General features: G+C 39.9%; 1 protein-coding gene across 1 annotated transcript; it reads left to right on the plus strand.

The window, feature by feature from the left end:
* The first annotated feature begins 8,399 nt into the window (after window positions 1-8,399).
* COL3A1 (collagen type III alpha 1 chain) lies at window positions 8,400-60,397 on the plus strand. The gene is made up of 51 exons (XM_075430368.1): window positions 8,400-8,587; window positions 26,495-26,700; window positions 28,500-28,538; window positions 29,234-29,350; window positions 30,505-30,576; window positions 34,866-34,931; window positions 35,544-35,597; window positions 35,812-35,865; window positions 36,605-36,658; window positions 36,816-36,869; window positions 37,316-37,369; window positions 37,866-37,910; window positions 38,115-38,168; window positions 39,157-39,201; window positions 39,924-39,977; window positions 40,476-40,574; window positions 40,681-40,725; window positions 40,845-40,943; window positions 41,685-41,738; window positions 41,874-41,981; window positions 43,197-43,250; window positions 43,382-43,480; window positions 44,660-44,713; window positions 45,064-45,162; window positions 45,318-45,371; window positions 45,547-45,600; window positions 46,147-46,200; window positions 46,564-46,617; window positions 46,823-46,867; window positions 46,959-47,057; window positions 47,141-47,248; window positions 47,384-47,437; window positions 48,343-48,396; window positions 48,501-48,554; window positions 49,157-49,210; window positions 49,555-49,662; window positions 49,840-49,893; window positions 50,428-50,481; window positions 51,874-52,035; window positions 52,157-52,264; window positions 53,053-53,160; window positions 53,562-53,615; window positions 53,800-53,907; window positions 54,526-54,579; window positions 54,689-54,796; window positions 56,041-56,094; window positions 56,301-56,408; window positions 56,931-57,213; window positions 57,703-57,890; window positions 58,079-58,321; window positions 59,225-60,397. The coding sequence occupies exons 1-51, from the start codon at window positions 8,509-8,511 to the stop codon at window positions 59,369-59,371; spliced, it is 4,383 nt and encodes a 1,460-aa protein (XP_075286483.1). The 5' UTR covers window positions 8,400-8,508; the 3' UTR covers window positions 59,372-60,397.
* Window positions 60,398-60,948: the final 551 nt, after the last annotated feature.

The raw sequence follows: 60,948 nt of genomic DNA on the forward strand, positions 1-60,948 counted from the left end.
TAATAGGGAGCGATCTTTTATTCTGTTTTGCAAGGTGGAACAAGTAAATGTGCTTGTCAGTATTTTTTTCGTAATTAATAACCTACACAGGGCTTGTTTTGTATCATACTGTTCTCTGAAATCTATGTCGCACTCAGGCAAATGTGCATGCATGCACCCACAGTAGTCTCCTATAAAATTTTGTCTTGAGGTCGCCAGAGGCTAAAAATCAATAGAGCAGACACTTTTTTTGTCATTTCCCTAAGGCAGTGACCTTGAATCATGAAAATGGGAGGAACTCTGCTTATTGAGGACAGGGATTGGGCAAAAAATCAATTACCATTTGTATTGAAACTTTTTGTATCAGTCAGTGCAATCTGTTAGTTTGTTGATAGCTTTTGCATTCCAATGCCTAATTTAGCTCGGAACATAAACATCAGCAGTACAGCTCTCTAGATTGTACTCATGCAAATTTTTAGAGATGTTAACCATTATAAGAATGTTAATTAAATGCATCCTCAGAATTTTTTTTCTACACTGTGCCTGTATTTAAGAAACATTTTGGTTTTTCTCTTCAGAAGTGGAGCTGAATCTGGTGATCTGCCCTATTTGGACATTGGTGGAGGACTAATAAATCAACAGCATAAAGCTTCAAAAGGATTTACTGTTTCACTTGCTGGTGGCACAACTCTGGTTTCGTAGGTACCAAGAGTTTGATGAGAATACCAGTTATGTTTCTGAGGATTAATGGTGAGTGTCATTTGGCTGGTGAGGACCAAATCTGAGGTACATGACAATCTCCATAAACTGTAATTCATTAAATATGGCACTGGATCAGGACCAGGATTCTGCTCGTATCTTTATTTTGTATTTTTAGAAATATTCCCTCTTTTTCATGTTGTAGTTTCCCATTTGCTTAACACAAAGATGACACTGGATAAAGTTCTCAGTCATTTTGGAATTTCATTGCTCTTCCAAAGGAAAATCTTTCCTCTACTTTCCAAGTGCTTAAAATGGTCATGGGTGATATCTTGGAGCTGAAAAAATAACAGTATACACAGTACGCTGTGGTTTTTTTCACAATGGCAAAACGTAGAGAGGCACAGTAAGGCAGCTTATGGGAAAGATAGTACAATAACAACACTGACCTCCTGACCCTTATAAATTAGGAAGTGCAATTTCTAAATCAAAAACATCACCAGAAGCTGTGGGAATGGAAACAGGCTAAATTCTCTGTTGTGCAAAGAACCCAAGATTTCCATAACAGCAGGTCAGATTTTCAGTCCTGTGTACATGTCTGCTCGTTTCATAAATTCCTGACAGCTGTGTGTTCTCCTGGCCTTGGGAACAAGCAGACGCCGGTGGGGAGGTGCAGGGTGGGCGGCTGGGGACTGGCACTCTTTCCATCCCAAGGAGATGCAGAGTTGCCCAGGAGAGGGGGGCATTTGAACACTCCTTGGTTCCCACTGAGGGATCTCTTTGTGGTCGAGACCCTTCTTCTCTCCAACAATGTCTACACTGCCACTGCAGTAAGCAACATACTGCTGCCATCAGGAAAGAATGACCCAGACCAGATCTCTAATCTTTAAATAGTAATCAGATATAGCAGCATTCACCGAGACGTTCTTTCCACTGCTGCTTTTTTTAATTTTCTGCATGCAAGATTTCTTCGATAATGTGGGTCCTGGAGCTTGACTGATCTCTAGCAAGAGTTTGGTGGAATATCCCTTTGAGGATGGGGAGTTTAGCTGAGGTTGGGAAGGTGAGGTTACACATTTTTTCATTTAAAGGCATGCTCTTAATTCTTTGCTCTCGAAATTGTGACTATGGTACTCTAATCACAATAGTAGCCTTGTAGTCTTGTTTTGCAATATATTCATACCAGGCTATTCACTGTTCTGCCATTTGAAAAAAAGGATGTTTAATACCTTCAAATATGGATTTAATTAATTGAAGTAGACACTTCTCTGAATTTTCCATGTGTGTAGAAAATGATCTGCTGAGAAGAATACATTCTTATATTAAGGAGTATGAAGATTTCACACCTCAAAGCTGTTTATCAAAAAAAAGCTATGTTGTTCCAATAAAAAATATTTTTTTTCTATTATATTTATTTCCACTTTTCCATGAGACACATTTTTTAGGAAAGGAGATAGAAAGAATGTCTTGTCGTTAGGAAACAAAGAGTAAATGGATCTCAAATGAGGCATAACAATTTTTTGATTCACAGAATAGTTTAAATCTAATACATTAGCATAAGTGTTTCAAGTAAAAATATAAAAATAATTATATTATTACCAGTCTTTGTGCCACTGAATTTGTGGGGAAGAAGAAGAATGAATGTGTGGTTTTTCATTCTGTTTTCCAGATGGTTCTTCCTAACTATTTAACTTCGTCACCAAAGTCCACCACAACTCTGTTGTTACTATTTTGGAGTGGTTTTGTGGTATCTTTTTACTCAGACTATGTAACAAAACTTTCCCAAACTTGCATATCATAGCCCAAACAGTCACTACTGACATATAGTTGATATGTTTGAACTAGGGTTTTCTGTTCTGTAATATTAAAACAAAACCTGCAAGCCCATATAGAGCTTAGCCACAAAACAAGTTCAGATCAGTAGTGTAACTACATACCTATATATATATAATTTTTTTTTCTGTCTTCTTTATCTGCCATTATACCTGATGTTATTAATAGAGAATTCAAGGCTGTCAAATACCAGTTGGCGATTGAGTGTTCTTAGGACAGGATTCATCTCAAAAGGAAAGGTACTTTGAAAGCTACCTTTGAAAAGCAGAACAGATCAAACTGTATATATCTTATATATAAACTAAGGTCTCAAGTTCTTCTACTATGTATGGCATTGGTCAGATTAATTCAGAAGTGTCTCCACTTTCCAATAGCAGATCTGTGATGGGCTCTATGACAATACACTAGAGCTAGCAGCAGAGAGAAGAATGTGACAAGTTCACAGATCAGAAGAAATTCCATAAAATAGATGTCGGGAGAATCCTTGCAATCAGCCTCCCAGGCCACCCGCCCACCAGCGCGAGCAGCAGCAGGGCTGGCCTCAGTATGGTACGCTTCCCCTCCTTCCAGAAAAGCAGCTGGACGCTGTTTCTCCATTCTAGGAAATCAGTGTGCTCTTTGGGACACATGGAGCACTGACAGTCCAGAAAAGAACGTCATACCTGCCTCATGCTGTCAGCCCGTGAAAACTGGTCTGACACTGCTCCCAAAGACAGCTATTTCATTTTTTTTTTCAGATTGGGATTTCATTTTTTGTGGGAGACTCTTGTATTGCCATGTACTCTGACCTACTTACACATCTCCAGTGGCCTTCATTTAGGATAGGTTTTTTTCAAAAATTCAATTGTTTTCCCTTGGTAATTTCTTTTGCTTCCAATCATGTTAATAGTGAACAGATCAAGAGTTAAAACATTTAATCCTGTATTCTTCTGTTTTCTATTTTTTCTAAAGGATGAGTCATATGAGTACGGATGGCCTTTTGTTATTCTTTACTAAACTCAAACAAGAATATTTATTCCCTCATTAGAAAAACAATAAATCGGCAAAGAGAAAAATGTGAAACAATAATTTTTAAAAAATCTTGGCTGTATCTTACAATTATTGTTTGTTGTTTTGTTGTTTTTTTTTTTTAAAAAAAGGCATTCATGAGATGTACTGGATTGCTAGTGCTGAAGCCTAAAACCTGGAACCTTTCTATGCTGAGGTCCCATGTGAACCAACAGCTGAAATACAGTACGCTTGAGCCCTTCTGGGAACCGCATGTACTGTCTGGAGCAACGGTGGTTTGAGCAGAGACAGCAACTGGTCCCTGAGCAGAGCCAGCAGAGTGACTGATTTGCATGATGCATCCCCACTTTCTACGCAGACACTGTGGTAGAAAGGATAACCTACTTTTAAGGATAATTTGTTATTGGACTGCTCTTCTGATGGATTTAATAGGTTTTTGTTACTTAGATATATAGCAAATATGATTTTTTGTAAATGTGTAAAACTAAACATCGACACTAATTCACAACCAAGTTTATTCTGAAATTTATAAACATTTTCTACAATGTCATGTTATTCTGATATCCAGCAAGCACAAGTTGGAGAGCACAAAAGCCTTTACAAGACATTCTCCTGCCACACAGTCTTGTAGCCATTTTATTAAGTACTGCCTTAGGACGATAGGACTGTGGTATTTCTTTAAAAAGTGAAGGTCTGGGATTTTTTTAGTTGTACAGTGGAAATCTGAACTAGAGACAAGAAGAAAGGATTCCTTGCAAAATAATTTTGACACCTCGGTGAGAAGGAGGAGCATCCTCACAAAGGCGTTGGGCCGACGTTTTAAATTAATAGATTCCATCATTGGCGACAAGAGTAGGTGCGTGTTCAATACAGAAAAACCACGCCCTGGCCGTAGATTTTTGAATTCCCCAGCATTCGGTATACCCAAAGGTCATTAAACTAGTTTGGCTGGTGTCCCTCCTGCTGTGAAGAGAAAATGCTGTGGGTGCTGTCTGCTTCACCCGTATGCAGTCATAATGTTGGCTCTGCCTTAAGAGCCTTCACAGCTGTGCTGTAGCACAGTTAGTTCCCAACATGACTCAGATGAAGGATTTTATTTAATCTGCAAAGGACTTCTGCAAAAAAGAGAATTTTTTTTTTTTGTGAAAGCCATTGAAGCTGTGCGAAGCTGAAAACAGAGCGCATGTGAATAAGAGGCTGCATCTCAAAAGCTGATTTCCCATTGTCTTAGGAAATAATTTCAGTGAAAATGGAAAGACGGGAGAAGAACGAAACAATTTCACTGACTTGGCCATTTCAGTTCCTGTAATTGTCCATTAAGACATTAGTCATAATTTGCATTACTTCTAGCTCATAAAAAGGAATGGTTAAAGAACTGCATGGGTTCTTTTTTTTGTTTAGTGGCTCTAGATTCAGCTATTTTTGTAGGCTGAATGTTTTAAAAAAGTGGGCTTTAAGAGAAAACAATGTTGTAGATGCATCTTAGCAGCGTGTATTGGTTCACTAAGTACAATTTGGGCAAACAAAAGAAGTTTCTTTACACTTACCTAAATGCAGGTTTGGGTTTGGTTTTTTTTTTTTTCCTTTTCTCCCCTGTGTTTTTGGTCACTTTTTACACTATTTGCAGTGGTTTATTTCTGTAAAACTATGATACACTCCTGTTTAAATCCTGAGATTCTTTACTGTCATTAAAATCCACACAGAACAAAAAATAAATATGTTGTTCCTGACACAGGGGTAATTACGTCAAAACCTGAAGATTCAGATTAAGCTCTCTTGGAAACAAGGGGTAGCTGATCAGAACTTTGGGAACTTTTATGTAACACTTAGGTCATTTGTTTAAGGACTGACCTTTTGGGGAGGTGGACCTGAGGTCACCTGATAAATAAATATGTAAAAGTGTCTCTCATTTCTCTTTCTGAGGCAGAACGTCACTAGCCATGAGACTCAAGCATACACAAGGAATCCCAAATTGCAGGAGCAGCATGGATACTCCAGTCACCTGACTTAGAGGTTGGTCAATAGTTTTGGTCTACACATCTTTTGTAGTATTCACAGTAAAGTGCAAATACATTCATTAACTTTAACAAGTAATTATGCCAGGTCCCCCACCATGCAAAAATGCTCTGATTCTGATATGAGTACCTTCTTCCAGTTTCGTTCAAGTGCCAAGATCCCTGCGAAGGTGAATTTTAACCAAGAGCTACTTATTAAATACTCTAAAACTGCCTGAAAGACTTCAGAATCAAGACAGCTGAGTTTCTAGGGGGCCTGTTTCTGTACAGAGGATTTGAAAAGGAAGCCTTTGATCATAAAGTGCCCATGGACGTTCAAGGAAAGTTGTTGTGCCACAGTCTGTTCAGGCCAGGTAACTGAAACAAAACAAAATGGTGTATGTCCAGTCAAAAGGAATTGACTCATGATGGTAAATGGCAATTGCTGCGTGGTTTTACACTAGAATTATAAAACCAATTCTACAGCCACTGTCATGTGAAGGTAGCACTAATGAGAAATTCCAGTGAGCTGAGCATTGCCATTTGTTATTTGCTGAACAACAGCAAATATACTGTAGAACCCAAGTAAGATAAGGTCCGTAGGTTATCTTGGTTTTTATGGGATGTAATCATTAAGTGATATTGGTTATACTTCTATACAGAAACCTCAGGATTAATTTCCATACAAATTCAAGCGCACAGATTGATACTCCAATGCCTGTGGGTAATAGTAGGTGTCCTGGATAAATCTGGGTTCATAATCTAGTTAGAGACTAGTTTAATATCCAAGGTGAATAATCCAGAACTGTTCTTAGAATTTAAATCTTGCTCAAACAATCAAGTGTTGTTCTGTAAAAACTGAAAGTAAACATTTGTGAAAATAATGGAGTCACCAGGAGTGTTCTCTTTTTTTGAAAGGATAAACTGACGAAATATAGAGAAATGTTTGTTGTGGTCAAATGGGCTGAAAAATATGTAGAAATCAAGATAAAAGTGGCTTTAAGTCAAAGACTGTGATCAAAGTTCTGTTGTTGGTTTTTTCATTGGCTATTTAAATGTGAATATTTACCATGTAACATTCATAAAGTTTCAGGTAAATGAAACAATTACAGTGACAAACATGTAGGCGTTAATACAGAAAACTGAGTGGCAATAAAAAACTCATCTACATGCGATTTTGATAGTTAACTAAATTTAATTCTCATTCCATAGCTGAGAATAGTTTGGATCCATTGTTTGGTCTGTATGTACATTTCTATCAGAAAGCCAAGCAAATCAGTCCAGGTATTAGTAGACATTGTGGCTCTAATTTATGTCCTGAGCATAACTCCAAAAGAGAAGAAAACCCTATAGGCCTGTGCATATAAGATTTGAAGCATTTTGAAGCATCCCAACAAAGACAATGTGGAAAATTGTGGGGTATTTAATTCATGCAAAATAATGATGTGTAATTCCTTTGAAATGTATCAAGCCATTCATACCTTCTGAGTGTATAAGACACAGAACAGACCTTCAGTGTATGTTGAAAGTGGCATCAAATTATTTAAGATCTCTTTGTACTTGCTTCAACCTCTTCCACCTCAAGTGACCCCAGCAGAAGAGGACTTTCTAGTTTAAGTGAAAATGTATTTCAGATAAATAGGTTTTGAAATGAGACCCAATACCTATCAGATTAAAAGGTAACCTCAAGCTGCTCTTATTTTATTATGCATACAGAGATATGGGTCCCTTTTTTGGGATGACAGTTCATGACATTAACGAATTATTGATAGGAGGGATGGTTCCCTGGGTCACTGTAATATCAGCAACACTTAAGAAAAAATGAATAATCACTCCTGCAGTTAATGACCTGGATCAAATTAATCTGCTGAGAGTAGCAATTAGTTTGGTCATTGTTTTAGCAGAAATGCACACTGTGACAGCTTTCTGTGTTCACTTTGGAGTCTTCCAAACTCGTACCTAAATCTACATTCCCAGCAAAATTACATTCATAACAAAACACGCTTAAGCCATCTTATTTGGAAAAGAAGTTTGCGTGTTCTGATCCTATTATCAGTAAAGTTTTGCATGCAATAGAGAAAGAAGTAGGCTTAGAAGTGATTAGTAGTGTCAGGATTTCTTTTTTTTTTTTTTGTCTGCTGTACCTTGTTTGAGGAGCAAACAGTAAAAAAAAAAGGTAGTACTTGTTCTACATTCCTTTGTTGTAATGACAGCATCAAACTGAACTATTTGAAAAGTCTTCATTTGGGAGACCAGTGCTTCTGATTTGGGATCTTGTTTTCTTTGTATTTTTTCTTATGTTTGCTTTCTCGCCAGGTCACACAAAATCATGGTGTGAGGCAGAGATGGTGAGAAAAGCACTGGACCAGAAGTGTTGCAATTTTCAGGCCTCCCTTTCATGAACTCTGATTGCTTATCAGCAGAAATACCCAGGATTACTCCTTCACTTGGATTCTTTCAGTTTGTATGGCCATATCAGGTACTTAACCTTTTATCTTTGTTAGGGAGCACTAAGAATTAAAAATCCTCTTTGGGCTGTACCCAATGACTCCTATTTAATATGTAAAAAATGCCTTACCACAGAGGCTTTACCACAGGACTTTTTTTTTTTTCACATGCATATATCTCACAGCGCACACTAACTATTCATATACAGTCTCTGTGTGCATTTAGTATGCACACAAAAGTTCCAGATGTGCTGTGTGTCTTGTTTAGTTGACTTTATTCTTCTGTAAAGCCAAGAGAAATATTAATCATTCATTTACTGTTAGGGGATGGGTCGTCTTCTCATGTTTCAGTAAAGGGGGTGGAAAAGTAAAGTAAGCCAATTTTTTTCCTATTTAAGGCCAAAGCTGGGGAATGCTTGTGGCTGAGTTCTGTACATGGCCCGGTGCTGGAAGGGCAGGGAACAACCGATGTTGCTATTTTGAATAGATTTTTCTTCCCCCCCCCATTTTTATTTTTGCACAGAGAGTCTCATGTCTAATATTTAGACATGATGAGCTTTGTGCAAAAAGTAACTTTGCTCATTCTTGCCGTGTTTCAACCCTCAGTTATTTTGGCACAACAAGACGGTGAGTAATTCAAGCTTCTTATGATTTAATGTTTTTATTTTATTTTTATTTTCACAAATTGTTTTAATCGCTTGTAAGAAATATATATTCACAAATCTCACCAGAACACTTTTCTTCAGCAGTTCAGCAGAGTCAGATATTTAATGCTGAATCTGAAAGCTGCAGCAGTTTGCATTACCATCCCAAAGATTTCTCTTCGCTTTGCTTTCTTCTGTAGCTAAAAGGACGGTACAGGGCTGTCTGCCTTAGCTGCATTTGTTCTTGTTCTTACTTGTTTTCCTATACAGACACCGGAGAGTTTTAAAACTATTTCTTTTAACTCTTGGAATAATATTTTAACTGTTAGCTCTGTGCTGCCTGGAAGTTATTTGTCACAACCAATAAGTCTTTCCTTCCAGATTTTTATTTTGGAGTTCTACTTTGTACTTGTGTGTTTTACACTGGCACCATGGGGGGTTGTTTAAACAATTTGCATGAGGGAAACAGCCTTAAAATTCTAACCAGTTTTGATGAAACAGTTTTTAAGAGCAAAATATGAAAATATGTCAGCTTACAGGATTTTTACTTTGACGTGAAGCAGAAGGGTAAATTAATTCCCTCAGCTGAAATAGTTTGAATTTTGCATCTGCAGGCTGTTTCGGTCTCTCACAAGACTGATTAGCAGCTGATGGTATCTGGAAGTCCGTACGAGTATGTGTGTGCATGTTTACAGAGAGCCAGAACACCAAAACCAAATGAATACAGAATTTAGAGGGGGGAAAAAAATACTTTGTATACGATAATTCAGCTTACAGTGAAGATAAGTGTGGTATGAGTATTTCAGTTAAACAGATGACATTCCACAAGTATAGCTGACCTTTTTTGGATGTGCTCTGTTACTGCTTGCCAGGCATTGTAAACCAGACCTTCCTTAAGATAAAACATTTTTCTTTCTTGTACATAAAAAAAAATCTGCAGTGTGTTTATTCCTGCATTGAGGCAATGAATAACTTTACAAATAACTTGATAAGCAGCAGCCAAATAAACTGTAGTGCAGTAAAGGAAAGCCAAATGCCTTTAAAACCACACCCTACCCTAGTCTGTATGCTGCAAATCATGAAAACAACTACTTTGGCCATTTTGTGGCAAATCTGTCTGGCTCAGTGTACCTGGAAAGGCACCTCTGCCAAGAGGTGACTGCGAGTCCAGCAGCAGGCTGTTGGCAGTGGAGCAGTTGGAGCTCAGGGGCTCTGTGCATGAGCAAATCAGGTAACATCTGCAACAGCAGCGTGCCCAAATACCAGCCTCCCTCACCAAGCACAGACACAGGCTAAGCCTTGTAAAGTCAAGTATCTGAAAAAAAAGCAATGCATATAAACACGTTCAGTAGAGAATAAGCATAATATACTGTGAACTGATGCTTTTCTGCTTTTGCTTTTCCAGTATATAAACTGTCTCTTCACTAATCCTCAGTGAAGAAAATATAAAATTTGAGCAAACTTATGCAGTGAGTTTCCTCTGCTTACAGCAGCAAATAATATACAAATTGCGTATATTTAATATACATTATCTATAATTATACATATGTATATCTTCAGAGGAATAAGGAGGAAGGGACCATTCAATATAAAAAGAATGAACATCAGTTTTATTTCTCCCAATAAACAAATCCCCGCTGAGTGCCAGATCTCTTTCCCTTACTCTGATCGTATCCCTGGACATTTTTGAGGTGAAACACGTATTTGACTCAAGAAATGGTCAATTTTGAGTAGAAGAGCAATATACAAATGAAGTGTGAGGGAGTATTCTTACTGCTCTGCCACATCCCTGTTTCATGGTGTAGTAACATTTCCTTACTGGGCTAACTTCCATACTACTTACAGGGATGAGGTTACACAGAGAGACTGATAAAAGACTAGTTATCCCTTAAAATATCGAATTCTGTCCTCTCTTTGGAACGTTCCTTTCCACACATTTGGATATGCTTTTCTCACAGAGAATAATAATCGATGAGTTGATTATTAGCATCAGTAATTCATGTGCAGGGCAGCAATGGACTGGGAAACCAGATTTTCCGTGATTCGAAAGAGAATTTCCAGACATGCTAAAATGCTCTCTCTTGTCAAGAAAAATGTTTATACGGTTAGTATCAAATGTAAGTCAATATAAAATTTTCCTTGGGAAAGCCTGCCAGGAGACAAGACTTGGCAAGATATTAAGGAAACTGCTCAGTATACGCTAAGTTTAGGATAGTCAGATGTACCTCTGGGCTATGTGTTTCTTTGTGTTGCTGTAACAGCCTGGAATGGAGATTGGAGTACAGCCTCAGGTTGAACCTCTTCAGAAGCTCGGAATCTAGATATTGTGGAACAAGGAATTTTCTGCGACTTTCATGAACAAAAGTTGTATGTCCTGGTAACCGATTAGGACACTTTTAGCCTGCAAATGAAATCACCTTGACATAATTCAGGCTTTCTGATGTATATGAAGTTAGTGCAGGGCGTTTGCAAGCCCTGACCATGTTCAGGATGAAATGCCTCCTGGTGGCTGACATGACATGAAGCTGGTGCTTCAGGTATGACAGATAATTCAGATTCCAGCAATGTATATTCAGTTCCACCATTTGAAAGCACCTTTACATCCTGCATATTAAACTACCCAAAAGTGTAGGAACTTTGAATGCTTCTTTAGGAAAGAAATCCATCCTCTATCCAGCCAGCACGATTTGTGCAAGCATTTCTTGCCTTACAGCCTACATTCGTACCGTTTATCTTCGGTTTGTAGGGTCAATCAAGACAGCTACTTCCAGAAGACAGCATAAATTTTAGCTGCACAGACTGGAGGTATTTGGCAGTTTCCACTGGCTACAAAGGAAGCACAGCTCTGCTCATATCAGTGCCAAAAGGGAGGTCAGATGGATGTGGGCCTGTCTCAGCTGCATCTGAGATGGGTAAAGGACACTTCAGTCACCTGGAGTGTGACACTTCTCATCTGTACACCCCATAGTCCTTGAGGAACTTCACTGAGGTCATCGGGAAAACTACTGAGCGAAAAGCAGTGTGAGAGCAAAGCCAGAAACCCTTCATTATTATTCCAAATAATTTTTTGCTCTAATGTAATTTAGTGTTTCCTTGTAATGTAAGTATTATCTTGGATGTTTAGTCAGGAAGCTCATTTCTGAGGTAATGACTGAATACTCTGAGACTTACTGACCTTTTCTATTACTTTCAGTCATAAATCACAGTTTTAAAATTAAATACAACCATTACATGTAGGTTTCAGGAGGCAGCATGCAAAGAACTCTTTATGCTGAGCACCCACTTCTGATCCCCCAGAAAAGGAGGATGATATTTTAGAAAAACTTGTAAACAGCTTAGTTTAACCATCTTGCTCCCTTCTTTTATTAGTTGGAAAAGATTAGATAGGTAAGGAAGTAGACGGGTACTGCACAGGTACAGTATATTTGTAAGGCTGCTAGACTGACATTTTTAGGACTTACCTATATGCAACATTGCACATGTGCATTCTTTGTTGATAAATTAGCTAGTTTAAGGGTGATGCTAATGGCAGTTAGAACTATCTTTCCTCAAAGGTTCTGGTAACACAGAAAAGTCCCCCTCCAGAGTTTTGAAGGTAAAACCAGATGATGCGTGTCTGTGTGCCAACAGATAATTACACAATCATAAGTAACCTGGACTATGTGAAGGTATGAAAGATTAGGGCTCTCCTCCTCTTCTTCCATTTTTCCTAACTGTTTTTTTACCAAGCACATGGCAAGCAAGGTTATACTTAGGAAAACTGAAACATTCCTTTCTGGTCTGGAAAAATCATGCTAAATGAAAGCCTGGGGAATCCACCTCCTCCAAAAATTATATATATGTTCTTGGAAATATGACAAATTTCATAAACACATTTTAGATCATGCATCCCTGGAAGACATTAGCCTCAGGAAAATGAGACGATTATATATCCCTTTCATTATTTTCCAGATTTATTTTTGACTTGAGACCAAATCTACGTAGACTGATTTTTTTTAAGAGGAGGTGGAGTTGGAAACATATACTGCCTTATTACAGGGGGAAGAGGCAGAGGTAGAAGGGCGTTGTCTCTGGCATGAGTATTACTGTTGATGCCTCTGTCAGAGTCGTTACCTTTGCTTCCTTCTTAGTGCTGCAGATTACAAGCAGATCCTATTTCCTCTTCCAGCTTCTGCCAAAGTTTTGAGGTTTGCAATAGGCAGCCAGGTGTCACTTGCAAAATCTTAGCTGATGCCAGCCTTACACAACAGCTGTTGTCACTAACAAAACAGTTGGTTTTAATTAATGCTATAGAAGAGAAAGAAAGGAGCGAATTACTATCACTTTTTTGTTTCACAGACTGGCTGATAAACCGGGCTGACACAGATCTATTAGTCATTGTCCCAGTTATGTGCTAATGTTGTTCAAACCTTGTTTTCATCAGAAGCGTGCAGAAAATGGGACATGTCTGGCTTCATAATTGGGAAAGTATGCTGTAGGTCAGTAACAGAAATGATGCACGCTGTCATTTAGCATTTTGGATGACAAACAATCTCTTCAGAGTTGAAAGGTTCAGCCTACCCATAGGGGGAAACAATAACAAAGCGTGCTTTCCCAGGCTAGCGGGCACCACAAAAACTATACTGCTCTGGGTGTTTGTATGGTAGGTTAGTAATATGGAGAAAAGCACAAGCCACAGCTGCTGTAACAGTTGCCAGTTTTAATTTGTTGGTTTGAAGTAATAATTCATCAAAACCCACAGAAGTGGGAATTAGTGCAATGGTCACGTCCAGTAATACTCGGATTGTGCTGTCCTTTGGTCATGCTTGTTTAAGAAACTAGGCAAAAGATCTCAGCTAAGAGAAGGAAAACTGTTGGCAATGGCAAAGGTAGGTTGCTAACAAAATGTTTTGGGTTTTTTTTGGTCATAAAGTAACTGGATTAGATTCCCACATCATTGCAGAAATTTGATGGGATGGAGCAAAATTCAATTTATTATTGGCAAGACCCAAAAAAAATAAAACTCAAACCTGAAAAGGGTATAAAATTTTTTTCTGATTCAGCATGACAACCATTAGCTCATTCTCCTTGTGGCAGCTTGGTAAATTGTACATTGCACAACTTTAGCATGGTTTAGTGTTCAGTACCTAACACCTGTATGTCTACAGTTTTGAGACGTTCTGATTTTGTTTTTTGGCAGATGATAAATAACCTTCAACCCAAAATGGAACAAAAAAATTAGTGTCATCGTTCTACCTGCTGCAGTACTTTACCAGCCTACCCCTCCTTTGATACACCCATTATATATATACCCTGTACAGGAGGAGAACTGGGCACAGCTGTGGTTCCTTGTCCAGGAGTGATGCAAGAAGTGTTATTTTGCTTCTGTACCTTCAGGCCAGGCTGTTGAGGGGAGTGTGGCTGGGTGCAGAAGAGTGCTGCAGCCCCCCGCCCTCCGCATGCTGTCCATCTCCAGCCCAGTGGATGCCTCCTGGGCAGAAGGCTGTGGGGGGCTGTGCTGCTCAGGGTGGTGTTATCTCTGTTACAGAGATGCTGCATGCTGGCTCACCGCAGTTGGCTCCCCATGGCCATGCTGTTACTAGATACAGGAGCCACTGCTCTGGCTTAGTTACTGCTGCAGGACAGCTACTCCTCTATGGATTTGCTTTCTGCCATTGAATCTTCTGATGCACAGGGCTTGCAAAACTTTACTTTCTGTCCTCTCCATGGCTTCCCTGACAACAGATGCTTTGTCCCTGGAAAAATCTGTAAGGAATTCCCACAGAATTTCCTGATCTTTCTCCATTCAGCACAGTCAGACACTTTGTGTTTCAGGGAAAGAAGATTCCCACATTTACGTGTAGGGACAATGCCATTAGCATTTCTCACATTGCTTTGAGACTGCGTAACAATTTCAAAGAGTAACCCATACGTTGTTCCTGGCTGTGGCTGATGAACTGATGATCTCCACAGGCAGTAAAAAATTACTTGTCAGAGGAGTCAGAAAGTCTCTTCTGGAAGTATAACAGAGATAGAGAGGTGTGCTTATCCTGGAAGGGTGCAGGGAGAAATGAGTTCCATCTTTGACTGTAGAGCAATACATCTTTCCCACAGAGGCACAGTAAGTTATGTTTTGCATTTATATGTTCAAGCAGTCACTGTTTTTTCTCATCTTGTATTGCATAGGAAAGGTTTTTTCCATTTTGCTTTGAGAAAACCTAACCTACTTCCAGTCACTGCTTTTATTTATTTATTTTCACTTCAGAGCCAATCTTCTTGTCTCTGAGTTTGCAAAGTTGAAGCCTCTGCCTGTTTCATGTCAAAATGACAATGGAAAACATGATATAACCCCCTCCAACAACAACCGTTTGTTGGCTTTAGTTTGGATAAACTTCAGCTCTGGGACTTCTGGCTTTGTTTAGTGAAAGTACAGCAGTAGAGATTCCTTTCAGATTAGCTAAGAGACTACTTCAATTTTCCCTCATTTACATCAAACCCTTCATTTAAACATGAACTGTCAGAATGAGAATGAAAACGGTGCCTTCTGTAACGATGTCTGCACATTTTTGTCTTGCTTTGATTCACACAAGTACTCCGTGAAGAAATGTCTGCCAGGGAGCAGAAAGCACGCACAGGACATTGAACAGGAAGAATGTGAATGATAATGGAATGATATATGTTTTAAGACTGAATGTGTTTGGTTATTTTGAAAGCCTAGACCTTCTCTTAAAGCTAAAGGTGCACCCAAATGACTCTCAAGAAATGGGGGATGTGACTTGTAGATTTAAGACTTTAGCTAAGTTTGTACCAGAATGGCCTTCAGCATAACACAAAGCTATCCACGGCCACAGAAGACCCATCCCTTTCTGCTGCTGGTTTTCTTTTTCTGTCACTGTGCATCCCACCCTGGAGGGTGGCACAAGCACCTCTGCTCTCTTGCCAGGCAGCGACAGATTTCCTTCCATGTGCAAAACCTCTGTGGGGTGCTGCGGTGGCTTCAGGCACCGCTTCATTCCCAGCACTGCTAAGGGCAGCAGAATCGCAGGAGCACCCCGTGCATGTTTGCAGCAGTAGGTACGAGAGGATGATCTGTGTCTGGAAACTACTTCCCACAGCAATTCAACACTAGCAGTTCTTGGAAAAATTCTGGACATAATTAGTTCCCACTGAAATTTCCCGCAATTCACACCCAGTGACCAGTCGGTGCATTAGCAGGCTGTCTGCTGCAAACATCTCTTTATCTCTCTTCTTTGCCTTTGTGCTTCTTCTTTTTCTCTCTCTTTCCCTTCTTTCCATTTTCTTTTAGGAAAAGAGGCAAGGGCAAAACTGCAGCTCCTTTTTCAAACAGGCACAAGAGAAACAATTGCTCACCCGAACACAGCTAATAGAAAATATGGGAAGCATTGCTCATTGTTCCTTTGATGTTCAGTGTAATAGCCACGCTGAGCATCAAAGGAGAATGAACTACATCCCCCATGCTATCCTTCAGCTATAAGCAGAGAAAATAGAATTCATATTATCTTGGAAAACACTGCTGTGTTCATGAGAGGCTCTTTTAAACAATTTATATTTGTTCTGCGTTTGGCTTTAAATCTACTGTATGGTGTTTGCTTGTTTCCCTACAGAGCAGTAGTCATTCCATGCCAGCTGTTTAAGAGAAGAATGTCCTAGTGAAAGCTAACAATAGGGTGTGTAGTGGGAACTGCAAATCTTTAAAAAGAGTAATTGAAATCTGCTCAGACATTTTGAAGATTCTTTGCACAATATTCTAAGCCTGTTGGTGACTTAGTCGTCAGCAGGGTGGTCTTCTTTGTAGATCCCTCTTTTCTGTATGAACAGAATAGCATAAATATGGAGAGGGAGGGGGGAAGAAAAAGTAAGGGAGAGCAGTGTTCAAGTCCAACTGATTCTTTTTCTGTGAGAGTAGGTGAAGAGAGAAAGCGTTGTAAACTTCTTTCAGCGAAGAATCGAAGTAAAGTACAGAGCCTCTTCATTTATCAGGGTTTCCCTGGCTCTGGCTTCTCCACTCCTACCTTTTAAGGACTCCAGCAGATAAACTCTGTGGCTGTGTCTGCTAAAGATGTTCTAGCCCTTTTCTGCTACATGGGGCTGTTTTTTCTCACCGTGTGCAAGCAGGCGTTGTTGCTGCACAGAGCAGGGGGAGAGCTCAAGGTGTGCCAGGCTTCAGGCACCCACTTCTGTAGCAATGCTTCTGACCTCTAATATTAATGAATAGTCAGTTCTGTGCTTGCAGGCTCTCCACTGCACCAAAAGCGTGGATTTTCACCTGATGAGGGAATTAGGAAGATCTTCATGCTTGAAAAATAGGCATAGAACTTGATACTTAAAAGTGGCCCCAAAATTAAGAAAGTTATCTTTGGTATCCTGAGAAAACCCTCCTAATGCTCACTTTAGTAGTCTTAGGAAGCTGACAATAAGAACATTGTATCTGGTGTACAAATAGCCATTTAATATCCTCTATGAGGCAGATTAAGAAGAATTTCAAATACTGCCATCTGCATCGAACAAACTGTCCAAAATGGATGTGGGGTTGAATTAGTACAGACTGGAATAAGGAGTGAATGAATACAAACTGTTCGCAGATGAAAGATCAGAGTAGGTTAATGATGCTCTATGCATTTAGAATCCCACCTCCCCCCCCAACTCCTGAATTACAAATACCTTTAATTTATTGGCAGCCAAAGATATGATACTTTTCTTTAGACAATAGGCCAGAGTTCTTTAATCCATCACTGGAATATGAAACGCACGAACCAAACCCTTCATTTACTTCCAACTTCTGAAATTACAGGGAAATCAATAAAACTGTGCAGGGAGTTACGTTAGCGTAGAATTTGACCCCCTGCTACTTAACTCATCTCTGATGTAAATTCACTATGGCCATGGAGTTATGTTGGGGCTGACTTTGTCCAACATATCTGAAAATATAAATTATATTACCATGTGTACTGTACTGCATTGTAATATTTCCCATCTGTTTCAGTCTCAGGAGAGAAGCATTGAATCAAGCTGATTTCTTCCAAGGCAAACCATAGAAACAGCATTGCATAAAATCATTAGCCCTCTCATTGACCTAGGGGGAAAGAGAAGAGCACGTCCCACTTGAAACTTTAAGCACCTGAGAAAAATTGTTTAAAAGGTAGCAAAGTAGTAGCTTTTGCAAAGTTTGGCCATGAAAAACAAAAATCATACTTTTTTCTTTCCCCACACAGCCTTTGGATTTTATCTTGCGAGAAGCTTAAAGTATCCTGAATTAAGTAGTGAAGTGTTTTACACAAGCTGCTATGTAGAGTAAGCCGTAATGATGATCAGTTTTCAATGGTTTCCTTTCACTTAGCAGCTCAGAAGCTGAATCTCACTTTCATGACGCTTTGGATCTGTCAGACTGTTTGTACAGTCTGGGAAACCTGCTTCTACACAATGACTTTTCCAGTTTTTCTTTATTCTTGGCAGGACAGACCTGCTGCATGAAATGCTGCAAAGAACTCTCCGATGTTATAAGCTATTCCTGCTCCTAGCTAAAACCAGAAACACAGAAGTATGTCTTTGAGATACACCTTGGAGGTGATTTTTTTTTTTTTTTTTTTTGAAAGTTCTGACAAAATGTGCTGGATTTTGGTAAATTTTTCCACTTCATCGATCCTAATAATGTTGAGCATTGCTTTTCTTTAAAAATATGTTAGGCCAGCTTCTTACAGAATAAAATTGGAAGTGTTCATGTGTTCAAGTGTTCAAAATTAGGATTACCTTGACACTTGGACTTTGACTGTAGAAGTCTTCATTGACTGCCCAAGGAGTGGGCAGGATGTATGTTTAAAGAAACTAATAAATCCATCAACCCATCAGTAATCGTGTCAGATTTGGAATTTACATCAGTTTCTGCTTGGTTTAAGACAGAAGTCTTTGTGCCATTTGGCATCATTCACTCCAAAGACAAGAAGAACATTAAAATCAGATTACTGCAGAGTAGTGAGAATTTATGCCAGCACTACAATTCAATAGCCACAAATAAAGCGATTGCAGCCTGCTGCTTATTTTTAGAGTGACACCAAATGGCACAAAAGGTGATGTGCCAAAAAATATTGTAATGTAAGAACAGAGGGGATGGAAAAGTCTCATAGGCGTTTTACCAATAATTGGAAGAGTGGCTGAAAAATTGTGCAATGGTCCCTCTAAAAGGCATTGAATGCACTAAATAAAGATGAAATTCTGACTTACTGTGTGTCCTGCTGTAATGCAAAGTTACCCTTGTTAAAAGGTTTGATCTGTCAGGCACCTTCAGTTCCCACCAGAATAATTAACAGTTGATGTTTTTTAGGTCTGATCCAAAGCCTGGTAAAATCAAGGGAGGTTCTGATCAGGCAGTGTTTACCCTTAATCAGGAATGAATGATACACATTCTGCAGAGTATAGCAACAGAGTTCTATCTCTACTAAGAAGTCAGAAGTATAAATATAATTGTCTGAGCTCCAGACTGCACCTGTTGAGAGAGGACTTTGGAGAGGAAATCCCAGAATAACATTTCAATACAGGTGGTAATTCAGGAATATCTTTTTCCCTTACAAAAAATAATTTAGGCCATGATGTTGTCAAAGAATAGTTAACAAAAAAAAAAAGGAGTAAAACCATCTCTTGCATCCATTATATGTTTTTCTCAGAATTACTTTTATAAGTTCAGAAACAGGTATAACAGTTCTCTGGGAACCGCCAAAAAGAAGTAAGGTGATAGATTTACAGCAGGCTGCTCTGTCCTGCCCCTCATATGGCTCAGTTTGAAATGACAGTTCTGCCAAAAACAACCCCCACCAACTAAACAAAAAAAACCCCTCTTTGCACTTTGTTTTTTTACTAGCGCTTTCGAGACAAGAGAACTCTTCTGCCATTGTTTTTGATGCTGGACACCAGCTGAAGCCAGTGGGGCTGTTGTGTAACAGTATTGCTGATGGGATGTTGCTGGTCCCTAGCTCAAAGCAACGCTTATGTGGCGGGGTGACCTTTAGAAGTCGCATGAAGAACAGCATTCAAGGATGTCGACATGCGTGCCTGAACAGAGCAATCTGTGAAAAATGTTGAGAGTGAACAATGTGACAGATTCAGCCACTTTAGACCACATTACCTTTGAAAATAACAAGAGCCTTCTGAAAATAAAGGAGAAAAATTAGAGTTCCTAACATAAATCACCCTTTGAAAGATTAGGAAAAAAACAATAATCTGCAAGGAAAATAGAGGCATTTTGTGTTTTTCTTGGTAGCAAACACGCCATAAGGGTATTTTTTAATCCTGATATTTCTAAAATTTCTAAAAGCTGCAGAAAGTTTGCTGTATTTGGAGCTCATAAAGACAAATGAAGGGAACAAACAATGATTTGTTTAAAATAGAAATACTTGTTTGGACCTATGCAGGCCTGTTTTTTTTTTCCATTTTGTAATCTGAAAGACAGACTGGTGGGGGTCTCAGAGCAAGGCCAGTTTGGCTACATGATGTAATGATCCTTTGCCTGAGAATCCAGCCTCTGCTATACATTGCCAGTGAAACAGCACGTCTCCTTTCCGCAGTACCTCCGACAGACAGGTGTGGTATGATGATTAACCACCATTCTTTCATGCTGCCTTCTCTTGCTTGCTCTACATTGGAGTAAGGAGGAAAATGTCTGGGACTGACGCAGTGGCAGAACTGTTCAAATGCCAGCTGTTTTGGCAGACGAGCATCCCTGGAAGTAAGAAAGCTTCAGTTTCCATCTGAAAGCACATGGTGTAACCATCTTTTTTGGTGTGAAACTTGAGAAATCTGTGAACCATTCATTCACACTCCTTTTCCATTCCACCCAATAGCAGTTCTTCCTCCTACAGGATCTGGGGCAGGAAAAGATTTTTAAGATGGACCCGCTCTGATTTTTCACAGCCTGCATTTAAGCATTTTATCAGTTGAGGTTTCATTCCTCATACCTCCAATCACGTGGTGGACAAGCCTTACAAACTATTACATCAGTACCATTAAATCTGAAAATGTCCTAATAGGTAGGTATGCCCAACTTTGCCCTTATGACCTCGTGCACCATGTGAAATGGATTTAATTAATTAGCTGGTTGTTTTAAGACAATTCCAGCTGAGAGAATGTCTGTAGGCCTTGCAGCTGAAAAAAAAATATCTTGTTAAATCATTTCTTTTCTTATATTTCCACTTCTTTTCCTTATTTCTATGAAATAGACACTATTTCAGACTTTACGAGTACTCAGCGCTTTCCTGACAGGAGAACATGTGGGTAAACCAGGCCATTCTGGCTCAGGAAGCCAGTTAGTTCATGATGAGAGTCCGTTTGTTTCCATTACTGATCACAGGATGGAATGAGTATGTTTGATTTTCTTATAAACATCATCATAATACCAGAGAGGGAGCCCAAACCATTTGCTTCGAGGTAGACACCGTGGCATTCTTTTCTGCTCAGTAAATGGAAAGCAGTGATGCTGCAGACGCTGGGATGGATTCCTCTGTCTGCTCCAGTGTAGGGGAGAATTACAGCATTTCCATTGAAAATGGGCAATATGTCTTCTTTCTACTTTGTCCTTTAGTTAAACAAAGTATAAACCAGTGCAGGAATATGCAATAAATAGATGTATTTACTACAGAAGAAATATAAAACCATTTTTTGAAGTAGCCATCCTGTAAAGCAAATGACCAAAACCAGGTCAGAGTAAGGAAGCACAGGCTTTGTGCAGTTAAAAGTCCATAAAAAGCAAGAGCAAGACCCTTCTTAGCTTCAGCAGACGTCGGATCCAGTCAAAGTTAGAGGCAAGGCCTCCTTCATCTCAGTGCTTTAGCTTTTGCCAGATTCATTTTAAATAACAGCAGAAACCGTTTGCTTGACTCACTGTGTTTGTGATCAGATTCTCACAGATCAAAGCTCCTCGGTTTTGTTTCCCAAGCCACCATGGAGCGGCTGCTGGAGGGTCGTGAGTCACCTCTGTGTGGACTATTGCCCTTTCTGAGGCAGAACCAGAGAAGTTCAAGATGTTCTTTAATTTCTAACCATTTAGTCACATCTCTGCAAATGGGATGTGTGAGTCTGCTACTAATGCAATCGCTGGACGTTTGCTTTGTCCAAAGTGGAAAAGCCTGTGGCTTTTGAGGATGCTATTAGGAGATTTTTTCCTTTTGCCATATATATGTGGTTAAGTCATGATCACGGCGCTTGCACAAATGCGAAGCCAAAAGCAACTGCAGAAAAAGTCAGTTTCTTGATAGCACTCAGTAACAAGTTCCCATTCACTTCACTGGTGGAATTGAGATTATGTCCCATATGACATCTGTCATCCTTCAGACCTGCAATGACCGTATTTATTTTCCCCTGTACACATTTGGGCTCTTTTATGTACCACTCTTACAGGTTCTTTGAGACTAAATGATGATTTTCCTTTCAGCTTTTCCTATTGGTCTGCTTAAATACAGCTGCTTGTCTGCTTAGAAAATAGGAAATAATTCAAAACAAGCATATGATGAAGAATGTATTGCCTTTTTTTCTTTTCTTCACTTAGGCTGCCCCAGGGAAATGCTACTCACAGCAGAATCTTTAAAAATGTGGGTGCTCAGTAAAGAGCATAAATGCAAAGTTATTCAGGATTTCAAATATTAAACCTTAATGTTTTGTACAACGAATCGGAGATTGACACAGCTTCCAACAAACCCTTGCAATAACTACCATAGCAGTGAAGTTCTGTAGAGCCACTGTATTTAGGGCTTTGGGAAGAAGAATAAGATTTTGCATTGCCGTAGGCAAGTACTGTTGGAGTGTAATATTTTTTTAAATCTGAGGCTAATATATATGTTTAGGAATCAATAAAAAAAGCTGGCTAAGGCAACTACGTGACTGTTTTACTGCAAGTCTAGAAGTAGGCAACTCAGCTTTTTTATAACCTTATCATTCCTATGTGTTGCTTGCCAGTGCTTTAGCACAAATCAGCTTTCGAAAGGATTTTGGAGCTAACGGTTAATCTTTATGAGCAATGCAAAATGCATTATGTCATAACATGCTGACACACGGATCTACATCTGAGCACAGAGGGGGTGTCTTGAACAGACTAAGTCTTCCCAGATGTAAGTTTCCTTTGGAATCCTATTTTAATACTTTCATTCTGCCAAAGGCCGCAACGATTTTCATTGCAGCTCTCCTAGCTTATTTCTTAATTCATTTAACAATGTCCAGAAACTTAGGAGCAAATATGAATGTCGTTATATCCAGATGTCTTCAATTTTTTGTCTGTTTTCTTTCTGTTAAATGATGCCATCTACTGTAGAATAACTGAATGACAACCTTGTAAAAATGCAGAGAAATCTGCTTTATTTCCTTATTACTATAAAATTATGTCAGACTTTTGTGACACATTTTAAATTTCCTTGATTTTCATCGACACTGTTGACTAAAATACAGGAAGGTGAGTATTTTCAGTGTGAAAAATTGGCCACTGAGAAAAGCATCTGCTTCAGTAAAGAGCAGTTGTCTGGAAAACTTCTGTTCTAATCAGCAGAAATGGGAAGGATGGCCCTTTTCTGCTCCCCACTCGAGCTGTCCTCTTCACTGTAAGGCTGGAATAACAAAGCAATAAAACAAATCAATGAGAATGAAGTAAGGGTGAATAAAAATCTGACATATGAAAATGGAAATTCTTGGATATGAATTTCCTAGTGAATAAGAGTCTTGCTATCTTAAACATACAGTTAAAAAAATTTGTGGTTTTGGAAGGAGAAGAGAGTGATACCGAGAGCAGAAAATCTGAATATTAAAAATAATCAAACACATCTTATGGCTACAGAATTGTATGTACACTATGCATTTTTTTATGTGTATGCAGTTCATGTAACTGTGCATTACATGTGCACACAGTAACAGTATTCTTTTAGATATGTATCATGGTATTTTTATTTAACAATTACATATAAACTATGTTTTACCCTAAACTAAAGAAAAGTCATCTCTTCCCCTTCTCCTTACGTTTGTAAATGAGAAGGTCGTTTCAACCTGTGCAGCTGGGAAGTGCTTAGGCAGAGCGACAGCAGAGTACTGGGCTCTCGGGCGAAGTGGATCCGTGCCCACCGGTGCTCTGTAGGGTGTATTCAGCCAGCTCCTTGCAGACGGACAACAAGCTCTAACCTCCCTGGTAGCTTTGATGGTGCTCTGCCCCCCACAGTATGCTGCTTCCAAAGTCATCTTGCATTCAGTGAACCACTCGTACGTGGAGCTACTCGGCTTCTGCCACTTTATAATTCATATTTTTCCATGAGTCATTAAGAGAGACTATAAACAAGATTTAATTCCTAATGCTGCATTTCTCATTTTTAAAATACATTTCAACTGTCTTGTTTGTCAGGAAACATTTGTCATTACTCTTGTCAAGGCTGGGCAGTTGTTTTTTTTTCTGAAGTGCCCACAGTGAACACCTGGTTTGTTAAAGCAGGAAAATGTTTCTTGCAGAAACAGCAGTTAACTGAGCAGAGAATCAGCTTATTTCTGTGGGATCCACTGACATGGTTCTGCAGCGTGAGAGCTGGGAAACTGAGCGACATATTTAGAAACTAAATCTAGCTTGGTGGAAGGACGTCTAGGTCCTCCTCAGAGGCAGTGGCTGTTGGTGTCCTTTGAAGCAGCGTCTGATGCCGTGACCCTGTGTCATGGTCAGTGTGAGGGAAGACGCTGTCCTGGAAATAAGCAGTTCTTCTCCACCTCTCTCATGCAGGATCTGAAGTTTCTGGTGGGGCCTAAAAGGTGGAGAAGCAAAGGCAAAAGGAAAAAGTGAATTTCTAAGTGATAGAAAATGTCTAAGGAGGGGGTGGTAGTTTTCATATGGCACTGGAATGTTTTAGATTTTAAGATTTTTTGTGCTGTCAAAGGAAGGTAAAATACTGGCTCCTAGTCCAATATCAGGCACAGAAAATAATATTGGCTTGAAAATGTCTGGAAAGGACTTTTGAAGCTTTTTGCATCTTCTTGTTGTAGAACAAGCTGTGGTCAAAACTAACTCTTAACCATAAGTAGTGTCAGCCTTGACAAGTCAACATTTTCCTCTTTGATTCTTTTGTAATCGAACTTCAGAAATAACGTAAGTTGGTGTATGCAGAAAGCCTGTAGGGGGGATGAAACTGGGAAAAGAAACCTCCTGTCCCATGCAGTGCCCCGCTCCAAGATCCCCACTCGGGTTATCCACTCCATGAGCCAAGAGGTCTTGGTTGTATTCCCCATCGCCCTGGCAGAGCTCCTACGAGGAGGTGATGAATTTCATGGGTGACATAGAGGAAAAAGTCAGGTTGATACGGACAAGGACAAGCAGCTGAGTGAGACACTGGGAAGGGAGCAGAGTCTGAAAAACTAAGCTCAGTTGGGTGCATGGCGTAAAGAAGGTGAACTGTTCAGGTACAAAAGACAAGAGGATTCAGGGAAGATGAAAAGGGAAGTTACATGTTTTGGGAAAGATGAAACCAACAGAGAAAAAAGGGACTGAAGTAGAAGCAGCATGAGAAGTCAGGAAATGCATCCAAGTGTGCACCATGCCAAAGAGCATGGGTATGGAAACAGATACCCACAAATACAGAGAGAAAGAAAAATAAGGAATGTAAAGAGAAAGAAGAGACTGGTGTGCTAACATGGTAGTGGGAAAGAGAAAAAGCAGAGATGAAAGGTGCCGCATGTGAGAAAAAAAAAGGGACTGCATAACCCATAGGAATGGACTGCGCTATAAATTTGCACTCAGTCTTGTGCTACATAGTTATGACCATTACAACAATTTGATGGCATTCAGAATTTCCTGTATGGAGCCAGTGGTAATTTTAATGTCAGAGCTTTAAATGACATCTTTTGGCATTTTTTTCTTTTTGAAGAATGACATGTAGTAGGTAACTTATTCTGATATCAAAGTTTTAAGGACAATGTAGGTACACAATTCTGCAGAATTTTTTGTTTGTAAACTGAATTATTTTGAATTATTAATGGAAAAAATCTTATTCCATTATTCAGGACGTTCACTGTTACTTGTATTTTCTGTCTGAGACTTGTAATAACTTCTACAAAACTTACAAGGAGCTTCTCTAACTTTGTACTGTTATTTTCATATTGGTTTCTTACATGACTGGGCTTTCTGGATCTTCTTTCTCTAAGAAAATACAAACCCAAAATTTAATGTTTGAAGCTGGTTTTCATCAGTCTCTTCAAATTCATTATGCACAACAGATTTGATCAGCTGTTGGGAGTCATTCACACAGCCATGAATACTGCAGATGAACAATGTTTTTTCTGAAAATACAGACACTTGCAACATTTGAGCGGGCCAGATGACACATTAATTGCAAACCACTTGGGCAATTAATGCCAACATTCTTTTAGATCTATTGCATACGCTGGCTTTCAAAAAGCATTTTGAAAACACTTGGTGCTAGCTATTAATGCAAGATGCTAGCGACAAGCGTTCGTGCCGCACGGACAGCTTATTCCGCATCCATGTGTCAGTGCTCGCATTGGCACATGCGGGCAAATGATACACTTGGTTGAGGGATTTGGCACGTTTCCTTTTTAGCTGCAGCAGAGAATTCAATTGCTAATTACACAGTAACTCAGTCTGACACTAAAATTACTTGAGACGGATGATTATCACAGATTTAATTGGGCTTTGGATCAGCTCCAGGAGGTTTCCACTGATGTCTATTTATAGATTCAGAGCAGACTCTGCAATTAATGTAACAGATCCTCCCAGTGTCTGAAGAGAAGTGTTTAGCCTTTTACTTCATACGCATAAACTATATTACAGTAGAAAGCAAAACAGACTATCTAACAGCTTTCATGTTATTCATCTTTGATTTGGAAAATACATTTGAAATAATACTGAATGCTCTTTTGTGTTTCTTTCCAGTCGCAGGATGCACCCATCTTGGGCAGGTTTATGCTGACAGGGATGTTTGGAAACCAGAGCCATGCCAAATCTGTGTGTGCGACTCGGGGTCTGTTCTCTGCGATGACATCATCTGTGACGATCAGGAGCTGGACTGTCCCAACCCAGAGATTCCCTTTGGAGAGTGCTGTCCAGTTTGTCCACAAACAACACCACAACCTACGAGAGTAAGTTTGTCCTCAATACTGTTACCTGGCTGTTGCCACTTTCTTGACCCATGTCAACTTCATTTTTTTTAGATGCTTTTAAACACTTTTCTCTTAAATGCTAAGCTTGTCATTTTCTGACTCTAGGTAAATACATAGGATGGGCAAATTTTGCCAAGTTAAATAAAAAAAACAGCTTTAACATTCAGAGTTTCATCTTTTTTGTTAAATTGAAGAATGCTTCCATATTCTATCAGAGAATTGGTACCAGATCTGATAGAATACTCGTAAGTCCTTTGAGCTATGCAGCTGAAAGTATGAAGTCCTTCAACACAGCTTTACGTAGACAACAGGCACAGATAAAGAGTAGAAAGAGACAGAGGGTGACAATTAGCCATTACATTTTTCATTTTACAGAGAAGCATAGGAATAATGCAAACAGCTTGTTTGTTGACTGCATGCCCAATCTATATCCGTGAAACTAATACCACTACAGAGTTAAAGACAGTTAGACAATTTTCACAGCATATAGCGAGTCTGTATCAACTTGGTTCTACATCAGCACAGAGTAAATTTCCTTTTGCAGAGCTATTGCTGTCTTAATGCCCTGTAAAGTAAAGGTGATTCAAGCCCTACATACCTAATTTATCATTGTCTTTCATAAGACACCAACATTATCTAAACCAGTTGCAGCAACTTCACCTCAGGAAAATCAAGAATGTTAGTGCATGCCAAGTGTCCTGCCTAAACCGCTTCAGTGTGTGAGCCAGCTATACTAAGCTCTAAGGTTATCTGAGTATTTCATCCTTGTTTAAGATCTGTGAGATTCTATTAAAGTACATAGATTTCCACAGGCACACTGAAGATTCTTATCCAGAAAAGCAGAGAGTAAAGGAGATGCGTATATGGAAGAGAAAGGGAAAAGATGTATTTCTGCTGCTCTGTAGTATGTCTGCTTGTATATGAAATGTCATGTACAAATACATCACCTGGTGTTAGTTGGACCGCACTAATGCAACTGGACTGCTTCCAGGACAACCTGAGCTACTTCACTGAACAGGTTTAGAGGTGTAAATGAGTGGTACATACAAGCACGCTGGAGATTTAAGCATAGCTTCCTCTCTCGTTGAGTCTAGAGACTCTTTTAGCAGTTCTGTGGCTCATGATAATAAAGGACATGTGGACTACTTCCTCCAGCTCTGTCTTCGATATGTAAGAGTTTGGTCAGCCCACTGGAAGCTGTCCAGCTGACCTTGGATGATGTATAGCGAAATGCCACCTTGAAAGATCCAAGATAGTTTCAGCTGAATATTCTTTGCTACCACTAGCAGCTGAATACACAAAAACTGTTCTGAACTGTGAACTGAGAATCCAGATAGTAACATGTAACTGAATTATTAATTGAACAATAAATCAATTGGAGGTGTAGATCAGAGAAATTAAAATCAGCTACATCATCACGCTTAACACGTTGGACTGAGAAGGAAACAAGTAAACTGTCCCTTACAGCTTTCCACGGTGGACTTCTGTCCCCATTGGACTCCATGGCAAAGCTCTCCTGACTTCATTAGTGCCATGTTTTTGCTCACAGCAGAAGCGTAGCTTTATGGATGAACCTCAGAAGTGGAGATGAAAGAGTGACCCAAAATCCCACAGCATTTAAATGTACTGAAAAAGAATAAATCAAATACATTTGATAGAACTATATTCCAATCTTTAAATGTATTTTCCTCTTGTTTTTATATGTATATACATATATATTCAGTTTTCAGTTTTATTTATTTTCTTTCTTAATTTAATTACATTTCCTTTTTTTCTAGACGCCTGGAGTAGTCAGCCGAGGCCCCAAAGGAGACCCTGTAAGTGCAGCTTTTTTTTTTTCCCCCCGAGGAAGCTAACAAAATTAAGAGCAAATTCCTAAAGTGCTGTATTTCTCATTCAAGCTGCTGAGATACCCAGCTTCCATTGATGTCTGCGCTGTTTGCAGGACTGTCCCATATAGTTATTTTGAAGTAGCCCTTTAGCTTCAACAAAACTATTAAAAATTTAAACTGGAAAAATAAAGAGAGAGAGTTTAGTCCAAACTATCATTACATTTGTTATTTTTCATTGTATTTCTTCCCAATAGAAAAAAAAAATCTATGGACTCCACTAGCAGTATTAATTTTAGATTCAAGAACTGGCCAAACTGTCATTACATTTGTTATTTTTCGTTGTATTTCTTCCCAATAGAAAAAAAAAAAAAATCTATGGACTCCACTAGCAGTATTAATTTTAGATTCAGGAATTGGCCTGTTCAAAATTTCTAGTGTGTTTGATCAAATATCAGCTGCAATAAGGCTCCAGCAACTAAGAAGAGTTTTAATGTTTGATTTCTGTCTACTGTCTATGTCTTTCCTGAATGTTCAGTTGTGGCCTTAGTTATGTTCTGTAGAGAAGGTTCCCCACCCCAGTGGCACAGACTTTGTTACAAACGGAAGGATTTGTCATGCAATGCCCTTGCAGTTGGAGGCAAGTACCGACATCTGTATCTGCTCTTTTTGTGTCTTTGCAGGGTTCTCCTGGGGTTCCAGGCAGAAATGGTCCCCCTGGCCCTCCAGGACAGCCAGGGAGTCCTGGAGCTCCTGGCCCCCCTGGGATCTGCCAGTCATGTCCCAGTATAAGCGGAGGTGTAAGTCCTCATTACGTTCAGCTTCTGCCTTGTTGCTCATAAGCATACAAAGCAATAGTGTAGGCACCTATCGGTGCTGGGTCCAGAGTGGTTTGGGTGATCAGGCGGAACACTGCATGTATTCAGCCTTTCCTGCTTAACGACCTCTGTGCCATTAATGCCTAAACTGCATTAATGCCATATTATTCAACTAAGTTTATTAATATCTGCATAATAAAATCAATACGTGCAAATTAAAAGACTTACGTGGGACCTCCTTGAAAAACTGACTGTAGAATTCATGGTTTTCTGTTTTTTAAGCTGTATTTTATGTAAATGGATGTGTCAAAGATGCTATCTGCTGTCAGAAGGGCCCACAGGACATGTTTTCACTCCATGCCTTGGACTGAACTTCCATTTGTTTCAAAATATATCATTGAAAGCATTGAGGCTTGGCTGCTTGACCTGAAAAGTGATGATTGTATTTGAATTATGTGGAGTGACAGAGTGAACAGGAAGGGAGAAGGGGAAAGATGGAAAATAGCATTAGGAAAAAAGTGTAAAACTCAGTTTTCTGAGATGTGTGAGTTCCCATGCATGAGGTAAAAAAAAAGTTATTTGTAATTCAGGTAAGGACAGACTTATAGATAGGTAAGAGATTTTTTGCTACAAAATGCTCTGAAATAAGACATTCATTAGTCACAGGTAGAAGAAATGAGGAGACTAATAATAAGCTGTTAAACTGTTGCATTCTTCAGTGCAACAAAAAATATTTCATTAACTTCCTTGAGTGACAACTAAGGGCAACAGAAGAGAGACTGATAAAGAAAATGGGGGGAAAGGCTTAAAAGGAGTTGAATGAGAATGAGAAGAGGAGAGAGAAAGGTAATCTTTTGCGTCAGCTGAGACCCAGCTATCAAGATGAGAATTGGATGTGCCCAGTGTAGGAGCCAGCGTGACCATGACCACCAAAGAAAGATACTGGATGGGCTTCTTTTGTGGATATTTAAATATATGGCAGCTATGTGCCACACAAGAACTACTCAATAGATACAAATGAGTTCTTTCCATGCATTTGCCATACCAATGTAAGAAAAGACTTATTTGATTTGTAGCAATCACCATTTTTTTTCTTTTTTTTTTTTTCTTTCTGTTTTTCTCTATTTCTTTTACAGAGTTTTTCTCCACAGTATGACTCCTATGATGTGAAGGCTGGTTCAGCTGGTCTCGGTTACCCACAGCCCATTGTAAGATGATACAGACTTTTTTCTGTCTTTTTTTTTTTTTAAAGAACAAATTTTCTGCTCTTAGATTATACCTTGGATGTGTATGTATCCTGATTTTAATTGAAGAAGATAAGTTTTAATTTAATTGTTGCCTGCAAGTGGAGTGCAATGTAAGGCAGCAGTTTGCCTGCCAATATCATTCTAGAAAGCAACTGTAGATTTTCTGGGATTTTTGCCTTTTCTCTCTCTTTCTTCCTTTTCTTACCTTCTTTTTTGTCATCTCTCTCTGATTCAATTTCTTATGCTACCTAAACATTTATCCCTTTCTCCCGTGTATGCCCTCCTCATTTATCTGCTTTGGTATTCTTCTACTAATTGCTTCCCTGCCTTCCACCACTTTTTTTACCTCTTCCACTGTCCCTAATCTTCCTTTATCCATTCAGCAACATTCTGTCTGTACTCAGTATGATACTCCATACTTGTTTACTTTTCCACAACTCAAATTTGCCAGATAACAAGTGAGTAAACCCCTCTTACAATCTTTTTTTTCATCCCAGAAGGAGCCAAAAGCTTTTTACTTTTTCTTTTTACAGTTATCATTTTTTTTACCCGCAGCTGCTCAGACTGTGTACTAAGGATGCTGTATCTGCCTGCTAGGCCTGGCCCAAGCTTTTCACGATTTTTTTAGTGAGATAAAGCATGGATTGCCTGAACGAGTTATGCATGAGCTATGCTTCCTGTGTAAAGTACATTTAAATGTTGCACCTCATGATTTTCCTTTTAGGCACTGGGATTTATAGACATTCACCACCAATGACATGGAGTGTTCTTGATTCAGGCAATCTGCTATATAGAGGATGTGGTGACATGCTACTATTTGAAATTGGCTGCTGCTTCATTAAGCATAACCATTATTTTAAGTCCAATGCTGCATAACAAGGTTTGGGTGTCACATGTTGTGTCATATTAAGGCAGTTCCAAGCAAGTGTGTTATTTCTCAGGGTTCCATCAGATCATCTTGTGAAATAAATTTTACTAATCATGACAGCTGTTTTTTCATGAAATATAGTTCATTATTTTCTCACCTTTATTTTCATCTGTTTGTTTCTACCTTGTTCATTTGCTAATATGATCATCCATGCATTGATTTTCTTCAGCCATCTGTTTTTGTGTTTGTTTATTTGTTTATTCATATTCAGCTCTTCACAGCTTTTGCCCACAGCTAATCATATTATCTATGTTTTGCTACTTGGTGTCTTATTATGGGATGTGCTGAAACAGGCATATAACCGAAATACCTTTCAGTTAACAATTATGGTTACCTCTCTCTGTTTCGGCATTTTTCCTTGAGGTGCCCAGTGATTTTTTGTGCTCTGACCCCTGGACTTGGGTTAAAAAAACCCCGAACTTAACTGGGCACCCTAAAATGTCTCCAGCCTGGATTGTCTGTACACTTTCAGGTCATATGGTCTTTTATATTGCATCACGCAATACGTGACTGCAAAATAACCGAGCAGTTACAGGCAGATGTGACTAAACTCGCTAGGACTGAATAATGTTTGTCATTAACATCACATACATTCATTAATTTATTCATTTATAAATTTTAATTTATTAATTTTCAACTTAAACACTCAGTTTGAATAAATATTCAAGTTGCAGTAATTTGGAAGAGTAATGAAATAAAAAATGCCAGCTATAGCACCAGCATTTGCTCATGGGTGGTTACCATGCCTGGTATTTCCTCAGTCACACATCTCCCCATTACTGTCTTCCTGGTGGCTTTCCACTGCTTGTAGACTGATTTTGTACTTTACACCAGAGTTTCGCTTTACTTGCTCATATAACCTCCACATATTGTCTTTGTCTCTTTCCACCAGTGCACATACTCTAACTAAAATATGTTCATTTGTTCACAGTCTGGAGATGCTGGCAGCAACCAAATGTCGTACCTAACTATCAGTTTATCTCCTCAGCGTGCACCTTGAAAAAAATAATGTCTTGCTTGTTTATAGCTGTGTGTCTAATCAATTGATTGCAATTGATGAGTTGATGGCTCCAATTCATGTTGAATCCAGAGCTGTTTTATACAAAATGAGTTCTAACAATTAACAGTGAGGGACTGCTCGTTGTATTTACACATTGAAGCCAACATGATTTACCCAGGCACTAACTGCTCTGCCACTTGGTGTACTTCTTGTCCTAGAAAACAGCAAATACTACAATTATTCTCTTTTTTAGACAAGACAATCTGTGAATGAATATTAATATAGTATATCTATAGTATAGTGATATACTATACCAATATAGTAGTGTAGTATACCAATACTTTTAACCTTGTATATGAAAATTAGGTTGATGTAACATCTGTAATACATGACCTATTACAGAATCACAGAATCACAGAATGGTGGGGGTTGGAAGGGACCTCTGTGGGTCATCTAGTCCGACCCTCGTGCCGAAGCAGGGTCACCTACAGCAGGCTGCACAGGACCTTGTCCAGGCGGGTCTTGAATATCTCCAGAGAAGGAGACTCCACAGCCTCCCTGGGCAGCCTGTTCCAGTGCTGCGTCACCCTCAGATGGAAGAAGTTCTTCCTCATGTTCAGGCGGAACTTCCTCTCCTTCAGTTTGTGCCCGTTGCCCCTGTCCTGTCACTGGGCACTACTGAAAAGAGTTTGGCCCCATCCTCCTGACACCCACCCTTCAGATATTTGTAAGCATATATTAGGTCCCCTCGCAGCCTTCTCTTCTTCAGGCTGAACAAGCCCAGCTCCCTCAGCCTCTCCTCGTAGGGGAGATGTTCCAGTCCCCTCACCATCCTCATAGCCCTCCGCTGGACTCTCTCCAGTAGCTCCTCATCTTTCTTGAACTGGGGAGCCCAGAACTGGACAGAGTACTCCAGATGAGGCCTCATTAGGACAGTGTAGAGGGGAAGGAGAACCTCCCTCGACCTGCTGACCACACTCCTCTTGATGCACCCCAGGATCCCATTAGCTTTCTTGGCAGCCAGGGCACACTGCTGGCTCATGGTCAACCTGTCGTCCACCAGGACACCCAGGTCCCTCTCCACAGAGCTGCTCTCCAGCAGGTCCACCCCAAGCCTGTACTGGTGCATGGGGTTGTTCCTCCCCAGGTGCAGGACCCTGCATTTGCCCTGACACAATATGACAATATCCCATGAAACACATTATGTGCAATATTAAGCTATGGAATATACTGCCAGAACTGCAGTACACAGATGGTGTTTTTCATGTAATTCATATACTTCAACTGTTTTGGCTATATCAAACCCATGAAGAGTTTAATTTAACAAAAGCTTTTTTTAAAAAAACACCTAGAGCTGCATTAAACCACTGTGCTAATTTTCAAATGTTTTCTGTTTTGCAGTATCTGATGCTTTGGTAGTTGTTGCCTCAGGAAGCAGAAATATTAGCACTCTTCCCAAATTGAGAATTTCCTTAGTACTATTTTACTCCCTTTTTAGCAGTTAAAATAAGGAACAGTATTACTGATTTGACTTAAGCCATATGTATATTGAGATTTCATCTTCTGAGTCCTTTCGTTAGTCTGGACATCATTTAGTTCTTATGGCTTAGTACTGTTTAAGTTCAGAAAGATGTCAGTGAAGAAAATACTTGCCTTACTGACAGTAACAAAAATATGGCCGTAAGTCAGTATACCTGTAGGTCCTAAGAAGTCTCGGGTCACAGAGCTTACCACACAAAGTTCTGCTAATGGGTTGCCTATGTATATGTAATAAAGCTCCTGAATGCAGGTGAGAACTTTTAAAATTAGTTTTAGGAAGCAAAACCTGGCATCAATAGGATAGCAAGCGAGTTTGTAAGTACACTTTGCCTCCACCACTGAAGATGTAGGGCTAGGCTAATAAAGCTCCGTTACGTGGCAGAGAAGCTGAAGCTCATTTACTCTGATTAACAAATTAAGAGTTACCATTATCCATTCTTCCAGTTTAGGGAGCTGAAAAGCTGTGCTATGAGCATCCTTCTGGGGGTCTAGAGAAGGGGAATAGTGACTCAAGAAAAAATTACAGCTTTGAAAATATCTTGTGGAGTATGTTATCTAAGGCTGCAAAGAGAAACCCAGTGATCTCTATTCTGAAGGGACTGTAGGTACTAGACAATGTATTTGGCAATGTGTATATATACTTCTTTTTTACTGCACCAAAGGCATGTCACTGTGGATTTCTCTCTGTACTAGTATGTAAATATTTATTTCACAGTATAACTGCATTAAGCTTTATAGCTATATTACATTAAGATAATGATTATTTTTTAATCTACATTACAGGCTGGCTTTCCTGGACCCCCTGGCCCCAGTGGTCCCCCTGGCCCACCTGGTCATGCAGGTCCCCCTGTAAGTAAAATTAATAATTTCATAATCATCTCATATTCTTTTATATGAGTTTCTCCTTTTCTCTGTCATAAATATTAGGTACATTTTCAACTGATAAATCTAGATATTATGCTGAAGAATTTTATGGATAAATGTCACCTTCTGTTAATTGGGCTGTACCATCTATGCACCACCACGACTCAATGGCTGAGTGCTATACACTGTACTTGTTGAAGTCCATGTGTTCCTCTGAGCTTTCTGCAGTCCTGTGGGTTGTCAGCTCAGGTTGCCTTAAGACATGCCTCTGCCTATCATGCTCTGTTAACATTCCCAAATGTTTATTCACACAAAAATCTAACAGGAGGTAAAGGAGACTGAGAATCCTAATACACATTCAGTAAACACACAAAGGGGCTGAGTTTTTTGATGTACATCTCCTTTTAAAGGGAGTTTTAATTCTGTTTTCATGGAAGCATATTCTGCTTCGTTCTGCTGATTTCACCTTTGGTCATTTGGTGACAATTCTCATTACTGATTTCCTTAGGATTATGAGATTATTATAAATTATAGAAGTGCCATGGAATGACATATGTAATTGTTCACATCTTAACTGGGTTTTTTTCTGCATTATAGGGCTCTGCTGGATACCAAGGTTCCCCCGGAGAACCAGGACAACCTGGCCCTCCTGTATGTATACATTACCTATCACTATGTATGCTAAAGCCATGACCTTACAAGCATTACACACTGCTGGAGCGGATTGAAATTTTACAGTTCATCCTGTCTGTTTACTATCATGTATGGGAAATGTAGAAGTATTTTATGACACCTAATGCATTTTTAATTTTAAAGAGACTTAATATTCTTTATTATTATAGCTAATATTAATTTTTTTCTACAGGGTCCTCCAGGCCCTATTGGAATAATAGGCCCAGCTGGTCCACCAGGAAAAGATGTAAGTTCACTATTATTCATCCAGTGATTAATAAATGGGAAGAAAGTTTATTAAATGGTAAGACAGCAGAGCACACTGATACCATTCCATTCAAGAATTTTTACCTTCTCCCTATTTCTCAATTTGACAACATGACTGTGCAAAATTAGATTTGACTTACATTAAGTATAAATGTCCATTCAAAAAAAGTTTTCAATTTTAGCAGGCAATTTGATTGACACAATTTTTTAAAAAAAGAAAATCTAAGCATGAAATATCCTATTTTGATCTGGTGCAAAACAAATTAGTAGTTACAAAGGAAAGCAGACAGTAGTGGCAGTTGTCTGCTTGCTTCAAATCTTGCTTTGAGAGTTAAGGCTGTTAAAACCATCTTTTGTGTCACAGCTGGGGGTCCTGAATAGGTACAGTACAAGATGAGACAGTCAACTTAAGTTTTTGTCCATTACGAGTGCTTCACCATGAAAAATAAGTTTTCTGTGATTGACTCTTCCTAAAAGTTGGCTTGAAATAAATTGTATGTTAATCAAAAATCTTGTTAAAAATTGAGTTTATAAATTCTGACAACTGTTTTTTGAAGCCAGTTGTGTAATTAACCACCACCCTGCTATAATTTTCCCCATTGTTTTTGGTGGAAGTTTCACCTGCTTATTCCAACTTGCATTGATCTGTTGGGACTGGTTCTTTGGCAGTAACTGAAGCAATAGCAGAGCAGTCAAAAAATTTTAATTTCTTTCAACAGGGAGAACCAGGAAGACCAGGCAGAAATGGAGACCGTGGAATCCCTGGCTTACCGGTATGAAAAAGCCCCTAATAACGATGGTCTTCTAATCAAAGGTTTTGTTTTCCCATGTTAAGTTAGTCAACTGAACACGGCACGCAATGAACATTGGCTGGTGCCCTTCATACAGTAAGTATGTAATTTATTAATCTTTCTATATTTGTGTGCTTAGGGTCACAAGGGACACCCTGGAATGCCTGGGATGCCTGGGATGAAAGGCGCACGAGTGAGTATTGAGTATATTGAGAACAGCGGAGTCTGTTAGTCTCCGTGAATTATGGTGCTGCCCTGTTGTGCTCTTTCAGTCATCAATTCCCAGCAACAGAGACTGAATCATAGAATTAAAGGCCAATTTTTGGACAGCGTAATCTGACCTTCCGTAACAAAGACTGTTAAATTTTATCTAGTTACTTCAGTTGTAGAGCTCCGTCCCAGACGCTGGGCTGAAACATGCTTTCTAGAAAAGCATCCACTCTTAACTAATGGCTGTGGAGAGATGGAGGATTCAGAATTTTCTTTCAAAACGTGTTCCAATAGCTGATAGCACTGATTATTAAAAGTATGCCTCTTTAGAGGAGTTTGTCTTGAAGCTTAATATTTTGCCAAGAGGAATGCATTTTTCCAGAAAGCAAGAGGAATACTATTCACAGATATGGTTCTCCTTTTCCACAGGGTTTTGATGGAAAAGATGGTGCCAGGGGTGACAGTGGTGCTCCTGGTCCAAAGGTAGGAAACTATAGTGTCATCTTTGTCATAGCTAGAGTAATACCCTCCATGGCTTGTGATATAGATATGATTTGCATATTATACAATTATTAAAATCCATTAACATTAAAGAAACTCATTGAATATCTCCATGAAAAGAATAAGAATCATTCCAAAGGAATTAAACTTTCTGAACCACATCACGTCCTGATTTTCCAGCCGTAATAAAGATGAGATTCCATAACGAAAGGACATGCCTAGGTCATCTGACTTTATTGCATAATATTAAACGACTGAGTCTTCCTGGTTCTTTTTTATGTTTAAATATTTTGTTCTGGGACTTATATTTAGACTTCTCGGACCTCACAGACCTCAGTTCATGCTGAGGACACTCAGCACCATTCAGGAAGGGGCAATGGATTGGGCTGTCTCATTGCTATGTCTCTTCCCCTTGAATAAACCAAAAAGTATTCTCACTGAAATTAATTCTGCCATCGGTGTTCTTTTTCCATAACAGGGTGAAACTGGTCTTCCTGGAGCAAACGGATCGCCAGGCCAGCCGGTAAATATGTGTATCCTGTAGTATTTAAATGGAAGTGACAGTGGTGCTTGCCGGTTAATGAAGTTTCTTATCTTTATTTTAACTTTAATTACCCCACCACGTGCATTGAACAATACTGAGATATGTAAATAAGAGCAATGTCTCTTTGCTCGGCCATATTATTTTGGAAGCCATTTAACAGACTTGTTTTCTTATGTTTTCTAGGGACCAAGAGGTCCATCTGGCGAAAGAGGAAGACCTGGGAATCCTGGTGGCCCCGTAAGTAATTGCAGCTGTTGTTATCCAGAAGCAGTACATATTTTGTTTCAGTATGTTGAGAGTTCCCAACTTCATAGATAGACCTTAAAACAGGTGTAATGAAAAGGATTAGGAAACTATGCAGCATCTGTAAAATCACACATGAAAACTTTTCAGTCCCTAATTAAAGATGTAACACTTCTATCTCACAACATGGTCACCATCTTAGTCTCTATTTCATTTTTAAATTAATAGATTACACACTGAGGGAGAGTTTGGTATTTCAGCATAAGCTCAGGTTCAGCCAAAAGGAACAGGGAGGAGAATTGGAAGCAAAGGGCAGCAGCAGAAGGCAGAGAGAGGAAAAAATGCAGTCTCAGAAGTAACTTGCAGGAAAAAGATAAAATCACTCTTTGACTGAGATTAGGGGGTACATTCTTTGCTCTTACGGAAGTCATAGTTCATAGCGTCCGACAAAATCAACAAAGCACAGGTAAAGTGTAATAACCAGCAACTTGTTCATACAAACACTACGTAGCCTGAGCAGCGGACCTGATCTAACACGTCTACGAGACGGGCAACTGGATTTAAATCATACCACTGTTTGTTAGGTGTGTGGAGTGAAATTTTAGTCTTTGATGTGAATTAGAAGTAACTGCTACTTTGAAGTATACATCTACTGCTATCTTATTTATTTAGCTTTAAGAACTGTCCACACAGGTAATATTTTGTAACTGTTATTTCCTTAAGAAATGTAATAAGAATACATTTTTGCATCTTACTGTCTCATCATTACAGTACAAATCACGTAAATTGCTGGCTATTCCTTCACAAAATATTTAGTTAATTATTATTTTAGAATTTAACAGTTGAGGAGTCCTTGGGTCTTGATCAGCTAAGTAGGAATGTACAGATGCAAGAGGATGGTCTGTGAGACATGGGCATTACAGCATGCGGGTTCTGTGTCTGAGGTAGTGCTCTGTACCCAACACTTCTCTTCTTTCTGTAGGGTGCCCATGGCAAAGACGGATCTCCAGGAGCAGCAGGCCCACCCGTAAGACGACTTACAGATGTTTGACTTAAGTATTTGTGTTGCTCAAGTGTAGTTAGTTCTGGCTGATGTTCTGCAGTGCCAGCAAACCCAAGACTGGGAGTACCCTGGTTTAAGAATGAGCATTTTATTTAATTATATTTCCTAACTGTGTTGGTTAAGATACTTGAAGCATACAGTGAAATAGGAGAGCTTTAACACTGTAAATCAGAAAATGCATAAATCCAAACCCAGATTATTCTCAGAAACCGTATAGATGGATAGAACTGCTGTTCTCTATGCAGATCCAATTTTGAATGGTCTTATCAAATACATTATTTAGCTAAGGTGGGCAAAAATTTTTCTTTTCCACCTACCTAGAAACTTGAGCATGTCCACTTGTAACAGCTATATTGGCTTTTTTTTCTCCTACACCTTTTAATAATTAGAACAAATTTTGAACGTTTTTTTATAATCTCATAAATCTTTAATGATAGCTTTCATGTTTTTTAAATTTACAACACAGAAATTTAGCTGAACATGTAAAAGTCAGGGTAACTAAGATGTAGGTGTGAAATTTTAGGGCTAGCCAAACTTCATCTTCTACAGCATGATTTATATTTGCTGTTTTGCCAGGTGTTTCCTTACTCAGAGAAAAATCTTATAATCAGACATTTTTTTTAACTTAAGATTCATTCCATATGGCTTTTACCTTTTGCATTAATAGTATTTCTTTCACTTTTAAGGGTCCCCCAGGTCCTCCTGGAACTGCAGGATTTCCAGGCTCTCCAGGTTTTAAGGTATTCAGCTAAAGATGCATACTAATACAGGATTTGGTCCTTTCTCTGGTTAGCCAGCGTATGTCACTATGCATCTTTATTTTATGCGTCCTTTTTCTGGCTGCAATTACACTGTTTGCCAGCCTAGAACAGATGCGTTTTCATACGCAGAATGAGACAAACCCTATCCTCATCACCTTCACAAATACCCACCCCAAAACCCCATGAAGCAGTAGGCCTCATGCTTTCTGTTGCGTTATGAGAGGGGCTCAAGTGATCTTCCTGCAGGGAGAGGAGCCGTGTGGCGTGCGCGTTGCTGGAGCGCGTTGGTAGCTTGTGCCTCAGCAATGGGGTCGCCGCGCTGATTTGGCTCTTGCACTCAGGTGATGACGAGGGTATTCTTCTTCTCACATCACACAAAGATGCCACAGCAGATGAAGAAGCCATGAAACTAAGACTTACTGCCTTGGAGACCAGGCTAAAACGCATTCATTTTCCCCTTTTTCTGTTTTTCTGTAGGGTGAAGCTGGTCCTCCTGGTCCTGCTGGTTCTAGTGGTAGTCCTGGGGAGAGAGGGGAACCTGGTCCTCAGGGTAATGCTGGACCACCCGGTCCTCAGGTACTTAAACACCATGCAGGAAGTACTCTTCACAAAGCCCTACGAGTCCTTTGATTTAAGGATGCTAGGTTAGCGGCATTCGTTATTTAGCCATATCTTTTTTCAGGGCCCTCCTGGAAGAGCTGGAAGCCCTGGTGGCAAGGGTGAAATGGTGGGTACTTTTCCTATCAGTCTTTGCTGCACTGTGTTGGGGAGGGTCGCTGTTTGGGCTGGGCAGAGTCCAACAACGCTGTGCTCTCTTCATCCCTGTCTGCTGTGCACTCTCTACAGGGACCTTCTGGTATTCCTGGTGCTCCTGGTCTGCCAGGAGGCCGTGGTCTTCCCGGGCCCCCGGGTACAAGTGGAAGTCCTGGAGCAAAAGGCACTCCGGTGAGTCACTGATATGCATTATACTCGTTGTACAACCAAACACAATGGAAGTAGTTCTGATACCATTAAAAAAACACATTGCATTTGTCCTGTTCACTTGAGATGGTCTTATAACTTAGAATAACAATAGGCAATTATTTTCATAAATATATAGTATATTTTTCTTTCACGTGTTACTTTTTATATATAAAAAAATTATACATAAATATTATAATATTTATTTACTTTCCTAAATTATCTATCAAAGCAGAAACGCACAACAGAAAAATACTGTGTCTAAAATGGCTACATTACAGAAAATCTGTTATTTTAAAATCCTAATTTCACCTGTTCAGATTCCCACGGGCTGAGTCTACGGTCCACTACACCTCGTGAGCTGTACCTTCTCTTGCATTGTCGTTGACCCCAGTATGCCCCTTCCTGATAGCCTTATACCACACGTAGTTCTTTCTCAAAGAAACAATGCAGGACTTCAAGTAAAAGTCATAATGCTGTCTGAAATAGCTCAAAGACAGACATAAAATTTTACTCAGTGGTGTTTAAGGTTGTATAGCTTCTTTCCTTTACTGGATTTTTGAGGAGCCCCATGCATTCCCCATCCAGGTTCAACTAGTGTCTGCTAATTCGTTTGCAGAATATAAATTACAAAAATGAGTCAATAATTTGAAAGATATCACATCTATTTCTAGAATAATACCATGTTGCAATCCATAATTTTAATGGGATTTTTCTCCTGTTTAGGGAGAACCTGGTAAGAATGGTGCAAAGGGAGACCCAGGCCCAAAAGGCGAGCGCGTAAGTGATTTTAAAATGCATCCAGAGACTTCTTCCAAGGAAGCCTGAACCCTGAGTCATTCCCCATACAAAACCCAGGGTTTTCTTTTGGCAACTTTTAACTTCACTGGTGGGCTTCGTTGTTGTTGTTGCCAGGGTGAAAATGGCACCCCAGGTGCTCCGGGACCTCCTGGTGAGGAAGGCAAAAGAGGTGCGAATGGTGAACCCGGCCAGAATGGTGTACCTGGTACACCTGGAGAAAGGGTAAGCTGCTGTAGGTGACCGTGCACGCTTGGTACGTTCTGAGTTAATACAGAGACCGCAAAATCCGGTGTTCAAAATACTTTGAGGAGAAATCTGGCTCCATATCTGTTCTCAGCGAACTCCAGACGTCAAACTGGGTTACGAAACTGGGGAGAATTCTTATCTAGTTCCTCCTCTGAATTGCAGCACTTGAATCTATCTTGGTCTGAGGTTAATTAATTAACTTCTTTTTTTTATATTGAAGAATCAGTGATCTTACAAATGCGATAGTTGTATTGAAAGCTTTGTGCTGAAAAGCAACCATAAACTGTGAGAACTACAGAGGGACTGGGAAAAAAAAAAATTATACACATTTCAAAATTACTTCTCGGTTAACAAAAATGAACAATCACAAAATTTCAGCTCTGGAAAGTGAAGTTATTGCAAGTTCTTCTACATTCAGGATATGTCTTTATGTCAACACCTGTATTGTCAATAGATCTTAAATGTCGATAATGTCAATAACAACCATATTGTCAGGGTGTCTTCTATGTTACAATATCTTCATTTCCAATGGGTTTTTTAGCTAGTAGATTCAACAGCTTTCCAAAGACCATTCTCACAAAGGAATTCTTGACTTGATTTATACAACAAAATAAATAACAACACCCTTGCAAATTTTAGATTTCTGTTCCCATCTGAATCAAAGGAAATTGTAGTGATCTATTTCTAACTCCTAATTTAGTAACTGATTGCAGTGTTTGGTGAAATTATGAGGAAATCAAAGATGCACAGTGAGAAAATTAATCGTATTAAATATATAAATGAGGCAGCAAATAAAATTTTATAATTCAAACTTCTTGTAAGCCATGAAGATAGTGGTAAATATAAATATTGAAATAGAGCCCTTTTCAGTACTGAATTAGAAGAAAACAATTGTTCAAGACTGAATGCATTGTCTTATTTTTTATATGAATTTAGAAAATTCATGGGTAAAGTAACTAGTGCAGGGCTGATTAAAAGAAAGTGGAGAACTGACTAGGATTTCGGCATGACGGTTATATCCAAAGAGAAAATAATTCTGTAGACTTGCCACAGTGAAATGTAATTACCATGTATTTCTTTCATTAATTTTCATAATAATACGTCTAAGGGTAAATAGTTTAGAAAAAATAGTTGCCATCATTACCTGAGTCATATTGCCTTTGATCCATATTTTGTTCTTTTATTTGGCAGGGCTCCCCTGGTTTCCGTGGCTTACCCGGTAGCAATGGACTTCCAGGAGAAAAGGTATGAGCCTTCATCTAAAAAAAAAAAAAACAAACCCCAAATTCTGTGGAATCTGTGTGGGTTGAATGGACAATTTCAGATTCAGTATGATGCCGATTTCCTCGCTGTGAATTTCAACATCTCTTTTTTAGGGTCCCGCAGGTGAACGTGGTAGCCCAGGTCCTCCTGGCCCAAGTGGACCCGCAGGAGAACGTGGACAAGATGGAGGCCCAGGTCTTCCTGGAATGAGAGTAAGACAGGACATCTCAAATAAAATGAGATAAACTCTGTGAGAGATGCCTCATCTAACCTGATACACCAAAGGACTCCAATCAGAAAAATTTTCCAGTGCTATTGTTCCTTTAAGTAGAGTACGTATATTCCTAGTGTACTAGATAACGCTGCAGGGACAGGGAGTGTGCCGAGAGCATCTCTCACGAGTGAATGAAGAAGCGTATATGCAGCTGAACATGCTCCCCCATCCCCAGAGTATGCCGTGCACTACCATGAGATATAGATTAGTGTGAATTAGCACTGGATTATTTTCTGCATTGTCTAGACACATTTTAGCAAATTTTATAATTTCTTATAAATTCTACTGTATTTCTTGTATTAAATTGATATTTGGGTTATTGTATTTAAATGTTTTATTTTTGAATTATTATTTAAATAAGCTTAAATTTAAAATTTAAATAATTAAATTATATATGAATTCATATATTTGAATACTTAAGTATCTATTATATGTGTTGATTAGTTGCAATTACTGCAGATAAGCTGTTGGTCAGATTTCCATGGTATGTATCAAGAACATTTTCAGAGACAGCCTATTGTGTAAGATGTACAGGATGCAATAACATTCTGTGAGAGACACTGAGAACTAGCAACTGCTGACAACAAGTACACTGGAATTCTAAAGTCAGCCTTACTGATTTCCTGCGACCTAAACAAGATTCTACTGGAAATTAAAATGAATTATTTAAAATATAACAAAAATAATATTTAAAAATTTAAAACGAATTAACTAAAAATATAAATTGTGTCGCTTTTAAGTAGGAGGACATAGTGAAAATTATTTTACTTCTTCATTTTTACCACCTGAAATCAGTTGTCTTCCCAAATAATGAAAGAATACTATTTTTGTGCACATTGATTAATGTCTGATGCCTTGATTAAATACAATGAATTGCAGAGAAAGCAATAAACTCCTAACAAAATAATTTCTTAGCTTTCTCTGCTTTTTCCCCTTAATTTGGCGGGGGGGGGGGGGGGGGGGAATTGGAAGGAGTTTTAATCTTTGTTAAAGCAGTTAAAACCAGCAAGTGGTTTTAAAATGTATTTTTATATATTTATATTTATGTATTGTAACTTAATACTACACATTTTAAACTGAAGAATAACCCCCCCTTTTTTTTTTTCTTCAATTGCAGGGTTTGCCTGGAATTCCAGGAAGCCCTGGGAGCGATGGGAAACCTGGCCCTCCAGTACGTACATTGCGCAAATATTTTATACGAGTTCTCCTACTGACCTTATCCTCATCCCACAGTGTCTACAAGCCAGTTGTTATCATAGCCAGATTAGTTGTCTCTTTTATTGTTGTTGTTTTAATTACCAGAGCACTTTATATGCTCTCTCGTCGTAATAGCATTCTGTAAATCTCGTCATTTAATACTATTTAAAATACAGTGTATACAGAAGCTTAGTTGAAAAAGACATAGTGAGTTTTGAATGACTGTCTCTAGCCTCATCTCACTATTTAATGTCATGGACATTCATTTATTTCACCTAAGAGAGACTATGGCTTCATTTCTTTTTTTTTTTTTGCTTATCCTAGGGTAGTCAGGGTGAATCTGGCCGCTCTGGTCCACCTGGCCCTGCAGGCCCACGTGGTCAGCCGGGTGTAATGGGGTTCCCTGGTCCTAAGGGCAATGAGGTGAGTGAGGTTTTGCCACTTCTCCTGTGTGTGTTCTCGATCAGGCCAATGTTAAAGTAAGTTGCTCCATAGTGGGGCTATCTTATGCTGCAGCTGTGGGTTGTTGTATACTGACCAGAACAAGGATTTTAAATGTGATCTTTCTCTTTTGTAAGGGTGCACCAGGTAAAAATGGAGAAAGAGGCCCTGGTGGACCACCTGGAACACCTGTAAGTGTCATTAACATTTTGTTTAATAATAGAATGATTTAACAATGACTTAATATTCATTAATAATTTGATTTTATTTTTAATTCTGTAGAAATAAAAACCATTAATTTAAATTTAATTTAAATTAGAAAATAATAACAAACCGTAACCCTAGCCTAATTTTATTTTTGTATAGGGTCCTGCTGGGAAGAATGGTGATGTTGGCCTCCCGGGTCCTCCTGGACCTACTGTAAGTGTGGCAGTCCCATAAGAGGCAATTGTCAGTTATTGCCAGGGTGGTCTGGCATCTGCAGATAGAGACTGTGAATTTAGGGGAAGGAAAATATTTTTAATGATACAAAGAAATCTCCTTTTACGAAGACAAATAAAGGAGTGCTGCTTTGCCATTATTTTAGTAAAGTAATACTCAGAACTTTGTTAGGAGAAACCTGAGTCAGGTATACCTGGTATAAGCTGAAATGAAAAGTCAGAGTTAGAGCTCCTGACATTTCTTTTCAAATGGAAGCAGATTATCGCTGCCTTTATCGTTTATAGCACGTCAGACTAGTATCAAGTGTAAATGAATTACATCTAACGGTTGGAGGGAAAAGAGCAAATACCAGAACACCAAGATACATTAGACTTCGGGACCGAGCAATGTCGTCATCAGACCATGATATGGAGGCCCAGATTAGATGTGGTGTGGAAGTCTTTTTAACTTGTTGAAATGTTCTCAGAGAATTTTTTTTTTTTTTTTTTTTTTTTTTTTTTTTTAATTTATTTTGTTTGATTCTAGGGTGCTTCTGGGGATAGAGGAGAACCAGGACCAGCAGGTCCACCTGGCCTCCAGGTGCTGTGTGTTTATTGTTTATTGGCTTCTGGTTCTTTTTAATATACTAATACACACACCCCCTGCCCCCCTGCCAAAAGAGAGACACCTAAACATTTTCATTAGCGTGCATGTCATCATATTTTGAACTAAGACAGATCAACCACTTGACAAAAGTTATTGCTTAGTATTTCATAATTGCAAACCAGATGGCTAGCTCAGCAGATTCTGTCACATAAACCTCTAGCTATCAAATTAGCACCTCCTCCTTTGTAAAGGATTGGAAGGAGTGGGGTACGTGTCTCCGTGTCAAAAAAACATTGCTAGCTAGAAAAATGCATAGTTTATCTCTAACTTGGATGATAATACTCTTTCTCCATACAGGGATTGCCTGGTGGACCAGGACCAGCTGGAGAGAATGGAAAGCCTGGAGAACCCGTAAGCAGCAATTCCTTTTTTCTTTTGAAGTAACAAAAAATACATGACAAGTTCTTTCTAGACTATATTTCCAAATTCAGACAGCTATCAGCACTCTGCACAGCAGAGAAGTCTGATAATAGGTGGGAGAAACAGGGTGCCAACCACAATGCAGATTTACTAAGTAAAGTGCATGCATAACTTGTGTTTATTTTCTCATAAACAGGGGCCAAAAGGTGAAATTGGAGGACCCGGATTCCCAGGCCCTAAGGTAAATCATACAGCAGCGTTTCTATAATGACACAAATGAATTAATAAACTGTGAATCTGAAAACAAAGAATAACGCATTTCTTTGTCACAGGGTGAAAATGGTATCCCAGGAGAACGTGGTGCACAGGGTCCTCCAGGACCTACTGGAGCAAGAGGTGGGCCAGGTCCTGCTGGCTCAGAAGGTGCCAAGGTACCCACAGACTTGCTAGCATTCAGGTTAATATTGTTTTATTATTATTTATTTTTTTCTAATTATTTCTTGTTACTCTTTAGGGTCCTCCTGGACCCCCTGGTGCCCCTGGAGGCACAGGGCTGCCTGGCTTACAGGGAATGCCAGGAGAAAGAGGAGCTTCTGGAAGTCCTGGACCAAAAGGCGATAAGGTAACACACCTACATACAGACTCTGCCAATTTGTGTTAAGTCGGTGTTAGCTTCCCACAAGGCGCTGGGTTTGTTCATGTCTTCCCTTCTTATGCTTGCTGTTTGCTTATGCTTTTTATGTCTTCTGCTTGCTAGGGAGAACCTGGTGGCAAAGGTGCCGATGGCATTCCTGGTGCAAGAGGAGAGAGAGTGAGTAGTCTTTAAACATGTAGCAGTTTGTCAATCAGCTTCGCATCATCTACACTTAGAACATACTTGGTACTAGTTTTTGTGATCACAGCAGCTTGGGTAGGTATAATAGAATTTTTTGCAAGCAGAAGGTTACAATTAATTGGGACTATGTTTTGGAGGGAAAGCACCAATACAAAGGTAGAGAAAACCCTACTAGCTTCCTAAATCTAGGTGACTGATGAGGAAAATGCTAGTTATAATGAAGCACAGAAAGACATCATGATAGTAAGTGTTCTCATACAGAATACTTCTGCAGGTTACTATATGTGATATATTTATACGTCAGTATAGCATATACACATAAAGTAGACACTTGAAATATACACATGTATCTAATGAGTACATGCAGGCAGTACATACATCAGAATAATGAGGGATGACAAATATAAAAATACAGCTTGTATGAGTTGGAGGAAATATAAAAAGTGTATTTCAAACCATGAGGTATGCTTCAAATTCTCAAGAAAGAAAGAAGTCGGGGAGATGGTCAAGAGATGTTAAACATATACTAAAGAAATGCAGACCAGTTCTCTACATGAAAAGTTAAGTTAGGGCAATGGATAACTTTTATTGTCCACCATTGAAAGAAACCAATTGATTTCATGTAATTCGGGATTAAGTTTAGATGGTGGGGACAAAAAAAAAAAGGATAAATCGGTTGGAGATTTGTATCACAAAATGGTGTGATCACAGAATGTCACTCCAAAATGTAGTGTGCAAGCTCACACTGTCATTGTAGGCTTGCTTCTATTTAAATATCTTTAGCAATCTGTTTACACTGAAATGTAAATGCTGTTGATCAAAGTAGAGGCCTGAACATTGTTGTATTTTGATACAAAATATATCATTTTCTAATTTTTTAGGGTAATGTAGGTCCCATCGGTCCTCCTGGTCCTGCCGGCCCACCTGGAGATAAGGTGAAGCATCCTCCATCATGATGTTTGATACTGTAAGCAGTCACAGCAGTGGCTGTCTCATGGGAAGAAGAAAAACACATAGTGATCATTCTTGTTCCTTACAGGGCGAGACTGGTCCAGCAGGTGCCCCAGGTCCTGTGGGCTCCCGTGGTGGTCCTGTAAGTGACAGTACTTTTCTGCCAGTGTAACTTTGCCATGGCTTTTCCAGCCCAGTGTAGACATCTGTGTTGCACCTACCCTAGCAGGAACACATGTGGCTTGAGTTCAAAGTAAAGTAAGCACATTGGGCTCCCTTGACTCTTGGGATTTACAGGTGCTAAAGACTTCAGAAAATCAGTGCTGTTAACCCTGTAAAGGGGTCAGAGGGCTGCGGTGACAGGTCAGGGCAAGAGTGTGAGCAATAGTGTATTCCATCATGCCTTAGAGTTAAGTAAACAGTTAAAAATACTCTCATATTTATATTTTAGTCTGACAAACCAGCACATTTGGTTCTCAGTTGGATTTGAGGAACACCGTGGATTGTGCTCAAGGTTTATACAGCTGTAACTGAGATCAGTTTGTCACAGGTCAGATAATTATCAGATAATTCCCAACAGTTGTTTTTAGAGCTCGGGAGCAACTGTTGTTTTGTGTTTATTTCATTCCTTCCAAAGGCTAGTAAGACAAAGAAACTTCAGCAGTATTCATGGGAGTGTTCTCTAATTTGTAGTGAAGCCTATCCTTCTAACATCTTCCATTGCTGACGTGTTGTTTTGTACAGGGTGAACGAGGAGAACAAGGTCTTCCTGGACCTGCTGGCTTTCCTGGAGCTCCAGTAAGTATGAATACTTCAAAGCAATTGCATGTGATTATCAGTTTTTAGTCTCTAAGTTCATCCACATCTCAGACAGGCTTACTGTAACCCCTTTAATACACATACCTGCCACACACACTTTATTAATTTTATTCTTTCGCTACTCTTTCTGTACTCAGTCACACATAGAGCAACATTTCTTTATCCTTCCCTTCCTGTACTGGTAGACCAATAGAGTTCAACTGCATTCACATTTAATTTAATACGTAAATTCCCTTCAGAAGAGTATCTGGATGGGTTTCTCATCACAGTGATATCCTCTGCATTTTTTTGAGCCATAATACACTGCCACAATTTTTCTACAGGGCCAAAATGGGGAACCTGGTGGGAAAGGAGAAAGAGGCCCACCTGGTCTAAGAGGAGAGGCTGGACCCCCTGGAGCTGCAGGTCCACAAGGCGGTCCTGGTGCACCAGTAAGTTTTTGCAGTTCCTTATGGCTACAAAGGGAGGGTTTTTTTTTCAGTTCTCCCTCAGCCTGAAGGTGGCTGGGCCCAAGTGCAAGCATTTGAACTGCCTGAAACGTAATGATACTTCCTGTAATTTTCATCTATTTATCAAATCATTTGCTTTACCTATTTCCTTTCATATAGGGTCCACCTGGTCCCCAGGGAATAAAAGGAGAACGTGGATCTCCTGGAGGCCCTGTGAGTATCTCTTTGACATAGGCACTGACAAATGACTGTATCTCTTACAACAAACGTGATGTAAATGAAAAACAGGACCTTCAGTGGCTTTAATTATTCTTGAACTGCAGATATTAAAGTGTTCCAGAAAGAGTAATTAAAGTTGATGTTTTTAGTGATCTGGACTACATTGATTTTAATACAAGTAAGGTGCCAAAATAGCTTTTGGCACAATGACCCAAAGCTATAAAATGGCTTATCTCAACAGCTATTAGATTTATGTGCCATCTGTGCCAAGTTTCTCAGAGCCCATTAGCTCACCTTTGAGGAACACATGGGACCTTCCCTTGCGGAAAAAAAAAAAAAAAAAAGAAAGAAAAAATAATAAGAATTAAAAAAAAAAAAAATTAAACTTCTTCAGTTCCAGGACATTTAGTTCAGGTTTTAAGCAAAACAGCTAAATATAATTCAAAGTCAGCTGTTGTATAAAAATCAGTTTGTTCCTGTTTTTCCAATCTTCGGAAAACGACAACTAAAAGTATTGATCTCTTGCAGGGTGCTGCTGGTTTCCCTGGTGCTCGTGGTCTGCCTGGTCCCCCTGGTAACAATGTAAGTTGTCTCATCCCCCCTTTATTCTGACCTTGTGGATGTATTTGGGCACATGTTAATATATTAAACTGTATTAAGCTGTATGTACCTTGATATAAATACAACATAAGGAAAAGCATCCTGTATGTAATGTTTGGACTTCGGGAAAAACTTCTGCAAGAGAGTTCACTCTGCTCTTACTTCATAAGGAACAGCAACTCACTCACTCACTGTCTGGATGCTCCTACTGTTACGGTTTGCTTTCCAAAGCCCATCGGAGGTAGTGGAGTCCTACTGGATGAGGTCCTTGAGTATTTCTGCTGGTGGCAGACATCCTGTCTTCTCCCTTGCTCTTTTATGATACAGGAAATGCTCAATTCAGGATCTTGAATTGGTACGCATTTTCAGAACTACACTTTGTAGATCACTGTTAAGAATTTTTGTTAGTTGCCTGTAGAATGGAATGGCGTAAGGTTTAACTATCCTGGGACAGAGGAGTTTGGAAATATTTTTGTGGCAAATGTTCTCTCGTGATATAGCCTACATCTGAGGTTTAATCTACCAGTCTGCAGTGTCTTATTACAAAAACGTATGCTGATGCATCAGATAATTCCAGTATTTTATACAGTATCTGTGTGAAGAAAAGCCATTTCATCATATCCTTGAATGTTCAACATGCACCTACTTTTGACTCGCATAGTAAAAATTAGATTCTAATTTTTGATTCTTTAAAAATTAAGAAAATACAAAGAATACAATGGATTTACCCATTTTTAAATCAAAATTAGAAGTTATCCTTTGTTGTATGGTAGCTGAGAAATAAAGTAAGAAAATGTCTACATTGGAATAAAAAGATTTTTACTTTCTGTCTGATAGTTACAGACAGATGCAAATTAGAATATTGCTGAATAAAATGTAGGATTTTATTTAAGGTACTATTAAAATCAATGTAATTCTTTCCACTGACTGGCTAAGCTAAGAGTTTTAATGAAAGACATGTGATTCTGCCCATGTCCAAGACACCCCCTCAAAGGTACTTGGCAAGAGTGATTCAAGAAACCAGTGGGGTCTGCAACTGTTTGAAATTTCTGTGGCAGAGCCCTGGGTAAGGAACGAGTGTCCTGTGTCGGAGGCAGCACAAACACTGGGCACCCAAACTATGCAGGTGTTGTTTTGTGCAAACTGTGTGCCCAGACAGCAGGGAGAAAACAAATCAGGTTTGAAAGTGCTCGGCAAAAGGATTCTCTTTGTAAGGCCAGACCGGATGTGGGTGTGTAGAGGCTGGACCCTAGATCCACCTTCAGGCAATGAACCAAGTCTGGCAGGCTTTCCTAAGGAAAGACCAACACCAGTAAGTGCGTGCCACTGTTTCAGATAACGCAGCTCACACTCTTCTCTTTAAAATTCCTTTAGGGTAGCCCCGGTCCCCCTGGTAACGCAGGGCCTGCAGGCAAGGATGGGCCTCCCGGACCCCCTGGTAGTGCCGGTTCTCCTGGCAGTACGGGACCTTCTGGACAAAGAGGTGAGCCTGGCTCACCAGGCGAAAAAGGATCACCAGGCCCACGAGGAGAAAGAGTAAGTACACATCCAGCCAGGGACCGTTATAATAATCACAGAGATTATCTTTGTCAAGAATAAGAAGTCACCTATTCCACGTTGAAGATCCTCAGTATTGACAGAATATTTTCCTAAACAGGGGGCACCAGGCGAACCAGGTCCTCAAGGCATCGTTGGTGGCCGGGGTGGCACAGGTTTGCCAGGTCTGCGTGGCCCGAGCGGCCCACCCGGCATGGCGGGTGCCAAGGTGAGAGTGCATTCACTGCAGCAATAGCCTCAAAGCTAGCGCGACGACCAGAATCTGGCTGCTAAAAATAGCTTTGTGTTTCAAAAACTAACAAATGTGTTGTATTTTTAGACCAGAGACTACAGAATTTACGGTTATTTTTGTTTACAGCTGTAAGATCAGGCTTTAAAATGTCCGTTAACCAGCAGCTGTGGGATGGGAGACTGTCTTTAATCTCTGTTACCGAGAGTCCTGGATCAGGCTATCTAGAAGTCTATAACCACCTCCACCCACTTAGGGAGGGCACTGGGCTATAGCCTCTCCTTGAGACAAGAATGGAGTCATAGTTTCACCTGCTACACATTGTTTATCTTTGATTAAGTCTCAGTATGTTTCTTGCTTAAATATTATGACCCAAACAGGTAAACACTTTTCACCTCCCTCCAGAAAGGGTGGTGTGAGGCTTGGTTTATATTTTATCGCTAATACTGTGATAGACCAGCATTTTTTTGTTAACTGTTTTGGCTGTTGTTTTTGGGCACATAAGAAGAGACATACCCATTTAGTATTTCTTAATTGACATAACAATAAGCAACGTTCCTTGGGTTCACTGGCCTTGCATGAATACTACTAGTGGTGAAAAGAAACCAGTTTGGCCAAGTTTTTACCTTTCTTATTTTGAGTATTCACAATCGCCAAAGTCACACTGGCCCTTTGCATAATCACTGCATATTTAATTAAAGATGTATAATACGATGGTATTTCAGAAGTACATTATCTGCAAAGAAATCCTCTCCCTTTTTGTTCAGGGTGAAGATGGTAAACCAGGTGTCAATGGTGTCCCAGGAGAACGTGGTGCTCCTGGTCCACAAGGTCCTATGGGGCAAAGAGGCTTACCTGGAGAGCCTGGCAGAGATGTGAGTGGATGGGTTGAACCTTCCTGCTAGCCTGTGAGTTACAGACAGGAGACCCGGGGACTAAACATGCCTTAGGGTTCACAAAACCTCCCTTGAAGCCTGATGCACATGGCCCTGGGCAGATTACATCCTCCTGTGACACGGTGTAGCTTGCTGTCTCTGCTATACCTTTTGCGACCTGTGAGCCACTTCTCTGTCTCGCTTGGAACTGAACAAGAGACCCCGCGGCCTGTACACCTACAAAATAATGCAGGTCTGATAGATTTTCTATGGGCCCCTCCACCTCCAGGAACCTGAAAACTTTCTCTTTCTTTGACGAGCATTATTTAAGCTTACTGGAAAACAAGCTGTCTATACATCATCCAGCTTATGAACAAACTGTACCACTCTTCTCTTTCCAGGGTAACCCTGGCTCAGATGGCTCACCTGGACGTGATGGATCCCCAGGAGGCAAAGTAAGGAACCACCAATATCTGTAGATTGCCAAAGAAATGGTATGTAGAGAGGACAATATATGTAGCTAGATCTGTGCTACGTAACTTATTCCTTGAACCTCTTATGCTCCACTGAATAGACTCTTTACATTGTAGCTCTGTAAAACATTACATTTCTTACCCTGTCAACTTTGACTACTTGCAGGGTGACCGTGGTGAAAATGGCTCTCCTGGCCCCCCGGGACCTCCTGGTCACCCCGGACCTGCAGGTACTGTCGGTACACCTGGAAAAGCTGGTGAAAGAGGATTTCAGGTGAGACCAAAGTTTACACACCTTTCCTACGCTAAGTCCATTTCACGCTGTAATAAAGTGGAAGTTTGGAACCAGAGCCATACGTTTGTTACTGTCATAGTTTCTTGGCATCGAGGACCTCTTTTATAAGAATACCAAGAGGAATGACATCACAGTTTATGTTCCTGATAACAGTATATAAATAAAGCTGAAAATCCATGTACTACTTAGGATGCCAAAAAACCACATCATCCCACCACCAGGTCCTGTCTTAATTTCCATCCCATCTGGTGCTCACGCAGCACGAGTGATGTTATTTATTTAAACTAAGGGAGGGAATTTGGAAGTCTTGAAGTTATTTCTGAGAAGTGCTGACACCGGCACAGCTTGAGCACTGAGCACCTCACAAAATGAAGAAGGGGTCTGGTGCATGTGGTATGTATCAGTGCCTACAAGCAGCAGAGTAAGACTAACAGTGGTAGAAAAAGGAACTGGCCAAAATTCTTGCTGATTATATAGTGTGCACGGAGCTTCCCCTTGTTTCCAAACAGCTGCTAGCTTTGAACATACTGCTTATCTGGAAGTAAAAAGGCGGTCTAGTCAGCTCCAAGTGATCCGTGCCATCTTATTGTATCACAGGGTCCACCTGGTCCTCCTGGCTCTGCTGGTCCCGCTGGTGCTCGTGGTCCTGCCGTAAGTCACATTTAAAGTATTTATATCATCATACATTCACTATTTCCTGTTATTTGGGTGTTTCTCTTATTTCTTTACATATTCCTGTTGTGCAAATCTACTCTTAAAGGGTCCTCAAGGTCCTCGTGGTGATAAAGGTGAAACTGGTGAGCGAGGCAGCACCGGCATAAAGGGTCACAGAGGATTTCCTGGTACCCCCGGTCTCCCTGGTCCTCCTGTGAGTATTTCACATTGGTTGGGAATGACAGCCGTTTGTAGTTTCTGTGGCTTGGGTCCCAAGTAACTAGTTAGCCTTAACTAATTTACTGAGGAAAGAAAAAATAATCATAAAGAACCTATGTCATTTCATTGTCAAATGTGTTCAAAAGTCCAGATTCCCTGAACCAGCCTGAAATAAGTATTAATAAAGCACTGGAAGAAGCTGCTGGGAACTAAAGCCGGCCTTGCTAAAATCCTTTTCAGCTACGTTTCTGCTTGTGTATGGAACTAACGCTTTTTGCAGTCATTTATGTAGGCTATTCCGGATTATTTTAGAAAAGGCAGAAACAGGGATTGAAATATCTGTGTCTATTAGAAACCTGTGCTAGACAGCCAACTAAATCCATGAGAAAGCTACTCGGAGTCCAAAGACTTCTCTTCTGTCATGCATCTTTTGCAGTAATTAGCATTAGGGCAAAAGGGGCATGAAATTGTAAACACTGAATTGTAAACATGCATTACCATTTTGAACAGTTCTTAATAGCTAGAAAAATTGAAGGGTAAGAGACAGGCGTGCCCTAGGTATTTATGACAAGTAAAAAAATTAAGAGATTTATGCTGCAAAGAACTATTCATAGCACTCATAAGTGAGATTCGAGGAAGCAAAACTCACCTAGTTAATCTGCCAGTGATGGCAAAAAGATGGAAGCATTAACTATAAATACCACCAACACCAACCTATTTAATGACACAATATAACCCGTCGTCTCACTTCTGAGTAAAAAAAGTCTGATAAATTCTTATCTACGCTGCCAGCGGGATGATTAGTCAATTTTAAACATATGGCTTAGTTCTTGGTGGTGCACACACAGAGCAAAATCTTTCATGCATTTGAAAACATCAGTGTTTTCCAATTATTTAAATAACTTTACTGGTAATATGATATTACGGTAATACGCAGCATTTGAGCCTACAGCTACGTATTCTTACGAACACAAGATTTCATCCAAAGCTCATTGACACCAGTTGGCTTTCTTGCATTTTGGATGATATTGCATCACTAATACTTTTTCATATAGACAACATTTGGTAATTTTTTTTCTGGTTAAAGGATGGCAACCGTTCTTTCTCCCATCTGACACAGGCTTTTCATAAGGATGTGTCTCATCTGATCTTAAAGATGTTTCCCTGTCTCTATCCACGGTACATCCAGCTAGATACAAAAGAGCATTGGGAGGTATATGAGTTACCTTTTCTCCACAGGGTCCCCTGGGTCCACAAGGCGCAATTGGAAGTCCAGGAGCTTCAGGTGCAAGGGTAAGAACAACTCCTTACTTCACGTAACTGGGAGGAAGAGTCAGACTGTTTGTTTAAGAAAAAAAATAATTGCCATCTTAACAGGCAACAGCTGAAAAAAGATAAAGGATACAGAGATGTTTGAAATTGCTCACAAAGTATTTCCGAATTTGAGGTTATCCGGTAACCTATTTTGATGGCATTATTTATGTTCAACATTGTTCTAGGGTCCCCCAGGACCAGCTGGGCCTCCCGGAAAAGATGGCACAAGTGGCTATCCAGGTCCCATTGGTCCTCCTGGCCCCCGCGGTAACAGAGGCGAAAGCGGCCCTGCAGTAAGTAAACTGTGCACACGCAAACCAACCAACCTTCAGGGATTATTCATCAAACGTGGGGTGGTCTCCCAGTTAAATATTTCTCTCAGAAAATTCTGTACTTCATGGACAGAGCTCGCGGTAGGAGGTATTTAGCTATCAAGGCTAAATCCAAAAAAATACAGATCATTTGTAATTCTGTGGAATATTGAGGCACTGGGCGTTGCGTTAGTCTCGGGTAATCATTGACTTTTCTGCGTACAATGGGAAGGCAGGATCTCCACTGCAGAGCACAGACTCCCTTTGTGCCTTGGAAGCTACGAAGCAGGTGTCCTAGACTCCTCTAGAGAGAACAGCACTGCAAAGGTCACTGGCTTGGTCACCTTGCCTTCAGCCAAGACACGGTTGTTCTCTGGACTTTGGTGGAGAGGGTTCCTGCTCCTTCTCAAAGCCCGGGCAGAGGAAGGACAGTCACAGCTCGACAAAATTAGGAAAAGAAAATTCCAAAATTCTACTCGGTGCTATGTTCACTTTTTGTTTTAGGGTCCACCAGGCCAGCCCGGTCTTCCTGGTCCTTCTGGTCCTCCTGGTCCATGTTGTGGTGGTGGTGCGGCTGCCCTGGGTGCTGGTGAAAAAGGTCCAGTGGGCTATGGGTATGAATATCGAGACGAGCCAAGAGAAAACGATATCAATCTGGGTGACATCGTGTCTTCCATGAAATCAATTAACAACCAGATTGAAAACATCATTAGTCCTGATGGTTCACGGAAGAATCCAGCTCGTAACTGCAGAGATCTGAAATTCTGCCGTCCTGAGCTCAAGAGCGGTATGTTAGGGTTGTTTTTTTTCACCAACCCAACTGGTTTTCAGGAATGCTGTTGTCTATGAGTATTTAAATGCACCGATCTATAAAAATTTGATTTGTTTTTTTTTTTAAACAAATGTCATGATAAAGATGTAACAATAATTTTAAACTTTAATTTACTATGCATTTACACAGTATATATTCGGACTTCACTCCCTACATGCATATAAGTGAACATTTGTTTGAAGAATTTCATGGATAAAACCCATGAGAAGTGTAAATTCTGTATTTATTTCAAATGTCAATCATATTACAGTCTCCACGTGAACTCAGTATATTTTTATATCATCTTATTTTCCGTGGCATCTCTTCTGTCAAAACTAATAGGCGTCCTAATTTGGGTCAGGACCAAATCAGGCTAGCTTTCTGGCACAGAAAGGAGCTTGACATCATACAGTCAGATTCTTCTCCAAATATATTAAGGTCCTTCACATTTTTTCTCACTTCTAGGAGAGTACTGGGTTGATCCTAACCAAGGCTGCAGGATGGACGCTATTAAAGTCTACTGCAATATGGAGACTGGTGAGACCTGCCTCAAAGCTAACCCCAGCACTGTGCCAAGGAAGAACTGGTGGACCAGCAAAAGCAGTGGAAACAAGCACGTGTGGTTCGGAGAATCCATGAATGGAGGTTTCCAGGTAAGGAATTACCACAGCGAGCAGCCCAAAAGGCAGTACGCATATTGTACTCGCATGCGTCCCAATGTACTAAAAAATAATCCTGAAATTAAACTGATCTAGACATTTAGTGGGTGAAATAACAACTGCGTGGACCGTCCCTAGACAGGACTAAGCAAAACCTGTTGCGTATGTGTTGTACTCTGCAGTTCAGCTATGGAGATCCCGAGCTTCCAGAGGATGTCTCCGAAGTTCAGCTGGCCTTCCTCCGCATCCTCTCCAGCCGCGCCTCCCAGAACATCACCTACTACTGCAAGAACAGCATCGCCTACATGGACCAGGCCAGTGGAAATGTTAAAAAAGCTCTGAAACTGATGAGCTCTATGGAAAGCGAGATCAAGGCTGAAGGAAACAGCAAGTTCACATACACTGTTCTGGAAGACGGCTGTACTGTAAGTAACCAAGACTGTAGCATAGTGGTTTAATAAATAATTCCCTCCAGAGGACTAGACCCCCAGTGAGGGAGGGGAGAGCTTTGCATGACCTGGGTAAGGATGGGACAGTTAAACTGAACTGGGGAAATCTAGATTCTGTACCCCAGAAGTGTCACTCCTGTAGCAGCTGTGGAAAGTGAGGTGCACTCCCATTTAAACCTGTGCCTTACAGGTATCTCCTTGCTTCAGAGCCAAAGTCAGTGAAGTCACAGTGACTGAATTTTGATCCATCCCACGTCAACACTAAAACTAAGAGCAGTAGAAATCATTGTAGTTATAAAAAAAAAAAAAATCATGGCTGATTGAAGCCACAGGCTGTGATTACGGGAAGGGGCAAACAGGGGCATTTCGCAGGTGCGACGTTGCTTCCGCGTGCCTAGGAAACCTGCCCGTTGAGGATGCACGAACACCTCTACTTTGCAGCCGCTTTGTACCCACTTCTTTAGCACGAACGTGAAGAGCTACCCCTTTACTGCTGTTGCGTCCTCCTGAGGCCAAAACCGCTTTCCAAACAGAGCAGCCATTTGTGCCGTCTCGCAGCACGCAGAGCACATCTGAGTCCTAAGTCAGGGCCCTGGCAGCACCCCAGGGTGCTCTGCTGTCCATCAGGGATCCCACCCCTTCTGAGCAGCAAAGTCTACAGTCCCACAAGACCCCATGTAAAAGGCCCAGAACTGCAGAACATCTACCTACACGTTCATTTCCACAGAGACTGCAACCAGTTTGCACGGTGTTGAGAGGGACACGTTAATACGGAAAGACAAAAGTATGAAATCCAGTAAACTGTAGAATAATTTTCACATGGCCCAACATCGATTTCTCTAATGTGGTGGTTTGTTTTCTTTTCTTTTCACTTCACAGAAACACACTGGTGAATGGGGTAAAACAGTCTTCGAATACAGAACGCGCAAGACAATGAGGCTGCCTGTGGTTGATATTGCACCCTTAGATATTGGTGGTCCTGATCAGGAATTCGGCGCGGACGTTGGCCCGGTCTGCTTCTTGTAAATCAAAGATCCTGCTCTTTCTGAAACCCCAGCAAACAGATTCACACTCCAACTGTGCTCCTTCGTTTTAGCCTTGTCAGCTAGTACAGGTGACCATCTGTATCCCAGTTATTTATTAACAAAATTTCTGGGGGAAAAAATCAATTTGATATCAAGGGTTATTTTTTTTTGCTATTACACAAAGTACAGTAAAAATGCTTTTTTGCTCTATTTTTTTTACCAAATTCCATCTTCAAGAACGTCTCCGTGGTGCTATAATACAACTTCAACACTTAATAAAACAACACTGTGTCCTATTCGTTGAATGTTAGCCAATTTACAAAGCACTGATTGCTCCCAGTACCAAAGTTTACCCTTCTTTCTAAGATGCAGTCCATAAAGCTAGGAAGACCTCCCTGTTTCAACTACCTCAACATGGACAGAAACTGGGATGTGTCTGATGAGTCAAACCCCAAAACCGTCAAACAAATCAACCAAAACACTCTGGACCCATCGGTCAGTTCAATGGAATCATTTGGCACCCAAATTGTACGTTTCTGTACTGATTAGCTGTGGAAAAGTACAGTCTTAAGAGTTTAACACCTTAATGTCAGTCGTCACCGTGATTTTATCGTTGGATTGTATTCTGTTATCAAAGGTGCTTCTCTACTTTCCTGTCGTTGCTGGTCAAGACCACTAAAATTAGGGAAGTGTAAAAAACTAATATGATGGTGCTAATGTATTTTTCACTCCTAACTCTGCAAGTCAGGGTTATTGACTTGCTTAAAGAAAAAAAGGCAAAGGATTAAAAGCAATTGTAAACGTCTCCTGTCAAAGATCGTCATTGGCATGTCATAGTTGAGAACTTTCTCCCTTCACTCTGTAAAAGTCAATAAAGATGCAAAATTGTGAACTTTTTCTGTCACGTTAACACATTCATAGTGTTGAAGGTTAACCATCTTTGTAAGCTTTTATATGGTTGTTGGTCTATTCCTTACAGAGACACATAATAAAATATCGTAATAAAACTCCTTGTTGTTTCATAAAACCGATCTTTTTTTTTTTCATTATTTGTATCTCTTTCTTCAAACAAATTAATAAGGCAGGACACAACTCTGGTACCACTTGAACTGACTTCTCGACTATAATTTCTTTGAAGGAAAGCTTGGTAATCTTAAGGGATGCAGTTTGTGGCATCATGCCATGAAATTGTCTTTCTCACTTTTTCACTCCACCCAGCGGCTCATTTTTTCAAGCGTGGTGAGCTTCTCTGATTGTCAGCAGGGATTCTGCTTTGACAGCAAGATCCAAGACAGCTCCTGTGCACCTCAGTCTGGAGGTAACACAAGAGCTTAACCCTCCCTCTCCCCGCAAAAACCTGCCTCGGGCTAAATAAACAGGCAGCCATAGGCTACTGTCCTCTCTGCTGGCAGCTTAGCTTGACAGCCTGAGGGTCTCCTACGGTCCCGGCCAGGGTGATGAAGTGACAGGCTACGCACCTTGATATTTTTTTATGGTCATTGGAGCTGCACAATTAAGTCATTCCCAGATCTTAGCAAAAACTCAAGGAGCTGCAGCTACCACAGTGGATTGGCGGTG

Source organism: Opisthocomus hoazin, chromosome 9, assembly GCF_030867145.1.
Source record: "Opisthocomus hoazin isolate bOpiHoa1 chromosome 9, bOpiHoa1.hap1, whole genome shotgun sequence".
Classification (NCBI taxonomy): Eukaryota; Metazoa; Chordata; class Aves; order Opisthocomiformes; family Opisthocomidae; genus Opisthocomus; species Opisthocomus hoazin.

Bases quoted from the DNA above. Each gene is read 5' to 3' on its own strand.
- COL3A1 (XM_075430368.1), top strand. From the start codon at position 8,509: ATGATGAGCTTTGTGCAAAAAGTAACTTTGCTCATTCTTGCCGTGTTT. The intron at 45,163-45,317 runs GTGAGTGAGGTT...CTCTTTTGTAAG, and splicing joins CTGGTCCTAAGGGCAATGAG to GGTGCACCAGGTAAAAATGG. The intron at 46,618-46,822 runs GTAAGCAGCAAT...TCTCATAAACAG, and splicing joins ATGGAAAGCCTGGAGAACCC to GGGCCAAAAGGTGAAATTGG.